At 38.5% G+C, this 72,089-nt stretch overlaps 1 protein-coding gene across 3 annotated transcripts; it reads right to left on the reverse strand.

Annotated features, from left to right (window-relative positions):
- Positions 1-2,626: 2,626 nt before the first annotated feature.
- Positions 2,627-42,308, reverse strand: Rab11fip2 (RAB11 family interacting protein 2). Of its 3 annotated transcripts, XM_042701341.1 has the most exons (6): positions 41,893-42,308; positions 36,367-36,806; positions 35,211-35,679; positions 12,453-12,498; positions 9,792-9,859; positions 6,702-6,789 (listed from the first exon to the last, which is right to left on the reverse strand). In XM_042701341.1, the coding sequence occupies exons 1-5, from the start codon at positions 42,240-42,242 to the stop codon at positions 9,806-9,808; spliced, it is 1,359 nt and encodes a 452-aa protein (XP_042557275.1). In that variant the 5' UTR covers positions 42,243-42,308; the 3' UTR covers positions 6,702-6,789; positions 9,792-9,805. The 3 variants fall into 3 exon arrangements, with proteins under 3 accessions (XP_042557273.1, XP_042557275.1, XP_042557274.1); XM_042701339.1 differs by lacking the exon at positions 9,792-9,859 and having other exon boundaries at positions 2,627-6,789; positions 41,893-42,305; XM_042701340.1 differs by lacking the exons at positions 6,702-6,789; positions 9,792-9,859 and adding an exon at positions 10,342-11,644.
- Positions 42,309-72,089: the final 29,781 nt, after the last annotated feature.

Here is a 72,089-nt window from a genome sequence, read left to right on the forward strand (position 1 = left end):
CCCCACACGTCACACAACATTGTCACACAGGCATCACATGACCCGCTGTCAACTCAGCTTTTGATCACCCATCAAATCATTTGTGGCTGAAATAAACCCCTACTTCCTCTGACTTGTCACAATGGTGGTGACAATGACTGGCAGTCATCAGAAATTCTGATGAGGAGACTGCAAACTAGCAGCTCTCCAGGTATTTAAAAAAAATTCATGAGCTGCCAATATTTACATAATTGTGTTTCACACAAAAATCCATCTCTTCAGTGGAGTGTGAGTGGTTTAAGTGCATGATTCTAGCTACTCAGGAGGCTGAACTCTAGAGGTTCATGGTTCAAGGCCATATTAGGTAGAAAAGCTTGCAAGATTCCATTTCCAAAATAACTAGTAACAAGCCAGGCTGAAGATATGGCTCAAGTGGTAGAGGGCCATTTAAGCAAGTTCAATTCAAACCTCAATACTGCACCTTCTCCTCCTCCCCCCCCCAAAAAAAGAGAATCTGTAATTTCAGTTTCTCTAGGGAGATTGGATTTAGCAACGTGGCCTGGTTAATTTCCAAATGACCAGGATGAGCTGGAGCTGAATGGCTTCTGCTCCCTGTGGTAGGAACACAGAGTCCTAGACTGGCACTCTTCTACCCTTATTCTTTTATGCCTGACGTGGTCTATCATGCCTGCCTGGTCATAATGTGCATGTGTGATCCTGCACTCAGGTACAGCCCTCAGGAGAATGCCTCCAGGTAAGCACCCAGCAGGCAGTTGCATGCTTTTCTGTCATTCACCAGAACGTAGCTGAGTGAGAGTACTATCATAGTAACAATAATCTATAATTTTTCAGCTGTGCATACATTATAAGAATAATCCTATTTTATTAAGAAATCATTTCTAAAACTTTGGTATGTAGTAACAAACCATATCTTACCTTATATTTGTCAACACACATGAATTGAAAACTTCTGCTGAAGAAATCTGCTATCTTGTTTCACAGAAGAAGTTCTGGTCTTTTATTAGGACTAATGAATGATAAAACCATTGAACATCAAATTTTAGGATGTGAGAAATCTAAGAAAAATAACTTCTAGCTCTTGTAACTGTATATTAAAATATTGCTTTTTACTTTTTTTTTTTGGTCGGTTGTGTGGCTTGAACTCGGGGCGTGGGTGCTGTCCCTGATCTCTTTCGCTCAAAGCTAGTGCTCTACCATTTGGAGCCACAGTGCCATTTCCAGGCATCTGGTGGTTAATTAGAGGTAAGAGACTCATTGAGTTTTCTGCCCATGATGGCTTTGAACACAATCCTCAGATCTCAGCCTCCAGAATAGCAAGGACTACAGGTATGAACCACCAGCATCCAGCTTTGCTTATACATATTAACTACATAGGTTAATATTTAATTATTTTAAGAAAATTGTAAAATGTTGGGATTGAGACCACAAGCCCATTTAAACAGAAATTTTTCAAAGATAGGCATTTTAAGATCTACTTGAAAAATGGCCACTGCAATAGAATAGCAGGCTTCTCCCCAACTTCCCCAAATAGCTTTGCCTTGGCAGACTAAAGAGGAAGTAATATGCATACTGTGTGAGGCACCAGTGGCTCACACCTGTAATCCTAGCTACTCAGAAGGCTGAGATCTGAGGATCGTGGTTTGGAGACAACCTATACAGACAAATTTAAGATTTTGTTCTCCAATTAAACAGCAAAATGTTGGGACTGGAGGAGTGGTTCAAGTGGTTGAGCACCAGGAATGAGCAAAAAAAGCTGAGAACAGCTAGAGGCCCTCAGTTCAAGCCCCTGTATGAGCATTCAAAAACAAAGAAACAAAAAGTGTACTACAAGCTGGGGAAAGTGGAAGGGGGAGCCCTCTAGAGAAATGTACTAGTGACTATGGAGAGGAAGGTGAGATGGATCCTCCAATACTGACAGCAATTAGAGAGCAGGAAGGTTCTCTGGCCTGCAGAGAAACAACCTGTTCCAAAGCCATAAATTGATATTATGACTGCATACCAGTCACATCTCACAATCTAGTAATATGACTGTCATCTACACATTCATACAGGCCTGCACACACAAACAGACATGTGAGACCTCCTTCCCCTACATAGCACCTCAGATGACAGGTATGCATTTGGACATCCATGATGGGGGCTGGAAGTGTGGCCAACCTCTACCTCACGCTGTGGGATAAGTGCTGAGGAACGTAAGAGGTGCACCAACCCCACTCTACCCTTGAGTACCACCAACAGTTTTTAAAAGTTAAATTTCCCCCGAAACCTCATATGCTCCTTACTTCGGGGCTGTGATGCAGAATAAATGACATAATGCAGATACAGAAGGCACTTGGCATAGGCCATCACCTGAGTAGAGATTCAAATGTCATTTTCTACCAAATCATGAACTCCATCCCTCAGAGCATGCCCTTCTAACATCTGCTGAAAAATGTTTGTTCCAACGTTCTTCTAGATGACTTCTCAAAACCACTTATACTGTGAATCAGGCTGTGGCTCTTACAGAATACTGTGATATAGATGCCCAGAAGGGGCACTCCAGGATGTATTAAAGAGAAAACTAGGACTCACGTACAAACACGCGAAGGTAAAATTATTTCGGTAATAAGAAATTCTGACAACTGGATTACATTTAAACACTTTAATCAACTATAATAAATAATCATATAATCATATAAAAATTGATTCATGCATCAATTACGTAAATTATACATACAACTGCCACAATACACAATGTTTATATGCTTTTGATTTCGTACCTGCAAAAACATATGAGTTACTAGAGCATTTACTTAAGGTCAATGTAATACTCCACCGTTATAAATAATGCTTTTACCATCCAAATACCTTCTAAGTACACCCATTTGTAGATCTGTAGCATTTTTTGTATCACCTATAAGCTTCAGAGATGAACAGAACCAAGTGTATCATTAGTTAACGGACTTCAATTCCATTGTAAGAGGATTTTTGACAGAGAAAGTAAATGAAATAAAACGTCAACTTGAGTTTAATGCTTGAAGAACTCCTACACTTCTTATTAAATACATCAGAAAATCCTTCATACTCAGATTAATTAGTTAAGGTGCTACCTATTGCATATTAAATACTTCCAATGATTGCATCTGGATTATTAATGTTATAAATCTGTGAAAATGGGGGCTTGCGATGTGTGCTGACAGACCCACACATCTACCCCAGTGAGCCAGCAGCGTGATCCTTTCCCTCCTACTTCACAGAGATCTAGTGAATGGGCATGCTTCCAATTCACACACAAGTGATACCTACTGTATACAGGACATACAAGTCCATGGACACAAGGAAGTTTCAGCTAGCTGTACAAATCTAAGGCAAGCAGCTTTTCCTAAAAACCTATAGAGGAAAAGAAAAGCTCTAGTGGAACAATCACTATACACACATTAAAGACAGCAGTTGTCAGTTCTTTTTGTTTTTTAAAAGATTCTCCTTGCTGAAAGATAAGCACCCTTACGGGGATGGGTAGACAGGGGAATGTGAGGGTGGGAGATGATAAGGGAAGGACTTGAAAAAGCAGGTCTGTCACTAATGAGCTTAGTTTACTTAGGTTTTCATTCATGAAACCCTTTTAAATACAAGGCAACGTTTTCACAGTTGGAAAATTATAACTAAATCTTGACTTACTGCCAAAAGCAAAAGTTGTAGTTATGTATAATCTATGAATAATACACGACATTCACAGATGAAGGGCAAAACTAGGTTCAATGCAGAATGTAGTAGCAAAAAGCAATACATAAAAACACTTGTCATAACTGGGTTATACAGTATTTTATATACAATATGAACTATATGACCCACGTCCTCCATAGTGAAATGTGAGGCTTATGTAGTGGAATGGTATTGTCAAGCTTTCAAAGCTGAACTTTAGAACTGAGAGGAGAACTGGTTTTAAAGCAATACTGGTTTTAAAGTAAAGCAGAAATAGTTTAATTATGTAACAGAAGTACATTAGTTTAAGATAGTCTTAAGTATCAATCTTATAATAGTTCACAATCTTGTTTGTAGAAATGGTATTGAACAAACATTTTTATGAATAAAGACAGAAGTAAACTCTGAATATTGTATTGTGCCTTATTTATGAACACAAACATATATATCATTTTCATTTCTTAGCTGAAACAATAAATCATTAGAATTACATTTTGGAAAAATAACTAAGGTGATCCTTTTGGCCTTTTCTCTAAAATGCCAGAAATGAATACTGTTTGCACTTCTGCTTAAACACTGGAACACTGGTATGTTTACTTGGAAATCTGTTCTTGTTTTTCACTTTTACATAGACTGATCGTGAAAATATGTAGCAGGTTTAATCTGGGTCAAGAGTAAAAATTCAACACTGGAACAGAGTACTTTCAGGCAGCTGTTAAGTGGAGTTTTAGTTCTAAATACAACACTTGTCTCACATTTTAAAGTTAAAAATACTGGTTGAGCTTCAGCCAGTCACTCATGGATGAGTTAGTCTACTCCAGAACATTTTTTTTACAGAGGCAAAAGAAATGCTCCTTAAAAATATATTCTCTCATAAAAAAGAACAGCATACTTTTTACTGAGCATTAAGGCAAACATATTCCGTATGAAACTGACATATCACTCACTCTAGAAGAATGAGTCTGGCTGAATGAAGCTCATTATGCTATCTTGCCTAATACGGAAAACATGTGCACTGTGGTGTTTTGAAGTTTAAGAATAGTTTTAATAATAATAAATGCTAAGAATTTTATAACATTTAATAAATGTTAATTTAAAATGGTACCAGGTTAAAAAATAGTCATTAATAAGACCACAAATGGAAAATAAAATCCTGCACTAGAGTTTCAGCTTTATTACAGAACTTGAATTTCACACGGAGAGAAAAACTGACAAAGGCATTTTCCTTCTCCATTTAATTTTAGAATATTTAATTTACTGTACTGGGGATAACATTTCAGAGTTTCAAAATGCATGTTCTCACAGGAAAACTAGAGTAACACAGAAAATACAGGTAACAAGAATCTGCAGTTTATGAATGTAAACTTGGTCAATAAATAAAACTACCTGCTTCTGATTTAAATTACAGTGAAATCTTTCTAGAGAGAGACTCTAGGGTATAAAACTCACTGCAGGCCTAGTGTGGAGATGAACCTTTTCCTTCAAATTTAGAAAGACAGATACACTGTGTTCACAGGAAGTATACTAGGTTTTTTAAGGGTGAAAAATAAGCAGAAGATTACTAGCATTTTTTTTATTATTGTGTTCAACTTAAATTTCAAAATTGTTTTATAAAAATCCATTTTGCTAATCCATGGATCCAATCCACATTTTGAGGGCGTGGACTTTAAGGAGGAGTCTCTCATACGGTGCTTACTTGGTCAGGTCTTGGAGGGTAGAAACTAGCAAGGGACTGCTCTAAAAACTCACTTCTGCTGTGAAGAAGAACCAAAGGCAGCCATCTGTTCTATTATTTATGAAACTTGAAACCAAGCCTAATTCCTCATTCCTAGTTTGGCTTTGGGTACCAGACAGACACCTTCCTCTTTTTATTCCTAAATTATTTTCATATATGACTTTGTAATATTTTCTTTGCTAATGATTTAAAGGCATGCACAATTTCAACAAAACAAACTGCACTAGCTTATCTTCTGCTAGTACCTTAAATAAGAGTCAAATGTTAGGTAAAAATTAACCGAAAGACATTCATGCTGCTGTAAAATGAATTTATCGTTTTTGTCAAAAAGACTTTAGAAGGGCTGGGATATCTTTCATGGTAGAATGGGCCCACAGCAAAAAATAAAAATAAATAAGAAACAAATCCATAGATGATCACTTTGGGAAAAGGAACACAGCTGTGATACGGAGTCACTCTGAAACTGGCATTCACAGTCAAGAGTGATTTGAAGCAGCTTCTGCGTGCGGAGCCAGAATAGTAGTGGTGACGTCCTGTTTTGCACTCACAGAGTGAGCACACATTCTTAAAGGAACTGGTATCTCAACCTTAGAGGCAACCAACGTTTTCAAATATTCTAAAAACACATGTATACATGAGGTATATGCATGTATTTTATACACAAAGATACATGAATATATATTCATGTACATATACATGTATATAAAATAGGGATGTTTTAGTAGTGTCTATAATGAGCTGTATTCCTGAAGCTAAGTTTGTCTACAACTGACTTGTGAGAACCTTGCCACAATATCGCTTCTGCTTTAGGAAAACTATTCCTGAGGGATAACTCATGAACTTGAAAGACATTGTGGGCCTATGGCAGATTGGTGGGTCAGCACCAACACCCACGTGAATCCTAGAAAATGGCTGTTCAACAAGACTCTGGCCCGTTTTCACCTTAGAAGTTTAGAATATTGTATTCACTTCCAAAGTCACTCTTCAGAGTCCCTGCTGATATTTACAGGTGAAACAGCTTTGTACCATGAGGGAGTGCTTGTAATGAAACCTGTCAGTGTGGTCCCTTCCCGTGACAAGTTTGTCCTTCCTCCTTTCTTCCCTCTCACACTCTTTCCAATTGGAAATGCAATGCGCTGGGTTTATTAGCTATTGGAGAACTTGCCAGCTTTCCGGGACGGTTCATACGGCACTCTGAGGATGCTGGGCGTCTCCTCCATCACCCGGACCAAGAGGTTGTCAATGTAGTCCTCCAGCTCCCGGATGTGGGTGTCCTTCCTCCGAAGCAGCTCTTTGTGTTTCACCAGCTCCTGCAGCACCTCTTCATAGGTCAGGCTCCGGAATCCTGCTGCAGCGTCAAAAGGATTACTGTCCTAGAACAGGACACTAGAGGGTTACTTCAATGGACAGGATACCAAGAACAGACATAAAAAATTGCTCAGAGCTGGGTGAAGGTGGCTCACACCTGTAATCCTAGCTACTCAGGAGGCTGAGATCTGAGGATCATGGTCAGTAAACCACTCAGAAAACTGGAAGTGGCCCTGTGACTCAAGTGGTAGAACTCACCTTGAGCTGAAGAGCTGAAGGACAGTGCCCAGGCCCAGAGTTCAAGCCCCATGACCGACAAAAAAAAAAAAAAATTGCTCAGAAAGCCAACTTATGGTTCTCCTCAATCCTTAGCTAGAGTATTAAGGTGATAGTTTTCAGACTAGCCTGTCAGTTCTGGGCATCAACAAGGACAGATGCACCAAAGTCTTGTTTTCAACTCCACATTCAAAAAATCTCTTTTTCATGGTGTGAAAAATATCCAAGTGCCAGAAACTGACCACATAATTTGCAATAAAATTAGTGTGAGGGCCAAGGGTGTAGAGCTCAGAGGAAGAGTGCTTCTTTCTGTCTCTCTCTCTTAAGGCTCCAAGAGAAACAGAAAAAGAGGTTGTAAGGGAGGAAATACACCATAATTTAGGACAAGTTAGCCACTAAGGTTAAAACTGAAGATATCTAAGAATGAGCTCGGAGGAACTATAAGAAGCTATTAAAAACTACACATTTGATTGAACTTTACACTTCATGGGATTGCTACCACAAAGTTGTGATTTAATATTATTATGCCTTGGCTTTTTATTGAAGACAGCTGTAAGAAGCAGGAATATCAAATGTGCTTCTCCAATTTGCTATGAAATGCTAAAGAAGACACTTGGAATTAAATCAATGAATATCCTTATAAAAAGCTTCATGGGAATAACTTGTTTTAATTTAGAGACAGGCAGAGCCTTTTTTCCTCTGAGTATCTGGTCTGTTTCCTCCTCCTACAAAAATACCTAACCAATTTATCTTCTTTCCCTTTTTACCCTTCTCATCAGGAAACTGAGGTTCAACTTCAACTATAATAATGTTTGGTATATCTGCATTCTCTCTCATTTCATTCATTTTCTTAACTTCATTCTATAAAAATTCTTCTGAAACAAAAGCATAAATACAACCAAAAAGTAAAAAGGATACTGAATTAATTCATTTTTGTTACAAAGGATTCTTAATATTAATGTGATAACAAAAGTGGAAGAAAAATACTCAGAAATCAAGAAAGGTACAGTTACAGTCCTTTACTGATACTCTCTGTAGCACTGGGATTATTTTTTTATTATGTAAAATGCCAAATAAAAAGTAGTAACCATTATGCCTTTTAAAACATGGTTCAACAACTTAAAAAATAATTCATCACTTTTGTTCAAAACATTTCCATTTTGTTTTAAGGAAAACCTACAGAAAACTGCGGAAGCTGATTTTCTTGTTCCAAAGGACAGAAAGACTGACATGTTCAAAGGAGGATGTGGTAATGTGACCCGGGACTGGCAACAAGAGAGAAAGGTCTTCTCTCCACAGGAATGAAGTCTTCCCTATCTGCAGTGTCTACTCAGAGCACACTAGAACTTTTCATCAGTGAAGCTGAAGTTGAACAGCTCATCATGCTCCCACTAGTCCTTCCCTTCAAGGCACCCCACCTCTGGCACCACCAGAAAAACCCTTATCAGTTTGATGTTTGGGTCACTGAAGCACACACCCTTTTCCCCAGGATAAACAGAAACTTCCCTCACTGCCTAAGACCTTGGACTTTGTGGAGGAGAGCATGAGCTAGGCCCCCTGAGACTGAGACTGCAGGCAAAACACAATGAGAATTTCGAGGTTGGGGAGGAGGGCTGGGGGGGATGATCTCCCTGCTCAACTAGGAAGCAGGGCTGAGGCCCAGTGGCCATGGCCCAAACCAGCAGCCAAGCATGCTGGAAATGAAGTGGTGGGTCAACTACCCCACAAGGATGTTGAAGGCTGTCATTAACAAGTTTTAAGACTTTTTCCTGTGGGAAAGACACCGCTGTGGGTTCTAAACAGAAAGGATAGGAATAAGCTCTGTTCAAGCAATTAAAATGGTTATAGCATGTAACACTGGAGAAGCAGAGATTAGTTTGAGGGCTACTGAAATGCTAAAGATGAGTTTTGATTAGTGATTACAGAGCTTATGAAAGGGAATTAAATTCAAATTTTCTAAGATACCTTTAACACAGGCATTAGAAACTAAGAAAGAAAAGTAACTACCAATTAATATTACCTTTGTCCCTAAAACACTATTTTATTTTTTAAGTACGGGAGTTTAAACTCAGGGCCTCATGTTTGCTAGGCAGAAATCAATGTACGTCTTACTTTCTTTCCTCCCTTAGTCTCTTTCAACTCAAAAATTCTGTGGTCTACAGAATGATTTTTCTGGACTGCATTTTTAAAATAACATAGTCCAATTTATGTGCTTCCATTTTTCTAGGAAAACATCTACTGAAAAGCTTTATGAGAACTGAGGGGATTAATGAATTTGAACTAAATAGGATGCTACTGATTGGGTGATTGCTTTGTTTTTTCCTTTATTTAATATATTAATATTTTTAACATTAATATTTATTTAATAACAGCATCTGTTCCACTCTCTAATTGTAATGAAATTATATATAAATGAACTGATTTCTTCAAACTAATTAAGTGATGACAAGCTAAAATATCATTTGTGCTCTTACATTTAAACTATCAGTAGTACTAGTTAACGTAGTTAAATGACTTTTTTCACTGAAGAAACTGAGAAGACATAAAAAATTCCTATTTCCTATTTTGACATTCTAAATTAATGCCATGATCTAAATCCACCTCATCTTTCAACATAATGAAGTATCACAATGCTGTTCAACATTTATATCTCTAGTTGAGAATAGGCAAATGTATTTTGTCTTACTTTTCCCCTCACAATGGCCTGATGCTAATATGTAAAAGACTTCCTGGAAATGCATTTCTTTCTTTCAGTGAGCTGTCCCTTTGTCCTTTTAGGTGAAAAATTGACCCCATATTGCAGCATCAAGTTTCTGGGCAGGAGAACATCTTAGAAACACATGGACTATAAATTATATTCTGGAAAAGAATATAAAATAGTTAAAAGCAGTTTCAGACTTAACTCCAGGTTTTAATATATAAAAACCATGTAAGCCTAATTTTAGGTATATAATTCTTAATTTGACAGATTGCTCAATAAATAAATAAATATATATGTCCTTTTTATAATTTCAAAGAAAACAATAAGATTAATATTAACTAATATAAACAATAGAAAAATAAAAAATTTTGGAGCTACAAAAACTAGTCAGAGGAAAACTCTTTAAGAAAACAAACAATTCTTGGAGAAAGTGGAAATGAAGTGCTCTACAAACCAGTGATGGGCAAATGAGGCCCACAGTGGAAGCCCTCAGTGCTCGGGGTTTTCCCTGAGCAACCCACTAGACACAGATGTTTTTAAGATGTCTTCCTATTTTCAGATCGAATGCAGGTTCGTTCACAACCCATTCTTTCTCATTCCCACTCTATCTCTGTTACCAAAAAAAAAAAAAAAAAAAAAGCCCATTTACAGATAGCAAATAAAGGGGCAGTCAGAGAATAATGGAATTCTGACATTTAATAATGTACTGAAATTAATTACTAAATTTAATGCTTATTTTAATCAGAATTTTCAGTAATACACTTGTGCAAAAGATGGAGAATTACTAGTGATCCATTTTAACTTATTCATAATCTAGCCCTTTAAACTAGGAGATATACATTTTTTACAATATTTAAATTTGCACAAAAGAAAATTATTAGGACTCAAAATAACTGAAGATTTAAAGAAAGGTTGTCCTGGTAACCAAATATTGGTAGGGTACTAGCTGACATCCAAGCAAGTGGAAGAGAGCGAGAAGATGAAGGCTTGGCATTCCCTGATCATCTCATTATTGTTCTAATGAGGAACTTTGCTCTGGGAATATCATCTCAGCTACTTTCACATCTTTTGTCCTCCTCCCTTCAGCTCCCTTTCAGTTCTTAATTAGGCCTTAAAGAGCTCATGCTGCCCTTTCAACTGGCTACTGCTCCTGCTTAAAACACTGTGCCTTTACCGACAGGTGTTGGCACCAGCACAGACGACATACAAACTTAATTACAAAATACTGCGTGCAGAAGGGGAGGAAATACCTTGGCGTATGGCTATGGCTGGAGAACTTCATGTAAATTACTTCAAACATCTTATAATCTTCAACATGAAAACTGTTCAAATACCTTTCCTCAATAATCAGTGTGAGGATGAGCTTTCTCCTCTCAATTGTATCCTGCAGTAAATTAACAACACCTAGTAATCCTTTAACTGTCGTTTAGAATAGTTAGTATTCCAGAGCAAAATAATCACACATCAAGGATTCTTTTATCACCTTTAAATCCTTTAACTAAAACAATTTTCACATTTTATTTCTTTAAAGAATTGTAAGGATGCTTTTACAGCAATAAATTACAAGATTTGGAAAAGTACATACACAAGCAATAGAAATTGTAATTAAGGTTACTTAATAAACAATAGCTACATGTTAAATCGATTTTTTGATGTTGCATTTTGTTTGAGATTAAGAAACTGCCTGATAGAATTCATTCTACTATCTGATCAAAGGCAGACTTCATATATTCTGACATTTCTTGCCAGACTGCTATATTATAAAGACTTGAATATTTATAAAACATCAAAACTTACAAATCATTTACATAAAACAGCAGAAACACAGTACAAAGTCCTGTGCTTCTACACGGTTTTCTTCAATTGTAAAAACAGACAACTGCATTTAAATGGTTCATAAAATCAGCTCTAAGTCCACTTCCACTTCTCAAGGGATAGCCGTCCTAGAAAGTTGGAAAAGGAGTTTGCCTAAAAAATTCTTATAATACACACCTGGGTCACACACACATTAAAGGCAGATGGTTGAAAGAGCAACCTCCAGCCTCTAGAAATAAAGGCCCTATTTCTGCTCAGTAAGAACTTTGTTCTCTACCAAGAATATTTGCCTGCATTTCTGCAAAGGTTTGAAATACCCAGAATTGACTACAAATGCAATGGAAATCTGAGACTTCAGGCAACAATAAAATGAACTTGCGATCTCTGAACAATCCTGACAAAATGTGTGGCTTGGGGCCACTCCTGTTAATCTATTTGGTTTTACTAGGATTTGGAAGGTTAAGTGTCCTAAAGTTTTTACAAATACTTTACAAGGTAAGTGGCTCTCCTGCTAGATGCTTTTCCTATTGATGAAGGCTAACAAGAATCTCTATTCTTTCTTACATCCTTATCCCAACAACAAAACACAATGGTATTCTCCATATGCCCTACTCTATTTCATAACTGTAATGCTGACTTTGACATGCAGCGTTCACACTAATTTCAGAAGTTTGCAAGTAAACTATGCATATTCTAGATTGGCTTCAATTATAGCTATGTTTGCTTGAATTTATACCTATCACATACAGAAACATATCCTCTAATACCTTAAAGGCAAAGTCTGATTTCACTTCCCTCCTTCCTCCCAGCTTAGCAGGCTGAGCTTTCACACTTCTGTGCCTGAGGCATTCAGGGACGGAGGTATTTTTTTGGAATGTGTGCCATAGAGAAACTCAGCTTGTTCTCTGGTAATTCTCTAACCCCTCGAAGACTTACCGGGATTTTCCTGAGATCTTCATTGCTTGTCGGATTCATATGAAAACTAAGAAAACACATACATAAACAAACGTTAAAGTGTGTCTAGACCATATGGGAGGAAGCACAAAACAGAAAATTTTTAATCTTAACCTTGCAATAAAAACTTCTAAAGCCCAACCTTACTCAGTAAGTGAAATTTAATCCAAGATGTAAAGGAAAATAAAACAGTATTTACACAAGACTTTAAAATCATTTATAATTTTAAACTCTGAAGGAAAACCCTTCAGTTATAATTAGAATTGAAGAATCATACAGCTAAATATGTAGCTTCCAAACATCTTTAAACAAGGATTTAACTCAGCAAGAGACCTTATAATAGGGTGTTTTTTTAAAAAAAAAAATGTATGTTTCATTTTATATATCTATACACCCACCTCAGGCCTTTAAACATGAAAATGGAAAAGTAAGTAACTTTAGGTTTGAAAAGATGACAGAATGAAAAGAGTTAACACTATTTGCTTTAAATGCTAGCAGTACAGAAAAAAAAAAAAAACCCTGACTTTCAAACATTACCCTATCAACCATTTCTGTCATTAGTATGATTTCTAAGTATATACGCTTTCAAAATTTAAATGTCGAAGCAGACCAAAACAAAACAGATTTCTTCCATGTGGAGAAGAAGAAAACATCACAGCTTAATGCCTAAACCATTCTCTTCTTTGAAACATGTCCATTAGGAAGGGGACTACTACCCAAGAGAAGCTCAACTTCAAAGCAATCTGATGAGTAAATATTTCATCGGTGCTCTTCAAGTTGAATCTTTACCCAGCACTTAAGAATATTAGCCTTAGAACTGCTACAAAGCATTACTGTCTTAGTATTCTTTTTATTACACACACACACACACACACACACACACACACACACACACACACACACACACACACACACACACACACACACACACACACACACACACACACCTTAACTGTGAGATACATATTTCTTATTTTCTGCATACTATCAGCAAAATAACTAGAGTCCTTTTAAGATTTTAGAAATTCATTTTTAAAAATCTTATAATTGTGTGACAAAACATACAGATACTGAGTGTTTATAATCACAAGTACACATCATATCCTGAACTGCAAAATCTACATGGTATATGTGCACATACAATCACATTATGAGAACTTCCCCCGTGGGAAGTTCTCAGATTTGTAGTACTGACTCCCAAGAACTGGCCACTGGCCGTTTCCAGCTAGAGCTTCTGTGGAAGGCAGCAATTCTGTATGGCTGGGGAACCCTATAAATGAGTGAAATATATATTAGATACATACAAGGCAACACAGACAGGAAGATATGGCTGCCACATTTCTGTTTCTGTATCTTACCATCCTTACGGTAATCTGCACAGTCCTGGACTACTGTCAGGCCTAAGCTGACAAGACCTAAAGAATCTGATAAAAGAGTGGCTGAAATAATTCCAAAAGGACATGAGTAGATCCCTTAGGCTTCAGTGCCCTGGTGGCCCTGCTGACACATGACTCCAGTGGTCTCTTTACTTTTCAATCCTGGGTAGTGGAATAAGGGGTTCAGTGAAACTAATCTCTCCAGACCCCTTTATCTCACAGCATGTTTTCTGTTGAGCCAAAAAATACATTTTGTTACATTCCTCATCCCTCTCATCTGACTGAGGTGTTCTGAAGGGCAAGGGTTTTGCACTGAGACCTGACAGGACACTAGGTACTCAGGTGCGCTGCTGGGTCCAGCAGCAGGTGCTGCGAATTCCAATTCTGGTTCTGAACTTGCTGCAGAACCTTGAGTGAGTTACTTCACTTTGTGTCTGTAAAAATGGCAAAAGGATCTACTACGGGAGACTACTATGAAGATTAAATGAGTTAATGTGAAAAACACACAGAACCGTGACAAGTGAATAGAACATGGTCAATTATTTGGTTTCATAAACATTATGTAACACTTAATCTGTTTTAAGTTAGAGACCATTTAAAACACTTAACCAAAATCAACTCAAGTTCATAACTCTTTTAGGGGATACTACTATGGTCTCATATTGTCATATCTTTTCCACCGTTTTAAAAATGAGGGAGCAAAGTTACAGAGAGGTTAGGTAACTTGTCCTTGGTACCTCCCCTGGTAACTAGTGGAGCTGACTGGCTCTGGAATCTGTCCTCTCCTTCTCACAGCGACACCCAGCCCTACCCCTGCCAACCACAGACAAATCTGATGGGCCACACAGATTATCAGCCCATGTGTTTCCACATCCTGAGGTAGAGTGGCACTTACTCCATGCAGTCTTGACAATGCAATTCTTCAAATACAAACCAAGAAAAGCAATATTCTCTCATAGCAATTAAAGCAGGGGAGGCCTATTTCATGGAAAAGGCAGGGTTTGAGAAGGTTAGGTCTGGGGGGCTAGATGAGGGCTCTACAGACAGTGGCACCTCCACAGGCCACTGGAGACTGGAATGCCAGCCACAAGGGGCAAGGAACTGACAGGTACTGAGGCCAAACACAAGGACCACATACCTGATCCATGGAGCAACAGGCAAGTTCTTTGATATGGCTTTCTCTCAGGTTTAATATGACAAATGGTTCATGTGAGACATATCCACCCATTTCATCCTTGAGAATGAATACTAGCATCTACTCAGTATCTCAAGAAATCATTAAATAAGAAATCATTAAAGAAAATTTATGCTATTATATAGACATATGTGTTCTATAACCTTACTAAAAGCTTCTAGGGAATAGGATCTAGAACAAAGATTGTATCAACATCACAAAACGAAGCTTAATTTCTGTAGTGTGTTTCATAGCATCTAACAAAACTTAATGAGCACTAAAAATGTCTGAAGACTCTTTTAAGAACTATCATGTCTGCAAGGCCACACTTGGAGTTGGGGAAGGGCATGCAAGGCAGCAAGCCCAGCCCCTCCCAGTGCACTCTAACCAAGACTCTCACATCACGTATTGTCTGAAATGCAAAGGCTTAGCCCTCCCTCCTGGTCTGCTTTATGTGCACACACTGACGTGTCAAACACATGACCAACTCAGTCATTCATGGCTGCCTTTTTTCATCTGTCTTACAGGAGAAAAAAAGAGTTAACTGAACTGGATTGAATTAGCCTGGTGAAAAAATAAAATGTCTCTATTTATTGAAGTGTGGCACCAATTTGTGATATCTTTCTCTTTGGACTGCTGTCCTTATGTCAGACAAGATATCGAATAATACAGTCTGACTGCTCAACTGAGCTGCTGACAGGTTAAAGAAAACGGTGTTTTTAATCAGCTACAAAACAAACTTGGATGTGCTCACACTGAAAAAAAAAAAAAGCTACAGAAACTGAAACTCCAGAATTTAAGAATTTTTTTTTTTAAAAGTAGAGCAGTTTGGAGGAGATAGAATTTTTGAAGTAACTTTTAAACTTGAAAAAAAATGTTGAAAACTACTTTAAATGCACTAATCCTAATATTCTGAAGTCAATAAGGAAAAGCTTCAGCATTTTTAATTTGCTGATGTTTGTGAATTTTAAAACAATTTTCCATGTAAATGTGAATATTTGAAATATTAAGCTACTAACTTTAAAAATAGTATTAATATCTCTTGTATAGTATCACATTAATTTATCTTGGAGTTAGAACAAATGAATGAGGAAATTTAAATTGTCCTTCTGTCTGTACTATGAGCTAACCTTCCATACATAAGTCAGAAAAACAAACCTAGGCTATAAAGAGAGTATTGTGACTGTCACAGCATCACAAGGGCAAGTAGCAGTGGTTAAAGTGATCTTTTTTCTTTTTTTAAACAAGTATACATGCTTTCAGAAGAAGAAATCTTTAGAAGGAAAGGAGACTATTCAGGATGAAAAGTACAAAAAATAATAATAACCCCTAAGAATGAAGGTCTATCTTATGGCTGGCTGACACTGCTTCTAGGGTTCAGCGGGAACTGTGCCACCTCCGGCCTCCAGGACATTAGCTCTCCAAGGAGGTCTCTGGCTACACTTCAATCTCCTTACAAGCCCTTTAACAGGAGGATGAGTAGAGCATCAGTGCACCCCCACATCTCTTCCCAAACAACTACTGCAGAAAATAAACAAAGTCCATTTTGACCTACAGCTTGACCAAGTTTGTAACTGTATGAATTCAAATTAATTGCAAACTAGAGGTTTGCACCCTGACAGAAAGGAGGAAGGAAGGGAAGGAAAGAGAAAAGGGGGGAAGGAGGGGTGCAGAGGAGTAACTTTAACTGGTCAATTCTTTACTTTGTATAGGAAGTAAGGAGAATTTCAGACAGTAATTATTTTCAAAGGACAGCATTCTACTGATCTTGGGCTCTAGAAGCCTATGGCCTGCCCTCAGTAGCAAAGATCAGTGAGAGGAGGTACATACCAATATGATATGAAAAGAGAAAAAGAAAAATACTCCATTTACAGCTCACCAATACTTCATCCACAGTGACATACAGAATAACGACACAGAATAATGACACTATGATTTAACAGCAGTCCCAGGAATTGGGACTTTTAACTCAATCCCTGTAAGAACCCTATGAAGTGAATGGTGTTTAATTCCCATTCCTAGGTGAAATGGGCACAGAGAAGTTAAGCTGCCCACCCATGGTAACACAGTTATCAAAGTAGCAGAGTCAAGGTAGCACAGAGAAAGGTAGCACAATTCCAGGCTCTTCAGCAACTATTTTCACTTCCAAAGAGGCCCTCAACTGTGCACTCCTACCATAAACTCCCTGGCTGGCTTTAAGGAGTCTAGTGCTATTTCTGGATTCTTCCAACCAGACATGGTTTAGAAAAGTCTGATGCTTCATCCTAAAGAAAAGGACGATGGCCGATGAGCATGACTTAAGCAGCCATGACTGTAACTGCATACTCTTTTGTTTGCCCTTCCCATGTTATTCCTGTCTGCCCCTCCCTGGGTTCCATAGCCCACAGGCCTCCTCAGGGCCTACCGCTGGGTGGAGGGACAGCTAGGTGAAATACCTGACCTGAGCACCATTCACTACCTTCTCAGTCCCTCCTTGCTGGGCCACACCTCTATTTACAATCCAGGCTGCCACAGCAACTGTTCCCTCACCGCGGGTGGTAGCAGTCGTTTTTGTTTTTGTTTTTGCCAGTCCTGGGGCTTAAACTCAGGGCCTAGGCACCACTGTCCCTGAGCTTCTTTTGCTCAAGCCTAGCACTCTACCACCTGAGCCATAGAGCCACTTCTGGCTTCTTCTGTTTATGTGGTACTGAAGAATTAAACCCAGGGCATCATGCATGCTAGGCAAGCACTCAGCCACCTTCCCAGCCCTGGTAGTGCCTTCTAAAACTGCTGGCCCTTGTAGTACACTGTCCTTGCCTCAACATCTTTTGATCCACACTAAACTTTCAACTATTTTGAGTGTGCTGGCTGTCTCCTGCTATGACTCAACTGACACAGGAATAAACAAAAAAATGCCATTAACTACCCACTTAATAAATCAAGTTGACTAAAGGATAAATGTGTGCTCTGTGTATTAGAAAGAACAGTAGTATGGATGGATGGGAAGGAGAGAAAAACAATGTGACACAATTACTCAGGTGCATTATCCTGCATTTTCCCCTTCAATTTCTGACTTATGTTCTATATTTATTTATTTAAGCAATACTTTTTCTTCTCAAAATATATAGCCTCCCCTTTTGTAACAATTTACCATTAGCCTAGCCTTCTCAACATTTTTCACACTCTCAAGGCTACATTTTTCAATGTAGGATATTTTAAAGATTCACTGTTTCTATAGCTTGAAAGTAGTATAGCTTAAGTGACCTGAGTTTTGATAATACCACATCAGATTTCCACTGTTTCACACCTGAAAACGTATTTTCATATAGTTGTGAGCATGCCTCTGAAGGAGCAGCAGTCAGTAAGGAAGGCTGGAAAAACTCCCTGCAGTCTCACCCACAATCAAATCCCCCGGAACACTGCTTGGGCTCTCTCTTCCGATGTGACCTTTCTCACTGCCAGTGTCTCCCAAGGACACTCCATTTCACCTCCCCTCCCACAGAGTATCTGTACAGTCCATTTCCTCTGGTGCACTCCAGACAGGTGCCCTGTCTCAGTAGATTTCCCATATACCTATCCCCCAACACCAACACTCACTGTGCTTAGATGAGGGCCCCCGTAAACTACTTTAGGGCAATCATTTCTCTTTCCTCAACTTCTCAGCTCCATTTCACCCAATGACCGTTTCTTCTTTTCAAGACTCTTTCTGGCAGCACTTTCCCCCAACTTTATCAATTCTTCCTTTCCCTTGCCACCTTCTTCCTTACTTGATTGGGTATTTCTTAGGGCTGTTTTCACACCTTTCTGTGCTCCACATTGGTGATATCCTATTCTCCCACTAGTTCAACTGCTCCCACTACATGGATGGATGACTACAAGATCTTTTCAAGCACCATGCCTGGCAACAGCCTCAGAAGAAGAATTTTACATACCTCAAACCAATCACTGTGTGGTCTAGTAAATTGCCTGTCTGCTTATTCTACTTCCTTAGCACACCACTAGTCTCCTGAGCACTCCCAGGGAAAATGGAAGCTCCCTGCACCCTGGCCTACAGTGTGCCTGCCTCACTAGCTCCTTGATGCTCATCTGCACACTGCTGGCTTTCTAATCACAAGGCCAAATACCTGCTGCCTTGAGGAACTACACCTGATAACACTTAGCCCACTTCTTCCTTGCCCAATCTAGCCTAGGTATGGTTGACTGGCATTCTCAAGCTCAAATCAAGCCTTGATACTCAACTGTCAAAAACCTCCTGGTCTCTGACTTCCTTCTGAATTACCCCCCTTTAACCTAGACTTCAAAGCCCACGCACTTTACCCAATCTATCTCTTTAGACCGGTGTTCTACCTATATTATTTTAATTTCAGAGAATTAAGATTAGAAAAGGGTTAAAAGAAACAATAATGAAATTGTTTTGAAGGACATCTTCACAAGAGAGCTTTTCATCTGTGACTGGGAGCCCTTGAAGGCAGGAGCCACAGCTCCTTAATCCTTCAGTCCTTGCCCCTGACACTACACAATGGCAGATGGCTGAGAAATGGACACTGAGTAAATTAATACCCAGGAGCTAATAAAAATTCATAAAAACCAGGTAACAGGTAAATCAATGGTAGGCTAATAGTTGTTCCACCGACCAGAGAAAATGCCCTAGAAGAAGAAACCATTTTCCTCATTAGCAAAGATAATTTATATATTTAAATGGGAGATATGCCAAAGGAATATACTGCAGTTCTAAGATGGGGAGAATTATTCCAATATTTTCAATTGCCAATGAAAACGGACATAAGTTTTCAAGCTGTCAACTCAACTAGCCAACAGATTCAGCACCTAGCAGGACTACCAGGTTAATAACACAATCCAGATCAACCTGAGATTCTTGTGGTAAATCCTAAAAACAGTTCTTTTCATATTTATTACCCATGTAGGCTACATGCTAAAGTTTTTTAAACATCCGCTAAAGCCTAATAATAATCTAATATAGTAAATAAATAATAAAATCCTCTTTCTAAAGCCCTAAAACAATGTATTTAAAGAGACTTCACCAATAAATGTGTTTAACACTTTCTAATTATATTTATATATTTATTTATTTACAGGCAAGTAGGGTTGACCATAAAAAGTGAAAGCATTTTTTTTTCTTTTCAGAAAAAAATTCAGGAATTCAGGACCAAGTTGAAGTAGTGACAGCCCAGGGTGAAATGCTACATTCTTTCTCCTGGGACTGGGCACATACACTAAACACTCAGATGACAAAATAGAACACACAAGTGTCTCTTGGGATTAAGAGTAATTGACTTATTATTATTCTCACAGGATAGCTTTATGAGATCTCATAGGCAAGGCAATTAAAAACTGTGGTCAGTGACGTTGAAGATCATGGACAGCTAATTCAGACCCTTGCAACTCTTCTGTAATGAATGGTAGCAAGTTGATGGAAAGGACCAAAAACTCAAGGACTTAAGAGCAGCTAGGAAATGAAGGTTTGTGTCAACAAGAATATTTAACTGACTTGTCAGGCACAAATGGCTCATGCTTGGAATCCTAGCTACTGAGGAGACTGAGATTTAAGGTACAAATAAAGACCAACCCAAACATAAAGACTCTATCTCCAAATTAACCATCATAAAGCATGATTGGAGGTGTGGCTCAAGAGGCCAAGCACTAGCTAAACAAGGAAGTGGAGCAAGCTAAGGCTCTCAGTTCAAACCCCATTACTGGAAGAGAGAGAGAGGGAGAGAGAGAGAGAGAATATTCAATATTATTTTCTCCTATTAAAGAAATGGTAATTATTTCAAATACAATTGACCGATTTTCAAATGTAAGCTCAAACTCTAAATGGATGTCAATGGAATATTTGAGATCCAGAGAGATCCTAAACTTCATTCATTTAGAGCAACACTTTCCAAGCTTTTGCATCTTTGAAGAAATCCACGAACTTCTTTGAAGTTTTGCAATTCATACCACAGTGCAATGAGACTTGATTTAAAAGCATTTTTTTGTTTGCAACTTGGAGAAAGGATGCTTGGTTAGTTCTATTGTTCTGTGGAGACACTGGCTTTCCACTACCACACACTCAACTAGCAGTTATCTTGGAGGAAATAGAGACTCAAATCCCTTTTATTTTATAAACAAAACAGTGCCAGTGGGAGGAGTAATGGGAACAAGAACCAGCACGGTCCCATTTGCCTCTGAGATCAAGACCTATCCCACCAGCTTTGACCTGCCTGTTCCTGTGAGTGGTGGAAACAACCTGGGCAGAGGTAACTCAATGCATCCTTGTGGATCCTGGGCCACAGGGCCCACACCCCAAGCTGTCTAGCTGTGCCTGAAACAAAGCCAAGCCTAGAGGAGAAGCCATGGTACTTTCTGATCTTCAGGAAGGCCTCAGCTGTTCAAGAACCACTTGTTGTGAAGGTCCTCAGGCCATAATCTCTGCAAGGCCTAAAAGACAAGGAGAAGAATCCACAGCATTCATGTTTCTTGGGGCCCTCCCTTGTGACATAAGTTGCAGGCTCCTACACCTACTTCTTTGTGGAAGCAAAGCTGCTAGGATGGCTGGGTAAGAAGTCTAGCCTTGAAATACATTTAGCAATCATGTGTTTGCCTCAGTGAGGTGGGTGAAGACATAAAAATATATTCCTGCTAGAATACTGTTTTGTATAAAAATAAACTTTACAGGCCTCTCCAAGCACAGATGAGTAAAGTCTTGGTGACCATTCAATAGATGCTGAATCTCGCAGCTTTTCTAGAATGTTTCTTTATGTAAAACACAGGCCATTTCTAATTTAAAGACTGCAATTTTAATACACTCTAATTAATCTACAATTTCTTTTGTGCAATAATTGTCCCACTGTCCTGACCCTATAGGTTTGGTAAGTAAAATTCATTTGAGTCCTGCTTGTCTAAAATCTCGGTTAGAAATTCCACCTCATAGCTGGGTGCCGGTGGCTCATGCCTGTAATACTAGCTACCCAGGAGGCTGAGATATGAGGACTGCAATGCAAAGCCAGCCTAGGCAAGAAAGTCTTTTCTCTAATTAACCACCAGAAAACCAGAAGTGTCACTGTGGCTCAAGTGGTAGAGCACTAGCCTTGAGCTGACAAGCTGAGGGACAGTGCCCACGCCCTGAGTTCAAGCCCCAGGACTAACAAAAATAAAATAAAAATAAAAAATATAAAAAAAAGAAATTCTGCCTGAGCTACACCTTTGAGGCCATGGAACTCTCCCTACTCAGACCATAGTATTCTCCTTGCTTTCTAAGTTCCTAAAACAGCAATTCATCACATTACTCATGGAACTCTCCCTACTCAGACCATAGTATTCTCCTTGCTTTCTAAGTTCCCTCAAACAGCAATTCATCACATTACTCATGGAACTCTCCCTACTCAGACCATAGTATTCTCCTTGCTTTCTAAGTTCCCTCAAACAGCAATTCATCACATCACTCATGCAGGTTCACTATTCAAATATTCCAAGTTCCTAGGAATGTGGTCCTGTCTCTTCTAACCTTCAGCAGTTTTAGACAGGTTGTTCCTGAGAGCCATCTTCCTTTATAACTATTATTCCCCTCTCTTTTCATACCTATCCTTTAAGATTCTGGTAATTCCACCTTTTCCATTATGTCGACACTGTCCAACTTTATCCACCTAAATTCCTATCATTTGAGACAGCATGTGGTTATGTGGCTTCAAACTAATCCTCCTGCTTCAGCCTCTTGGGTGCTAGGATTCCAGGCATGTGCCACCACATGCAGACTAATCACCTGTAATGTTTTACTCCAGTAGCACTTACCAACTTATGACCCATTGGGACAATTACTATGTATTTTGTACCTACTTGCCTGTGGTCATAAAGACAGAGGCTGCCTCATGCAGCCTTTGTGTCACAGTAGCAACCACTGTTATGCAGTAAAGAAAAGCAATATGTAAAGGTATCAAGTTGAAAACAACCATTTTTACCTTTAAATCCTTCTTCTATATAGTGTTCAAAGACAGTGATCCAAAGACAGCAGGCCCATGAGATGACATAGAAAGATCCTAGGATATAACTCCATAAAATAACTTCATGACAATACAAACATATTTAACATTCAAATTTTAGTTACATGTTTTTCTATTAAGTGAGAAATATCTGCTTTTTAACAAAGACAAAATGATAAAAAGTGATATAGTTACTATCACTTCAGGCCTATTAAAGAACCCAGAGTCCAGAAACTACTTGACCAAGTCTGATATTCATGGCAAAAAGAAGAGAGCCCATACTCAGCTCCTGGTCAGAAGGGATCCACCAGATGCAGCCTTGAATTTCCTAAGGCAAGTGAGCTTTTCCCAAAGGAGACTCATAAGTTCCTGTTCACCAACCCTCCTCTGTCTTTCTTCCTATGAATGTTTGAACTGCTTTCTTGAACAAATCCTCACTTAAGATGTTTTTAAGTTGAGAAGAATTCCATCTGACCTACTTCAAGCAACTGTCCCATGTTACATAGCAGCTGTACAGTAAGATCACACCAAGAGCTCAGATCCAGACACACCATGTGCTAAACACTCCACAACACACTGGGCACTGCATTATTTAGTCTCTACTCAAGGCTTATCCCCATTTTACAGTTAAAAATTGAGGCTTTGAAAGGTTAACACAACCTTATTACTACTCAACACTCAAATCCAGACCTGACTCCTAAATCTCAACTGCCTTCAGAATATTCTACATGTGTATTTATAGTTTCATGTTACACTGTGATATCCCTCATTGAAGAAGTAAATCAAATAGATCTCTGAATTCAAACTTATATTATGTTCTGTATGATTTCCATTTTTAATCATTTCAGGCAATTAATTTCTATGAAGATGAAAAATCTGTATGAAACACACTGTACGCCTCTGATAAACAAAATATGTGATTAACTTGAACACCCATTCCCACACCAGGCTCCACAACAAAGAGTTCATTATACTCAACACCGAGCTGCTGCAGGGCACCCGTTAATTGGCTCTTCAGTAACCTACAGTACAGCAGCAAATCTACCTCTTCAGGAACCTTCCAGGCAGGGAATAACAGACTTTAGTGTCCTATCTCGAACTAGAAAAGTAGAATTACTCAGTTGTCAGTAAAGAGCTAATGATAAAATAGTATGTATACTATTTATAAAAATAGTCCTTCAAAATCTACCTAATAGCTTTTGTTGTGGGTTCTGTTCTTGTTTTTTTGAAACAGGATCTCACTAAGGTACCCAGGCTGTCTTGAACTCTTGGTCCTCCTGCCTCAAACTCCTCAGTGTAGGATTACAAATTTGAAACTTCCTGCGTACTGGGATTACCAGTGATTATAGATGTATGTCACTATGTAACATTTTAAATGAGCCTTGCTCATTAACTGATGCGTTTATAGTTCATTTCCCCACTTATAAAATCATATTGAATAGTCAAATCAACTCAAAGATCTCTTCTTTAGAAGCAGTCCCCCAATTTCCAATAGAATGAACTGCTCCCTTCTCTACCTACTCACATCAGACTCCATGTTCAAAATGCATTATTACATGTTCACTGTAGATCATTTCTTACCTATCCCTTTCCATTGCCAAGGTGGCTATGGAACCTCAGCAATCTCTAAGTCATACCTCCAAACTTTACTCTCAGCCCTAGTGGAGCTTAAAACATGTTTGTCAGTCAAAAAGAAAAAGTGGTAGTTCAAATTGTTTTGCTCTAAGAGAGCCAAACCAAGTCAAGTAACTGCTATTTAAATGGTATCAGCACTTTTTATCAGAAAGATCACTAAGGTTAAAATAAGTACGTACATAAAAACATTTTGTTTAATATATAAAAATTTTAAATTTTATTTATAATTGTATAGTAACATTACAGTCACTACAACAAATCAAAGAAATAATTCATCCTTACGGTTCAAGAACACAAATACTAAATGTCTGGATCCTAATATTCTTGAGAGATTAATTAAATACATGTAAGGAAAATTGTTTCATTATTGAATTAACTACTTTATGTATCTATAAGCTATTTTACACACCCTGGCTACAAGGTAACTAATTATGGCCATAAACTACATAGACAGAAACACTACCTGTACCTCAAAGCATAAAGCTTTATTAAGATGAAAGACAAATGCTCACAGGTGATCTGGTCAGTGGCCCAACTAGCAATGTTCTAAGCTTGGGAACTTCATGAGGCCTAGGGAAGCCAAAACCCAAAAAATACAGTTAAGTGAGAAACTGAAAGAGTTCAAGAGGGGCAAGGTTTAGAAGGCTCACCTTACTGAAGAGAAACATGGGAGGTAATTACAATGCTAAGAGGAAGACACCTTAAATGCACAAGCTCATAAGCAGTTACTGAATTGTACATTCTTGTATTCAAAGAAGCCAAAGTTCATTAGTGTTGAAAAATAAACTTTCAAGTACTATATCGTTTTCACACTAATATGCTAGTCTCAAATCAAAACACATCATTCCAATTTTCTAAAAACAATCTAAAATAAACAGTACCTCATGAAGGAAAACAAAATAAAAAAATCCAAACCTCTCCATCAATACTGAAATTTCAAATCTGATTCAAATACCGTAGTCTGACATTGTACTAAATACAGTATTTTTTTTTTTTTTGGTCCGGTCGTGGGGCCTGAACTCTGGGCCTGGGCACTGTCCCTCAGCTCTTCAGCTCAAGGCTAGTGCTCTACCACTTGAGCCACAGCGCCACTTCCGGCTTTTTTTCTTTTTGCTTATGTGGTGCTGAGGAATCGAACCCAGGGCCTTGAGCATGCAAGGCAAGCGCTCTACCACTGAGCCACCTTCCCAGCCCTAAATACAGTATTTTTAAGGCAACACATTTCACCAAATTTAAGATGTATCATTAGAATATTCTAAGTTGTTTCTCCTCCTTTACCAATCCTCCATCTTTCCACTCACCTCAAAACAGAATAGTGGGCAAGGCCTATCTATTTCGGCCCAGAAATAGCTCTCAAATCACTGCCAAATGACCGCTAGCAACTCACCTTAACAATCGCAATGACTTCCACACAAGTTTCCTTGCCTAAGTCCTGATCCTCCCCCACACTGCACCCTCACAAGGGCTCCATGTTGGCTGAGGGCCTGGCTAAGATATTAATCAGAGCACAATCCAATTTGTCAGTGCTCTCTATTATTTATACACCTTTTTCTATTAGCTCAAATAAAATGATTAATCTTAGTAATCTGATTCCTTTGCATATATTTTTTAAAATGAAATATCATTTGTCAGAGTTGAAATTGAGAAAAAAAATCATCCTGAGACACTAGAGGAGTAAGACTCCCAGGGGCCTTCTTGACCTTTAGAGAATAACATTTACTCCTGACCTGTAGAGTTTTAACATCCTTCCTGAATGTGGGAACCTACTGAACCAAAATTAAAGCCGTATCAAAGCTACCAAGAAATAACTAGACCTAGTATTTTCAAATGGGAGTATCAACTCTCAAGATTTGAATAAACCACTGGCTCCTGACTAAAGGAACCAGCCTGCAGGTTCACACCCAACTGGATCAGGGAGAGCTGTTCTCAGGCCTGGATTTTGGAGAGTTTAAAGCCACTATCAGAGCAAGGTTTATCTAGAATAGGCAATTTTAGCTAACCAGCCACATTGAACAGGAAGTGTCTTAAACAATTTGGGAATCAATTTGTTTTTTCAATGTATTTTCCTCAAAATAGCTCATTAATGACAATTAACAAAGATTGTTAATCTTCATTAATAAACACACTTACTGCTTAGTTTTACAAAGAAATAGCTCTCTCAAGCCTTAAACCAAAAAAGCATGCATAATGATTTATAAAAATTGGCACACTGGGGTCACTTTCTATCAGAAACCTCCAGTGGACTTACGCACTCTATCTCCTATCTGCTCGTATCATAACAATCTGTCCTCTTTAACTATTGGACTTGCTATGTGTTATCCAGTGTCCAGTGCCTAAGAGCTCGTTAATTACCTAAACTATATCTCCATAGGTCTTGTTAATTACCCGTCTCCTGTCTCAGAGGACCTTGTTAATAACTTGTACAGTCTCTCTAAAGAGGTCCTAACAACACATTAAAATTAAAGATGCTTTTCTTTTAGCACCTGTCAAGTGCTGTAAATTGAGAAATTTTCACATCAGTTTATTAGCCTACAGTAGTTTTTGTGGGTTTTTGACTTGTTTTCTTCTATCTCACATAATTTCTCTGAATCTCAATCTCTAGGCTCAGGGAAAAAAAAAAAAACAACTTAGTGAATTTCGTCTTTTTTGTTACAAGCGTGTTTGTGTGTGTGAGTGCACATGCGCGTGTGCACGCACTTGCATGTTTTCAATTTCCAGGTCTAAAAATATCAATTTGCGTTTAGTGTGTTAGGAAAAGGATAGCATGGTTGGTATCTGCAAATTAACCCACTGGGAGATGCCCCAATTAATGAGACCTATATAATGAGTATTAGGATGACAAAGGGTAAAAAAGTTTCCAGGCGACTCTGGGGAGCAGAACCCAGAAGTTGCAGTTGGTGTTACGGGAACTGATCACATCACACGTTTCATGTTCCCAGTCACTGTTACATGGGAACATTCTGAAACCCCTGTGCACTGATGGATTAAAGGCTCTAGAAATCACCTCAAAAGTTTGTGCTTCAGTTCCTAAATGAGGCTGAAAAGACTTCTGGCCCATCATGAATAACAGGCAAATTATCTTAAAACAAACATGGACAGAAAGTAAATACTGCTATTAAAATAAACCATGTTCATGGAAAGGTTGACAACAGCAAAGGTTGAGCATTAATTCACAAAAAAAAGTTTATAAGGGACATTTTAAAAATCAAAATTTGAGAATTATGAAGTTTTCTTTGTGAATCATTTGTTTACTATGCTTTGCCAAATCAAAATATAACCTTACATTAAGAAGTCCATTTTCCTGGACATGTTATACAACTTCCTAAAAATGGCTAGCATGCTAGTAAGAATAGGGTGAAATTGGATCTTTGGAAATTAGAAAAACATTTATACACATTCTGGATAACCTATTTTTGTAGCATGTATTGCACAATAATAGCACATAATCAATTATGGAGGAAAATAAAAATGGGAAGGAGGAAAAGAGGGGGGTCGACTTGTTCTAGAAAGCTATGTAAAATTATATAAACTATTAGCGATGACTACAAGGTCTTCATCTTAGACACTCTTTCTGTCCTGTCCTAAATTAAATGCACACACATACATTTGGCCTAAGTTCACCAACTTAATAAGGCCAGCAGGCACTTGTATGGGATCTGATGAAATCAATAATTCCAGGAACAACATTAGGAAAAACACCACTAAGCCACCCTAGAAGTAAAATGTCCCATCCCAGTGTTCATAATTGCAAAGAAGCACAAAGTAATGGAGAGGAGTGTGCTCTCAGCGCAAGCCACTAAGACTGGTCCCCAAAGTTCCCTGGTAAAAAGTATCATCTCCCAATAGTACTTGTTCTCTGACCCATTAATCCTCTAACTACATTAGCTCATTTCACAAAGCTCTTATTACTGACATTTCAAACTTTTCAGAATAAGACATACAGAAAATTTCTCCTTATGTTAATGAGAATCCTCTTACCTAGATGGCAATCTAAATTTTATTTTTACTTTGTTTTTGAGATACAGTCTTGCCAAGTTTTTCCCTATTAGCGTCCATTTCCTGAGTAGCTGGGATTACAGGTGTGTGCCAGAGTAACTGGCTTTAAAAATGTTTTTCAGTGTCATGCTTCACTACTGATAAACAGGTTTTTACCTGAATCCTAATATCACAGATATCATAAATAACAAACAGTCAGACATTTCTACTTCTCTTCAATGCTCACAACAAGGTATGTCTTGTCTATTCAGCCAAATTCAACCTCTTTCTCCTTTGTGCATCTACTTCTGCCAAGCTGTCTTCCCTACTGTATGCCCTCTATCTCATGTAGGGCCTGGTCCTGTAAGAAAAGCTAATAGAAGACTAAATTGCCTGTTGGAATAGAGCTTAACAGGAAAACTCCCCATTTCATCATCAGTAAGAACCTACTGGGGCTTAGGAAATAGGTGATGTAGTTAGATCAGCAAGTTTCCATCCTTACTGCGCACCCACCAGTGAAGAGTTTTTTAAATGGTGATTTTCCTTTCAAGGTCTACTCTCCAAAGATCCTAATTCATGTGAGGTGAGGTCCAACAAACTAGTTTTGAAACTCCCCAGGAACTCATAATGCACTAAGAGATGTACTGATCTAGGCTAAGTGCCCTGAGGATAAAAACTCGGCACAACCATCACAAAATGAATGCTGCTCAGAGGAATGGCTACGTGAACCAGACACAACACACACCATGTAACTGGTACATTCTCTCTATCAGCAGAAATCCAAAGAAAAGAAATACTGAGTTAATACTAAGGAAGCAGTGCAGGTTTTAGCATCAGATAGACAGACTCATGACACTGAATCAAGTTAAGAGCATATCCTTCAATGAGCCCAGGGAGGGAGATGGCACAGCTTATAAGACCCTTAGGAACAGACTGGTGCACTAAGGAAATCAACTTAACTCAGGACAGTGGTGAGAAACAGCAAAAGTAAAGGTGAAAGAAATAGGTAGAGAAACCTAAAACTGTCAAGTCCTAAAATTAAGGAAGAAGAGTCTAGATTTGGTGTTCTTTGACATTTTTTTACCTTGGCTTTTAAAAATAGAGCAGGAACTACCATGACTCATGCAACCTGCTTAGTGCTCAGTAAGTGCTATAATGAATACATGCAAAACCCTCGGCAACTTAGTGTTTGAGCATTTCTGCTGCACACAAGGTCCACCTGGTTGTTCCCAGACCAGTGCTCTTCCTGTGCATTCAGGGACTCAGGATGCTCCTGTCTTATAGCTCTGCCCTTCTCAAAGACCCTCTCAATTCAGCTAGTGGTGGAAGTGACATGACATCTCTAGAAAAGGCCAAAGAATAAGAATGTGGTGGTGACACATGCCTGCTAATACTTATAATCCTAGCACTGATGAGGCTGAGGCAGAAGGATCCGAATGGAGTCTACCCTGGGTTATACAGATACTATACGCCCAGGGTGTTCATTGTTTTCAAAGGGAAACAGCCAAGCAGGTGGTACATGTCTGTAATCCCAGCACTCCAGAGGTTGAGGCCAAAGCACATTGAGTTCAGTACAGTCTGGACTACATAACAAGTTCTATGTCATCCTGAGCTACAAGGATGTAGTTAAGACCTTATCTTGAAAGCAAAAATAACAAAATTGACTTGGTGAACACACCTAACATTCCCATTTCCAATTTTCAACTTATTTATAACTTGTTAAGCACTTAAAGTGGTATAACAAACACCCCGTATATTTGTTTTTAGAAAATAATCATCTGTTGGGCATGGTGGTTGCATACCTGTCATCCCAGAGATGGTGGAAAGTAAAAAAAAAAAAAATAGGAAGATTATGGTCCAAGAGCATTCCTGGACAGGAATAGAGACCCTATCTCAAAAATAACAAGTGTAAAAAACTGGCTAGAGATGTGGTTCAGCAGTAGAACTCCTGCTAGAGAACACAGGCTGAGTTTGTTAAAACCAATGTTTTCTAAACTTACAAAAGAATTCTTTTTTAACTTTTAGTTAAGATTTATTTTATCATAACAAGATAAAGTAAGGAGAAATGTAAAAGAGGAACATTTTATGCGCCTCACATAGGAAATGGGAGTTAAAAGATTCTTTAAAAAACTTTTTCTAGAGAAAAATATTTTGTTAATTAAAAAACAAGCTATGCTTTCCAAGTTGAGGGAAAAATATAATAACCAAGGCCCTACATAGGTTAACAAATGATGGAGATAAAAATTGAGGCTGGTGATGCTAAGTCTGTGATCTTTCTCAATCAAAAGCAAGAATAGAAGCCTGGCATAGGTGGCTCACACCTGTCATCCTAGCTACTCAGGAGGCTGAGATCTGAGGATCGTGGTTCAAAGCCAGCCCGGGCAGAAAAATCTGAGAGACTCTTATATAAACCAATAGAAAACCAGAAGTGGCGCTATGGCTCAAGCAGTAGAGCGTTCGCCTTGAGCTGAAGAGTGCAGGGACAGCGCCCAGGCCCAGAGTTCAAGCCCCACCATCGACACCCCCCCCAAAAAAAAAGCAATAGTAGCAATTTTTAAATACAAACTCAATTCTAGTAATAAACTGTCATTTTCCTCAAAATTACAAGAACTCCACCTATACTTCATGTGCTTGTACAGAGGGGATCTGCAGATGCCAAACCACTGACTTAGCAGACAGCTGAGCTGGTGTCTACAGCACACACACACTGTGCTCTAAACCCAATTCTGCTTCCTCTGGCATGCTACTAAACCTTACTTCTGAACTGGTTGCAGGTGTGGTTGGCACTTAACTGAGCTATGGACATTAGGACATGTAAAGAAGTATTGCACACCACTGCCAAGCCTATACAAAGTCCCACCTACAGTCTTACCATCTCCAGGGCTGCAGTGCATAAGCAGGGCCCTTTATCACAAGAAGTAAGCCTGGTTCCTAAGAGACCCTTCCACCCCCCCTCCCCCACGGAGCATAGCAGCCACTCTTTCCATTCCCATTTCCATGAACTGCTTTGTGAAACACTATGTGAAATGATAAGACTTTGACTGTGATACATCACTGATATCTGAGGTTAACTACAGTGGATAACCAACTCTAAATATCTTGCTTTTACAGACTTCAGTTATGTGCTACTTAACGTTATTAAATTTAAATTTTTAATTCTTTTAAAACTTCCATTTTTCTCAGAAATCCAGGACCTTGTATATGAGGAACAAACACTACTGCTGAATTAAATCCCAGCTTTTAAATGTTCAGTGACTTAACCTAATAGTTTTCAACGGGATGCTCAGAAGAAAATGCCACAGCTCAGCAAACTACTTCCTCATCCTTAGAGTAGGAAAGGCTTCCAAGAAGCAGGAGTAAGTTAAGAGAAAGGACACTGTGAATTAATAATTCTGGGAAGTGTTTCAAAGAGCAGCACACTTTGTAGAAGGAACCCAACGTAAAGCCTAATTTCCTCTATCAGTTTTGCACAACATTCTCGGAACTATTCCAAAAACAGAAGCAACATAAAGTAGATTTTCTGATTTCCAACATGATTTCTTTAGATTAATTTTACACACATGAAAAATAAAAACCCAACTTCTAAGAGGAGGAAAAAGAGCTTTAGAACATTTAAAATGCATAAAGTTCGGAACATAAAGAGAGAAAGTTATAGTTTTCATCACACACTTAAGAGTTAACAGAGCCGCTGTGTCCCTGAAATCAAGGTGAGCCAGTTCATTCACCAAAACAAATTTCAGTTCCATAGTGACTTATTTTACCCTCAACATCTTGCTCAGTATTTTCACAAACACTGGTCACCAAGAGTCCAGGAGACTCAGTAAGCACATCTATTTAGTACTAATGGAAAAATAATTTACAACATATGTCTGAGTAATGTTGAGTTCATAGCTTCAAAAGTGTATTTGGTTTGGAGGCTAATGTGAGAAAATACAAAATGCCCCACATAACTGGCAAAGATACAGGGAGGATAAACAAGATAGAGGAGACCCTGTACATAAAGAAAACACTTATCTTGACAATATCCTCCCAAATCCCACCCAGACAAATCTGCTTGCTGAAACTGGGCAGTACTCTTTTCTATGTGCCTAGTTGTACTCAATTCTGTCTTTTTACACTATTAATTAGAATAACTTCACTGCAGATGTTTTATATTTGCAACAAAAATGGCTTATGACATAAAAAGAGTAACTTCCCAGGAATTTACAAGTTCTGTCCTCATATCTGGCACCTCATAAATATGAATAAAATAAAGTCTTAACATTAAAAACAAAATTATTTTTACACATTTGCAATCACGTTGTACATCTATCAAGAAACCACTCTGATTTTGATAGAAATGGCATTAGTACTGAAGTAACGCTAGACAAAGATTGAATCTACCAATGGCCATACGCACTTTTAAAACCCAGGGCAGGCCACATATGCAGCTCAAGTAGAGGGCATTTAAAGATTTGAGGGCACTTATTTTTTTTATATACACACTAATATAGTTTTAAAACTTTTTTCTACTATTTCTCCTTTTCTTGCTTTTTTGTTGACTTTGAAATTACCTAAATTACATAATCTCTGAGTTACCTTAGATATTTGTTTTCAACAATCTGAAAAATAAGTTTAGTAAAGGACAAAAGTAGGCAATGTGTTTCTATTTATTCCCATAATTTAGGATTTAACAAAATATGTGAAGTACACTCTGTGAAATACCAATATATTTTAGAACAGAATATCAAAACTTATGACCTCTTCTATAAAATAGATACCATATGATACAACTGATTTCTTTTCTGTATAGTTCTGAATGCTTCTTTCTAAAGTAGTGGCAAATACACATTTATTGATTAAAGAATTGTACACTTCCTTTCAAAAATTTTAAATGAATTCTTTTGAACACATCATCGAAGATATATAAGAAATGGATGGACAAATCCTAAAAGACTGGCTGCTAACACTACATTTTCTGCTCATAAAATGATATGACAACACATAAAACATAACCCAGGTCAAGTATCCCATACTCAAAACGCTTGCGATGCAAAGGCCTCACATATGGGTTTTCTAGATTTTGGAATAGTTGCATAAGCTTTTTACGCTGAGTACCAGAGATAGGGCTTGAACTCAGGGCCTGTCCCTTAGCTTCTTTACTCACGCTGATGCTCTACCACTTGAACCACAGCTCCAATTCTGGTTTTGGAAAGTTACTGGAGATAAGAATTGCATGGACTTTTCTGCCAGGGTGAGCTTTGAACCGCAATCCTCAGATCTCAGCTACCCAAGTAGCTAGGATTACAGACATAAGCCACTGGCACATGGCTGAAATACTAATACTTTAGCTAGTACTTCTTATAGGAAAACATTTCAGATTCCAGATTTTTGGGTGAAAGATGTTCAACTTACAACAGTTAGCTTTTACAGATTCTCTATCTGGGGATGGGTTTTGTAATATGTACTTCATGTACTATTTATCCTCACTGAATCCTATAGACTAAATACTATTTTGTTTGTTACAAAGATAAAGATTCTGACCTTTACAGAGGTCAAAGCACTGTCAAGTCTAGAGTCTGTATCTATACTTTACTGACTGGAAGAAAACTGTCCATTATATGGCAAACATTCAGCCATACTCTTCTACTATAATTACTTAAGACTTCATTAAATTTATCTTAATTTTTGCTTAAGAATTCCTTTTTACTTGGTTTGTACTCAGGTTTTAACTCAGGGTCTCACACTAGCTTGACTTTCTTATGCAGTAGGCCCTACCACCGCAACCACACCTCTAACTGCTTGTTATTCTGGAGATGGGAGTCTCACAAATTTTTCTGCCCAGGCTGGCTTGGAACTACAATCCTCAGTTCTCAACCTCCTGAGTAGCTAGGATGGCAGATGTAAGCCACCAGCACCTTGCTTAAGACTTTCTTAAATCAGCTCTTTTCCACCATTCACTTCTATAAAATCTGTCACTGCACTTAAATGTGTATAGTTTCAACTTTTACTTAGAATTAAGTACAGTATATACCTAACTTAAGAACATAACCTTTATCATGTTTCTATGACTATGTTATTGTGTAGATCAGTGTATTTATTGTACCCAAAATCGTTAGTGAATTCCAATAAGCATACTCAAGTTAAAACTGTTTCTAATCAGTCATTTAAAAAGGACAATTAACATCTATTATGAAACCATTAGTACTTAAGAAGTTAGTGTTTGTTAAAGAATAGCCAGCCCATGGGGTCCTATTGGTCTACTAAATCTCTAAACAGCCCAGGAATTAATCCCTAGAAAATATCTAGAAACACATTTCTGGTTTCAATTAACACCCATGACTTACTCTCACCCATTGCCAGCAAAAGCCATGCTGTGTCCGCCCAAAGTTGTAGGGAGTCTCTGGCTAGCATAAATGGGAGTAGACTAGGACAGAGGAAGAATCTTCTATCCTTCCAAGATTAAAAAATTTAATTCCAAGGATGTGTGTAACACTGCTTGGTTCTGTAATTCCTTATTAAAAACATATTTTTCAAGAAAAATAAAAGGAATTTAAAATATTCATGTATTTAAACTGCATAGTTAATACTGTCAAGTACAAGGTTTTCCCAAACAGCACAACTTCCCTGTTATGAATCTTACCTTGAAGATGGCATTATATTTGAAGCCCTGAATTTTGTTGTAAACGGATTAGTTGACTCATAATCAAAATAGTCCTGCCGGTTTTCAGTAAATGCACTGGGCGATTTTAAGTCGCAAGGACTATCAGATCCCCCATTGTTAAGTCTGTCAGCTCTTCTGCTATCTTTTTTCCCTGTCACTCTTTCAAATAAGCTCACTTTCTCCCTTTTCTCTCTTTTATTTTCTTTTCTTACTTCAACTGATTTTGAAAATAAACTCAAGCTGCTGTCCCATGATTCACTGCTTTCTTCAAATGGATTTTTCTTCCTTGGCAGTGTTGCAAATTTTTGGGGTAATGAAGCAGTCACGTTTGTAAATGGGTCATTCTGTCTTCCAAAGGAGGATTCACCTCCATCCACAATGCTGTCAGGCTGGTTCATTTTAGAAGTATCAAAGCTTAATGTTCTTCGGTGTGGTGACTTGAGACTTCCTACAAACAATTCTATAGTTAGTACATAATCGGTGACACATTACATCAATATTTAACACACTCTGTGTGTATCCTACTGCTTTTAGACTCATAGCAATTAGCTATTTAAAGGTATTAACCTTTAAAGTAATCATGGAAAACAACCTTGATGGTAAGGTATAGCAGTCAGAACTATCTAGGCTAAGAACAATCAGTATATTGTTGAAACAATTAGTAATTTACTGAGCTCAGAAACCATTACATAAACAAACTATAATGTCAAAATCAGCCAAGCTACTGGCATGAAAATGGTGCAAGTCCTCAGACTTGTTTCATCATTAGTATTAAATTTCCTTTCTTAATTCTGAATATAAAAGTTTTTTTTCTCCTGAAGTCTTTATGATGTAATGGAATGTTCATTTATGCTGTAGCCTTTTGAGACAGGAGAAGCAGCAGTAAAAAAGCCAGACCTTGAGAGGAGACTAGGACTCATTTTATTATCATTTAATAACATAAATACAAAACAGACAAACTTTGCCCTCAATGACCTTAGCAATTTGAGGTTTTGTAAGCACTCAAACTGGATAGATGACTAAATGTAGCGAATATTACCAAGAAACTGAGGTTTTTACTGTCTAACTTAAAATTTTAAACTATAAACATTGAGCAGGCTGTTGAGGGGACAAGTGGAAAGGAGGCGACACTTACCACTTTCTGGCACTACTCCAAAGGAATCTATCTGGCGACCAAGAAGATGTGTTTGACCTATGGCACCAGGCTTCAGTTTCTCAGCTGTGTGGGATGCAGTTAAATCAGACATCGAGTGTGCAGAAGAGAGTCTCTGAGGACCCAAAAGAAAAGGCTTTTTTGGCTTGGATTTCATCTGTATTTCACCACTGGAAAATTCGGTATTAGAATCAGGCATGTGAGTACTTGGAATGATTGCAGAAGATGTATCAGAAAATGTCCCATCATTTTTTCTACCTTTCATCTTGTCTTTTAATTTTGCAAAGGGAGATCTTGTTTTGTCCTTCATTGATAAGTCAAACATACTTGCTGTCATATTGTTCCTCATAAATTGAATATTGACCTTTATCTCACCCCTGTTTTTGATTCTTTTTCCTTGTTTGGATTCTAATCTAAACCACCTTTAAAGAGAAGAAAAAAAAAATCTATTGCAATACACACTGTAGCGAAGATAGCAAATTTTTGTACAAATAACTTTTAAAAAAACTTTTTTAAAGGGGCCATACATCAAGATAACCAAATGACTGAATGTCATTTACTCAATTTAACTTACAAATACACACACACACACACACACACACACACACACACACACACATTCACGGTCTCTGTGATGTGAAGGTCTTTGGCAGTATGAGGTTTCTGAGATAAGCTTTTGTAATTTGAGAATTGTTCATCATTAAAACATTCCATCAACAATTGCTACTATGTTTCCATATGGGGTGAATGCTACCAGATGCTTAACATTAAAAAACAAAAGAGGTAGAAAAGAGGTAGAGACTATTCAAACTATTTCTGAGTACTACACAATGACAAACAATGATCACATTTTCATAATACTTAGTCTTCTTGAAAATACTGCTTATATGAAAGTAAAAATTCATTAACACTGGAGATCCTCACTACGATTAGCTAGTCATTAAAATGGCAAATGTTATAATTCAGATTCACATAAAATAGAGTAAGATACTTGAAATGAGTAAACTGTGACAAACATCTTGTAAAGTTTCCAAAGGGGAAAAAGTTATAATGATTCATTAGAAACTGTTTGCTTCATTTATTATTGCTACTGTACCACTACTGAACAAAACTTAGTTTTATATATGTATTCAAATCTTAGGCTTTCAGTCCCTTCAATGTATCCTATTGCCTGTTTTGAAATGAGCTGTAAGAAGTTTTCCCTCTCATCTTGTTTACACTGGTTCTATCTCTGAGAAATTCTTCAGTTGCTTGTGTTACAAGTGGACAGTATACAGGGCAAATGGCTAATTTGAAAAAAAAAAAAAAAAAAAAAAAAGAGCCACCAAAATCGTTTCTACTATGTTTTCACATTACTTAGCAATGAAGCTTGATATCCATTCCTGTAGACATGCTATTATTTAAATATAGCTCTAAAATACTGCAACAGATTTTCTTAGCTACAGTGGAACACCAATTGTACATTATGTCTCTCATCTGTACCAATAGGATATGCCAAAAGAAGACTGCATTCACTATACATCCAGTAGAAGACTGGCTCACAGGCCATTCCAGGAGGGCCAGAGAACTGACACAAAATATATACACACATACCAGCTACAGTAAAGTAACATGCAAGAGAAGTAATCTCTTCATTAACTAAATTGAAACAATTCAACCAAGAAATGGTCAGGTGAAAAGCAGTTTAAAATAGAAAACTTTAATCTGAACCATTGCATTGAATAAATTCCTTATATAAAGTAGTAACATCTGATCAGAGGCCAAAAGAAGTGACAGTAATAAGGTGTAAGATAGAGAACCTTAACAATAATACAAAATTGAGTTCTCAAAATGTCTCAGGTATTACACCTCACAGTTTTGGAAAAACAAAGCCAGTTCAACAGGAGAAACACTTCTGGTATCTCAGAAATACTCTGCAACATCTCATGCTATACAAAAACAGGTGAATACACCTCAGTTAATGTCCCTTAAAGAAGCAAACAAAAACAAATATGCAATTCCATGTACACAACAAATGATGTAAATCTGAGAAGAAAAAATATCCCACCACCACCAAAAGGAAAAGGGGTAAGATAGACAAAATTCACAAAAGTTTAGAAATAAGATCGAATAAAATCACCTATTTTAACATTCTTATTTCACTGATAAGGAAACTAAGGTAGAGAATGACACAACTTCCTAATGTCAGCTAAAGTACGGGGAAAAAAAATCTAGCTGTCAGGACTAACATCTGCAGGAATATAGAAGTTCCTCCTATGTGCTGAGCCACATGTGTTAAGGTTCTCCATGTGGCTGCACACATCACATTCCCAGGATACTGGATTTAATCAGGAGATGTAAGAGCCAAAGAGGAAGGCAATATAGATTTTGTACTACTGAGTATAAGCTTTCTTCAAAACACTTTGTTCTTAGCTAAATAAATGTTGGTTCTGTTCCTGTTCCTAAAACTGTAATTTTTAAGACCACCAAGCTAAAACTCAGTGACTGTGTGTCTTGTGTAATTTTTTTTAACTAGGGAACTCTAAATAATTAGGCAAGCTTTAAATAATAAAGCAACTATGCATCTGAATTCACATCCTGTAAAAACAGTGTTTTTCCGTCACCCCACCACAAACAAAAACACCTGCAAAGAATGTGAACACATATTTAAAAAGTAGGCATCGCAAGAAACTTTAACTGCTTTGTTTTTAAATTGATCTGAAGGAAGTCTTAATGAGACCTTCAAGCATCATTCCTGAGATAGCATTTGTTTTCCCAGGGCTTCAAAAAGATAAAATGAAGACACAGCATTTGGGAGCTTACTGGATTAATGCTGGTTCTTTTCACCTCTGGAGTGTTGAATTTAAACTGTACATGGCCTCTGTTCAATTTTCAGTGGGCACAGGTCCATGTTCAGAAACCACCATGCATGTGGGAACAATTCCCAAGCAATTGGTACTGTGTGGTCAGAAATGGAGCAAGAATGGCAGAAAGGGTGCCAGAGGCCAGAAGGCCAGGAGGCAGGTGCACTGCAGACCCCCAAAAAGCTCTTACACTTGCATGTGTGAGTCATTCCTAAATCTGGGGACTCTGACAGTTATTATTTTTCACAAGCATTGAAAAAAAAAAAAAACGAGCATCACCTATTTAGGTTATAAAAAAAAAATCAATGGATATTACATAATAGCATCAACGATTTTACCATTCTATTGTTAAACATTATATTAGTTCCTTAAATCTCTTGCCAAAACCAACCCAGACATCCATTAAAGGGAGCAATACAGAAGTCTCTTTCCGCTCACAGGGTTCTGGCTCAGGCCCTTTTCCCCATCTCCTTGAAAGAAAAAAAATATTTTCAAGGTATAAAAATAAGTAAACTAATAGTTTCAACCATCATACTTTGCTGCCTTTTATGGAATAAGTGGAAGACAAGATGTAAATACTTGTCATCTTCAATGTCAAAAAGGAAAGTGTCACACCCAGAAGTTCCATGGGACTTCTAAATCAGCTGGTAGCCTTCATCACTCAGACTCGTTTTCTAAAAAGCACTGGGGAATATGCTGACAAGGTTTAGCAATGTGCAGAATATTAAATATCTTTCTTGCAATACACTAGTGGCTCGAATCTGTCTCTTACTGTGCCACATGTACAGCTGTGCTGGAAAAGGAAGCTATTAAATATATTAAAAATCTAGAAATATTACCAATAAAGATACCTCATCAAATATGAGGTCTCCATCTATCCACAAAAAAAGTGAAGTATTTAATAACATATGAAAAACACTTGAATGCAATAACACCACAAGGCTTGTTGATAACATTTCAAAGCATTTCCCCAAAAAAAGTTCTAATCAATTTTATACAGAGACCACAATATTAGAGCAGTGCTTATGGCCAAATTTAATGTAACCTCCATGCTGGCAAAGACAATAATAAAGTAAGAAAAAACTTTAAAAGTTATTTTATGCTCAGAATCTTTGGGTTCACAATTGGGCCTACTTAAACATGAAAAATTGATGCTTTAGATGCCTGTGATATATTATTCACCAAAACTGTACAGCAAGAAATCTGAAGCTACTATATGCTTAAAGTTTATACTCAAAACACTTTACACAGTATGTATTAAGTCACCTAAAAATGACCATTTGAAACAAATTATTTGGTAAGTATTCATTTTAAATCTGATAAAGAATCCATAGGAGGGTAACAAATGCCACTTCAAAGTATCAGATAGTTCAGTTATAATATTCATTGATAAATAAGCACTTTTTAAAAACATCCCTCCCTTTAAAATATTTTCGTCTGCTCAATTTAAGTATCTTTCATTCTTTTGCATTCTTGGTATTTCTCTGCCCTTTTATCTGATGTATATCAAATCTTAGGTAATGAAAGGCCTGATTAGAAACAAAAAAACAAAATTTTATAAAACTCCTGGAGTTTTTAAAAGTCTGCTGGAAGGTATATGGAAAATAACAGAAGATAGATGTTTTAAAATACAAGAAATATAAACTTAAAATTACCATTGTAGAAAGTTTTTCTAAGGGTAAATTAATTATAGCTATGATTGGAGGAAACACCAAAGCTATTTTGGAAATCTGAAGTCCTCTTACAAGATGGACCCATTTTTCTCCCATAAATTCCAGTGACCTTCACATTCCCTCAGACTAGGAAAATGCTAAGTTTAAGGATGGAGCAAGTTTATTTCTGAAAACATAACTTTTTCAGTTGAAGACAATTAACATCCTAGTGCTCATATTTTGTTTTTTATTAATACAAGCTGGAAAATAGATACTAAAAATACCATGTTTCCAGTGACTAAGTTATTAACATCAATGCAATATTTTAATCACTCCACTCTTCCAGCAGTTAATATGGTCAAAACACATCAGCTTTACTAAACTCTACCTAAAGAAAACAATAGTGCCACTATATTGCAAAATGAACATGTCAGTGGGTTCAAGACTGAGGATGTTTGCATATACTTCCAAAACTTTTTTCTTGCTACAACTTTCTACTCTATGAAGATGTACTGACCCTCAAAAATGGCTGAACAAAAATAAAAGCCAACAGGGTTTATAATGCTGAAAATAAAAGTCTTAAATTTGGTGATTTATCTTCGACAGCCAGAGTTCAACTCACATATAAATATTAAGTTGGTGAATTTAATTTTCTGATTTTCCAGCTCACGGAAAATTGTATTGCGTAAATATCACAATTTATACCTATATTAGTTTTCGTTGATCAACACTGTGATCCAGGTCTCTTACAAAAGAAGTAATAGTGCCTTGAAATCTAGTGCAAAATATTCAATTAACATATGTGAGAAAATAATAATCACTAATCATTCCACTTGGTAAAAAATTCATTCAACCAACAGCTATTTTTACTTTCAAAGTCATGCAAATAGGGTGCTTAAAACTGGGTCATACTTCAAATGCAAGACCAATGTCACAAGTTTATAAACAGTTTCCCCCAAACAGCAAATCCATAAATAAGCTCCCCCCAAATCAAGATAAATTACGTAACTTACTCTGTTTTCCTTCTTTGTTTGTCCTCAAAGATGTCATTGAGATTGATGGCCACCTGACCTAAGAATTTATCCAAACCCACCAGGGACCTGTGCATAACTATGAGGAAAAGAATGTATTTCTCGGGGTTCCCCTGCATGAGTAGCCCCGGCAGCTCAAAGGAGGCCTCTTCCTTCCAGACCGGCTCAAGGGTTTTCTCGGCTACAGACGTGGAGTACTTTTCTTTGCCCAGCTGAATTATAGTGTATGTGTCATTGGTGCCACTCCTGCCTTTTGGCTTCAGATCTTTGGCTTGGAGCACTGTGACCTGCACGTGGGTTGGGAACCACTTTTGGGCTTGCTCGGACAGCATCTTTCCGGCCCTAGGACTCGAGGCTCCCGGCGCAGGCGGTGCCCCTCCCGCAGGGAGAGCTTGCGGCTCTAATCACCGCATCCTACGGGCTGACCGGGGGCGGGGGGCGCCGGGGCTCGGCTGCTCCGGGGTGGGGGTGGGGGGGGTCCCTTTCCTCTGCAGCAGCACCGGGGCCCACATCACCTGGCCGCGCCGTCCAGGCCTCCGCGCGCACGCCCCGCGCCTCCACCGTCCCGCGGGCGCCCGCCTCGGAGCCCCGCACCGGGCCGCGACAAACACCCGGGCTGCGAGCGACAGGTGAGGCCCGGCCGCCCGCCCGAGGCCCGCGGTGGAGGGCGGCCACCCCGCCCGGCGGCCTGCCCCGGCCTCCCGCCGGCCTTGCCTCAGCCGGGCCGCACCGCCCGCCGCGTCCGCACGCCTCCGCACGCCTCCGCGGCCCCGCCGGGGCCCGCGGGCTCGGCCCGGCTCCTCCTCCGACCCCGCTAGTACGAACCGCCGGCGGCCCGCGGCCTCGCCCGCGCTCTCCCGGCCCGGCCCTCCGCCCCTCGGCGCGCCGCGGCTCCTCCCCTCGGGCGGGGGCGGGTCACCGAGCGCGGAGCGGGTCGGCGTCCCGGGGCCGCCCGCGCGGGCGCCAGCGGGACGCTGGGAGGGCCTGGGGCTGCAGAGCCGCAGGCTCCGCGGGCTCGGGGCTCGGCCAGGCCCGGTCGGCGGCGCCCAGCACCGGGAGCGCGGCGGCCGCGGCACTTCCGGGTTGGCCTTCTCTAGGTTGCTCTCCGCAACGCGAGGGGCGGGGCCGGGCGGGGCCGCGGGGTCAGAGGTCAGCGCCTCCCAGGTTGCCTTGGCGACAGGGGCGCGGCGCAGGATGCTGGAGCCCGGAGCACCTGCCCCGGTCCCCGACCGCTGCCTGGGCCTGGTGGACCTGAGAGCCCGCCAAGGGAGGGCTGGGACCCTGCAGACCGCCCTGACGACGAAGAGAACTGGTTTCTAGGAGGAGGGGGACTCTGCCCTTGTTCTGCCTGCCGTGGGTGCCCAGTGCCTGGGCCAGAGTTGATGCCCCACCAAGGGTGGATGATTAGGCCCTCTTCATTGATAGCCAGTCCGTATCCATCCATCCGTTGTGAAGAGACGAGAGCCTGTCACCTGGCTAAACATGACAGCCTTCGCCCAGACAAAGAGGGAAGGAAGCAGATTAGAGTCCAGAAGGAACGGAGATTCATAAAGAATCATGGAAGGGGCTGGGCTGGCGGCAGAAGGCAGGCCTGGCTTCTGGCTTTACCTTTGCCACCTGTGGACGGTGCGACCTTGGCCAAGTCATGTCCCGTCCTCCTTCTGACATAATGTGTCCCTGCGTAGGACATGGCTGGGGGCCCACGTCCAAAGCACCCCCTCCGCGCTCACCAACAAGCACCAACTTTAGGGAGGTGAAGGGAGAGGACTGCGAGGAGATGATGAACGACGCACACTGTGGGTGCAACTCTGAGCTCTCTATTTCTGTCACGAGGGACATTTAGATGCAGCATCTTTTGCCTTTATTTTTGTACATGTCTTCCCTGTCCACTCTCTGGGTGTACCATGTGAAGCCTTCTTTGAGCTTAGCATTCAGTAGGCACGCTAGCTAATTTATTGGATGATTTAATGTCGTCTTCCTTTACGGGAGTAATTTTGAGAGGAAAATAATATGAGAGATGTGAAAGCAATTTTCTTCGACATATACAGTATCATGTTTATTGCTTTCAGGCCAGGTTTCAAACGTCTCCAGTTGAGGCAGAATTTTTCATCCTTGGGAAACAACATAGGAAAAGACCATGTGTGAGAAAAGCAGAGCAGAATCTTCCTATTGAGCTTGTAGCATCTGGATCCCAGAGTGGGCAGTTGTCAACTCAACTTGGAAGAAAAATATTCCTAGGGATTTTTTTTTTAAAGAGTACATTCGAATCGTCAGGAGTAGAATGTCACCAGGATTTCTAAGGAGAAAAATTTGACACCTGAAACAAAAATAAAATAGGCATCATGAAATCCAATTTAATTAAGTTTAAAAGTTTTCTAAATTGCATTTTAAAGGCTTCATATCTCTATTAAATGTTGTAATTAAATAAACAATAAGCAATTAGTTATAATAGTAGATGTGTGTTTCTACAGAGCTTAAATTGTTTGGTAAGCTTTATTAATGATTATAAACTTGTTTACAAGTATCATTTCACTCATCTCCATAAGAAAACTATCTCTAGGGTGGAAGCTGGCAGCAACGGTTCATAACAATGCAATAATAGATTCCAACACAATCCAAAGAATACTCTAAAGGCCAAAGCTGAACAAAACTGGATTACTAACATCTTCCTGTCACACCTAAATTTCTTTTGGGTTTTCCTCAAATCTGGCTAAAGCTCAAATGATTGACTCTTGCTTACTGGCAAGATCAGAAGTTTCTGAGTCAATGTGTTAAAGCCAGAAAAAGAAAATAGTGTGTTTTTGCCCATGGGGGAAGCAAATAAAAAAAAAAAGCTATATAGAATCTGGAATTTCATTGTAAAAGGAAGTCATTTCCTAAAGTATTTCTTTTTTATTACATTAAGAGGATAAAAAACATGTTAGTTGAGCCAAGGATATGTTTGGCCCATAGTAAAAAAAAAAAATAACAGTCATTACATAAGACCTGAGATCAAAGCAGTTCTGCAAAAATGTTTATTGTCTTGCGAGACAGTTTTAAATTTTTATTAATTTTAAGATGTATGTAGACAGTAATTTAAAAGGGAAAGGACTGTGTGCATATGGACTACAGGCCAGAACTCATGACAAACCCCCTTTTTTAAATGATTATCATTATCCTATTACTTAATGATATATCTGGAAATGTTTTGTACCATTCCAAAATCAAGAGCTTGGGAAAGTGACATCTTTTGTGAAAAGAAAATGCTGGAAGTTCTCATTTTAAATAGGTACAATACTGTATGTTTTGAATGCAGTAAATGCGAATAGCTTAAGCAGAAAGTTGAAATGATCAACATTTTCCCCCAAGAGTAGAGGATTTCACAGACAAAAAAAAAAAAGCTGCACTGTGTCACACTTCTCAGGAAAGCCCCACGAGAAGATTTATTCCAAGCATTGTGGAAGACTTTCCTGTTGGACATGAGTATCTCTAAAATCATGTAGTACACATCTCTTATAGGAAAATTATAATGTTCTGTGTTTAAATAGCCCTCCAGGGCCAAGAGTGTTAATGATCCCATATACATTATGTAATGGGTATTATTTTCCAGATGGAGATGCAGAAACATAAGGTCAGCAAGAAGCTTTCCCAAGTTATTACACTCTTTAGACCTCAGATACATACACTCACAACTGAAATGTATATGAAGTTAATATATTTACAGCGAAATCCCAGCCAGAATTACACTGGAGATACCTACATTGATAAATCTCTACAGAACTGACAAAAAATAGAAATGTAGTTGGGAAATGAACTTGAAGTTATAACAGCAATGGACTGGTAAGAGGATTTAGGGTAAAAGTTTTGGTTTCACCACTGGGCTGATTAATTTGCCTTCTGGTCAGGAGCAGTCCAAGGGTGGGGTCCCTGATGGATAGGAAGGTACATGACCAGTCAGCAGCCTGGGCCTCAAGCCCAGGTTTGCTAGATCTTTAGGGAAGTGATTTTTCTTCATTTGGGTCATCTATAAGAGTCTATAACAACAGCTACCAAAGCATTCTCTAACATTTAGTAATTCTAACTAGTACTTCCACAATGTAAAGAAGCAACATGCATGATAACTCTTCTTTGGAAATAAAGTAGATTTCTTTTTTATGTAACTTACTAATAAAGGATTCTCTAATTCCATGGGGGGTGGGGGAGAAGAATATATCCTTCAAGATATACTGAGTGTTCCTTCTCTCAAATGAAAGTAATTAATTAGCACAGAGGAAATAAATATAACTTTCCTTAATGTTCCCTGCATGAGGAAATTAACACCAACAGCTCAAGAAAGAAGAAATTACATGCAAATGGAAGTTATTTTGAAAAGCCTTAAGCTTTTCACTTGTAGTAATAAACATAATTTCTATTCATGTCACTTGTAGTTTCTTTGAACTATGAAGACATGTGGGAGAAAAGTAAGAACTTATGGAACAGAGAGCTACATAAGATGTCTCATTTTCTTCTTTATGATATTATACTATTATGTTGTACAATTTGTACTCCCCCAACAAACAATGCATATTAATGCATTGAACAGGAATATATTTCCCTTAACTGTTAGGTGGTATTGGATGAGATAAATAAGCTCTATTTAATATCTTGTCCTCTCCACGGATGTTTAAGTTGTTCCCAATTTTTTCCAACTATCACAAAATGCTTACATGTACATTTTATGTCTCGGGTACAAGTACAGAGGTTTTTTTTCATTTTATTTTATTTTTGTCGCCATATCTCTTTTGACAGTTGTCCAGTTATTGTAAGTTTGCTAGTGCTGTTGTGAAAAAATCCATCATTTCAGGTATCAAAAGAGCTGAGTTCAAATTCTGGTTCTACAAACTACAGACCTGGAAAAACCTTAATTGTCCAGGTCACAGTGACCCCTTTCCAACTCCATTGCTCTCAAATTATTTGTCTTCAATTTTCGATTGTGTCTGTCTTTCCAAAATTTTCTGGAGCATTGCTACTGATAGGGACTTAAGTGGGAGTTAATAAGGACTGGAGAATGTTGGTTATTACTTAAAGAAATGATTATCAGCATCATGTTGACTTGTCGTCCTTAAACATTGTAAACACTTGTTAATTCTATGTATAAAGTCAAAAGTTTGGGCTGGGATGTAGCTCAGTGGCAAAGCACTTGCCTAGCAAGTGCAATGTCCTGGGTTCGATCCCAGTGCCAAAAAAGAAAAGACAAAAAAAAGTCAAAAGTAGGATTTTTTTTTAAATAGCAAGGAATACATATAATTTTTGGACTATATGCCCATTTGGAAAGAGTTCAACTGGTGGGCTACTGGCAAAAACAAATAGTTGGCTTGGCACAGTGGCCTCCGCCCGTAATCCTACCTACTCAGGAGACTGAGATCATGGTTCCAAGCCATTTGGGGCTGACAAATCTAAGAGTATCTTATCTCCAGTTAACAAGGAAAAAGCCAGAAGTGGAACTGTGACTCAAATGGGTAGAGCTTCAACCTTGAGTGAAAACACTAAATGAAAGCATGAGTGACTGAATTCAAGCCCCAGTACACACACACACACACACACACACACACACACACACACACACACACACACACACACACACACACACACACACACACACCATGATAATGTTTGTCTCCCTGTTTAAGATCGTGCATTGAACAAAATTAAGAGCTTTTAAAAGTATATTTGTTATATTCTATCTTGTTATATTTTATGTGTTTGATATAAATCCTAGAGGGCAAAATGTTACAGTGACAGACAGATTCAACTCTTCTCATTCCAAGGTCAATGCTAAATCATTTCTTTGAAATAGTTTTCAACTGACCTAAGCAATGTCTTCACCTATCTGAATATCTGATAGAAAAGTATTTTTGACCTAGGTTTCTGTGCTTTATCTTTCCCATGCTCTGGGTTAGGTCACCTTCAGAGCACCTGCAAGTTAGAGAAGAATCATTGTAACCCTCATTTTCTAGCAATCAGAATAATTATGACCTGTGTGCACAGCTGAAATGAAGCATAGGACATTCTGCAGGCCTTGCTTGCATCACACTTAGAAAGCAGGTCCTCCTCATCTTTTGAACAGCTCTTCTACTTCAATTGGCTTTAAGGACTATCAGAGCATCGTTACCTAATGCCGGGGCCTGAAACAGCTATAGTGAAAAGCACAGAGACAAGCAAACAAAAAGTCATCCAGTTTTCAACTGCTGCTGTTCTCAGGTAAGTAGCAGTCTGTGCTGTGGAGTTAGGCATCTGTAAATGACAGAGGAACAGAAATGTCTTACCAAGCCTTACACATGGAAAGAGTCATCAAGGACATCATTAAACTCTTCAGCTTCCATGATGAAAAGACACAAATGTTAATATTGCCCCTTGGTGGGAACACAGTAGATTTTCCTTGAGGAGACCAGGCTCACATCACCCCAGCCTAGCTTAGACACTGCTGAAGACTAGAGCACAATAATGTATGTAAACAGGAAGAATTTGACAAATAGGAACATTTATCATAGTTTTAGGCTTATGTTACTAGATGTGTACATATTGGCATTCACATTTTTTCCTCTAGTATAAATATTTGCTCACAGTGATACCAATTGAACTGATGAAAAAGCAAGAGAATTTTTGTTTACTATCACTTAAACTATATTAAAGCCAACCCTGCCGGCGCCAGTGGCTCACGCCTGTAATCCTAGCTACTCAGGAAGCTGAGATCTAAGGATCTTGGTTGAAAGCCAGCCTGGGCAGAAAAGTCCGTGAGACTCTTATCTCCAATAAACCACTCTAAAACCGGAAGTGGAGCTGTGGCTCAAGTGGTAGAGCGCTAGCCTTGAGCTGAAGAGCGTAGGAACTGCGCCCAAGCCTAGAGTTCAAGCCCCACAACCGACCAAAAAAAATAATATATATATATATATATATATATATATGTATGCATATATATATATATAGAGAGAGAGAGAGAGAGAGAGAGAGAGCACACTTGAAAAGCACAAATAGGAACTAGGTAGCTATGTAAATAAATACATGTGATGGATCAAAACTGGCCAAAACAAACTATAAAATAATGTATAAACACAGAGAAAATGCAAATTTACTGTAGAAGTACAGAACCAATGTCTTCTTGGGAAAATGTGCTCTAACAAGTGCATGTGTCTGAAAGGTTGGTAATACCCTTTTATTCTTGGTTGGTCATGGGGCTTGAATTCAGAGCCTGGGCACTGTCCATGAATTATTTTGCTCAAGGCTAGCACTCTACCACTTTGAGCCATAGCCCTACTTCTGGTTTTCTGGTAGTTAATTGGAGGTAAGAGTCTCAGGGACTTTACTGCCTGGGATGGCTTTGAACAACGATCCTCACATCTCAGCCTCTGAGGAGCTCAGGTTACAGGCGTGAGTCAGAAGCGCCTGGCTAAGGCTGGTAACATCTTGAGCAGGGCTTTCTCATTGCTAGTCATTGACATTCCCCTGTGACTCTCTTCAGACAGGGATTAGGAACGCCAGTCTTAAGACTAGAGATGAGAAGCCAAGATATACAAGTGTCTATTCTCAGCTTTTCCATTTCAAAGTACAGGAGGCCCCAGCATCTGTGGGTACCTGGTTCCAAGAAGAACATCATTAAGGAAAAGCCACAGATGCTCACTCAGGATGCATAGAACACAATACTCTAAAAACCTCCACCATACTTGGAGTAGCACTGAGCAGCTACAACCTGAAATCACATGGGGAAGGCTATATCACTGTCAGAAAATTTATTGCTGTACACATTAACACTGCTCACCCAAAACTAGATCTTATTCCATGTTTCTTCTCTCTACTACAATAGATGCTTGATTTATTTCCCTATAACTTCTGCTAAAGACATGCCACCTGTCCTCAAATCTCAGATTTTCACTTTATTACTTCCATTAAATCCATTCACTTTTCCCTTGCTTTGGGGTACCATTTGCCTTGGGGAATCAGCTTTTCACAAAATTAAGGGCAGGGAATCAATCCGTCCAATAACACAGAAATGAAAGCTTGTCTGTGTCCATGGAGCTGTGTGATATGCACGTGGGAATTTAAATTTGGGGGGTTTGCTATTTCTTTTTATTTTCTTTATTTTTGATTGGCTGAAATTACATGTAATAAATCTGCATTTAAGACTGACTTACTGTACACAGTGGGGAGGAGGTAACAAAAGTCAAAATTCACACACAAGTAAAGAGCCAGTAAAAGAGTAAAAGAGCCAGGTTGGACCTGAGTGTCACTGTGAAGGTCGTCAGAAGGTCAAGGTGGTTGGACAGGTGAAATGTCCAAGACCTTCCCCACCCCCCGGCCCCCACATTCTGTCTCCTCCCCACTGGCCCCGAGAGCTGAGCAATATGTGGGAAATTCCAGATGACTGTGGGATGAAAGCAGTTCTACTTAAGAGGGATGCTCAAGTAGGTAAAGTCTCAGAGCTCCCCAGACCATGCACCATGTTGGCTAAGAGCAGCCATGGAAACAGTAGAATAGGTACAAAGGTGACTTTACACACAGAGGGTCTGAGGCAACCTCCTGAGCCTCCTGACATCAAAGAGGTCCCAAAGAATCTCTGAAGTTTCATCTCTTCATGAAAGTGGTTGCAAGAGGGATGCTAGACCTAAAAGATCCTCTCGGTTGGGATTCCTAGGTCTAGAGTCCATGAGTCCAAGGGTGAGGGACTGAACCTGTGGGAATGTCCCACAGCTGGATGGTAATGGGAACTGATGCTCACAGTCATACATTAGCTAGGCTCTCCCCTGAGCCTCAACTTCAGCCTTGTTTTTAAACCTTAGTCTCTGTTCCAAGGAAAAGGAGGAAGAAGAAACGCTTACCTGAAACATTTTTATTAATATTTACAGTTTAGGGGCTGGCTCATGCTTGTTATGTCAGTTTGTCAGAAAGAGCAGATGAGGAGGATCACATTTCAAGGCAGAGCAAAACCGTAGCAAGACCTCAAATCAACAAACAACTAGGGGTAGAGTAGTTTACCTCTGTAATTCAGCAACACAGGAAGCATGCAGGAGGATCTCAGTCCCAGGATAGCCTGATCAAAAAGCAAGAAACTCCATCAGAAAAGTAATGAAAACAACAACAACAAAAAGATGGGTTGTGACAAGGCCCAGAGTTCAAACCTCAGTACCACTAAAAAATAATTATAGCTATTATAATTATAGAAATGAACTCTATTTTCTTATCTCTCATCTGAGCAGGAGGCCTGGGTTATTATCCCTGCTACAAGGCAGAGGGGGTACATTATAAGTAAAGTGCATGATGGCTAGACCTCAGCGGTTTTCCATAATGTCATGAGATTGTGGTATATCCCTCTTCTGTCAGCTTCTTGGGGTGTATTAGCACTAAATGTTATAAGGGCATAGGTATAAACTGAAGTGCTGTCTCCAGTGAACTTCGTTCGAAGAATTCACTACCTGTACACTGAGCACCAACGGCCTAAAGAAAACAGACCCAGGGTGGATTGTTACCGTGGTGGAAATTGTGTCATGGCAATGATTCTGGCAAAATTAATGCAGATTTGGAGTGCGACACTAAAATATATCTTCCATGAAGGAGCCTCACTCCCTCACCTCACCGTGTTCTCATCTGAAAACAGTTTCTCTATACAGGTCATAGAGCGAATCCCTTCCTGTTTTGTCTTTCATCATCCCCTTTCTCTCCTGAACATTCTCTGCTGGTCAATTTTATCAATATACAAATATTTTCTATTATTTCTCACTTTTTAAAAAGAAAAGAAACAGAAGAAGAAGCCAAGCACTGGCCTGCCACACCTGTAACTGTAGGTACTTGGAAGGCTGAGCATGGGAGGACCACAGTTGGAGGCCAGACCAGGACAAAAAGTTCCTGTCTTCTCAGCCTATAACTAGGCATGATAGTGCACAGCTGTCATCCTAAGCTATGTGGGAGACAGAGTTTGGAAGAATTATGCTTCCAGGTCAGGCGATCAAATCTTTGAGATTCCATCTCAGCAGAGGAAAGCTAGACAGAGTAGTGCATGGGCCTGCTATCCCAGCCATTAAGGGAAGCCTAAAATAGGTGGGTCACAGTCCAGGCAAGTGAGATCTTATCTCAAATATAACCAGCAAAGAAAAAACAGGACTAGAGGCATGGCTTAGCAGTTAAGCACTTGCCTAGCAAGAGGCCCTCTGTCCAAGTCAACAAAATCAGAAAAGAAAAATAAATTACTTGATTATACTGTATTATACTTGATTATGCTCCTGTAGTTACTTCTTTTTTAAATTTTATTTTATTGTAAAAATGCTGTACAGAGGGGTTACAGTTGCATGAGTGAGGTGATGAGTACATTTCTTGTCGCGCACTGTTACCTCTTCCTTTGTTGTCTCCCACTAGCCTTTCCCTCCCCTACCTCTTCCACTCCTTCCCCCACTTCTCTGTTTTTTTCCAAAGAAAAATGTCTTGAAGACTTGTACTTGTTACTCTCTCATGTTCTCTTGAACACACTCTAAATTCGATTTCTGTCATTATTCTATACCTATATATTACCAGGGTCCATTTTTTGTCTTCATATTAGTTGACTATTTAGCACCAGCTGATATTTGTCATGCATTGGTAGTTAAATGTATAAAGTGAAGATATCTTAGAAGAGTTCCCAGATCCTGAGCAATGGCCCACTCCACTGTAATATCTGGTCTGTTGCAGTATGGCAGCATCTGACATATGATAAGTGATGTAGACAAAACCAAAAGCTGGTTTACTATTTTTAACATCTAGTGCATTCTTTAATTATGTATAAAATGTGTTTTATATTCATCCAATGTACCAGCCATAAAATTTATTAGATAACTTAAATTATTTGTTTCGATAAAAATCCTGAGTGCTAGAATCCTGTGTAATCTGTCATATCCCAGTGTGTTTTAGATCTGACTTCTGCATATCGGAGAGAACATGTGCCATTTGACTCTGATCTTGGCTTACCTTGCTTAACATGATTTGTTCTAGTTCTGTCCATTTCCCTGCAAATGACATTATTTTATTCTTTTAGATGGCTGTGTAAAATTCTATTGTATATAGGTACCACATTTTTTGGATCCACATATCTGTTGTGGGGCCATCTGGGTTGTTTCCAGATGAAAGTGAACTGTACAACTGTGGGTGGAGATGGGTGAGAGGGAATGGAGGGAATGCGAGAAAATGAGGGAACAGATGACACTAATGAAAAGACATGTACTTATTACCTGGTGCATGTATATCACCTCTATAACAATAAAGTAAATTAATTAAAAAGTCCTGAGTGCTAAAAAGGGCACTAATTTTATAACTCTTGAACAATACCTGCATCTTGGATACAAGACCTTGGATCTTGGCATATATCTTTGTGTCCTAAGATATTTCTCAGATCTAGTGACATAGAAAATAAGCCTATAATATTATGAACACAGGGTATACGATTTAACATATATATGCAATTTGTATATGTTCAGTATCATATGTTATTACAAATATATAAGTATTACATTATGTTGCTATATTATAAATGTAATTCATAAGTATATAATTACATAAAAACACAATATAGACTATATATAATTAATGTTTCATTTTATACATATGCATATGATTATAGGTTCTTTGGCTGAAACCTGAGACTCACAGCAGTTCATTTGTGTAGCATGGTTTCATTATGTTGACCTACTTGAAACAAAATTAAAGACAAAGAATTTCATGGCTATTTAAACCTAAAAGCCAATCCTGGGCTACACTTGTTGGAGAGCAGAGCTGGGGCTCCAGTCTTGCCAGCAGGAGGCCATGACTGGCATAGGCAATCCATATGCTCCCAGCCAGTTCTTTTCCCCGTGTCACTATCTTCTCACTGTCACCAGGTGCTCTACCTCATCGCCTCTGTTGTATTCTTCATCTTAATGCTCCCTCTGCTTGTGGCACTGCCTGTAAGCTTTCATTTCAGAGGCTGAGAGACTTCAGGGCCCACCTCCATGCTTCTTGAGGCAGGTCTCATAGTATCTCAGGTTCTAGGACATGAAGCTGTGCAGGAATGGTGAGAGAGAACTGGGGCTCCTGGCCAGCAGAGAAATTTCCTAGTTGAGTAGTGATGTGCAGGGCCCAGTGCCCTTGGACCGTACTATTGGTTGACAGATGTGATGATTGATAAATATATAAAACATATTAAAGCACAGGCATCAGAGGCTTTTGGTGTCATTCAAATTTCAGGGTCAAGCTTCATTTATGAACAAAGATGCATTCTACTTCTGAGCTTAAAAGAGAAATAAAGTTTTCAAAATCACTGACTGTAAGCTCTTTGAGATGTTTATGAAAGATGCACATACTACTCCAAGTATTTTGTTCTCTATTCTATTCATGTTTATAGATTTTCTTCTTTCAATGGTTGGATTGATAATAACTTTGCAAATTACAATTGCTAATATTCTCTAGGGCAGAGACTTTTTATCAGATCACCTTCCAGCATTAATACCTATTTAAACTTTTAAAACACTGAGTTATATTAGGAATTTCTGGATATGTCTGTTTGTCATGCAAATATTCAGCCCTGTTCTTTTTATGATAATATGAAATAAAGTAGTTTCTCCCACTTACATTGTAAATCATTTGCTTTCTATTACATGCAGATGGTTTTGTAACTCTAATGATTTTCTATGTGTGCATATTGCAAAACACAAAAAGATGCAGTGTGATATTCTTTTATTCAGAATTTATATGCAAGTTTTATTTGCCTATATATAAGATAATTTGGAAACATAGTGATTGATTGCAACATATTTCTTTTTAGTATGAATCTACATTGAGGTAAAAGAAATTCTAAATTTCTGAAAATGACAAGCCATCTCTTTTTGTTATATAGACTACAGTTTTCATCTCCCTGAAAATTCTGCATCAAAATCAAAACCAGCTGAGGTTGTTACTCGGGTGCCTTCCTTCAGCTTATTCAAAGAGTATAGGATGAACGGTAAGAATTAAATAAACCACAAATTATTTTGCAGTGTCTGGTTTCTATTATAAATAAATTTTTCACTGCTGGTTGTTTTTTCAAAAATATTGCCTGTATTTTTGATATTCATTCCTATGATCTAATGTAAACTATGTCCTACCAGTTTAATGTATTTGTTAGTTCATGATTACAGTTTTTTTTATTACATTCATCTGCTATAAATATTCCTCACTTGGCTCTTTGGATCTCCCCCAAATAGCAATGAGCTTTAAGATATATCATGGAAAATATTAAGAGAAATTTTCCTCTGTCTTTCTGTTATGCTGGCGCATGCCAATTTCACATGTTCAATAGATTCTAACCATACCACCAATGGAACATCTTCTTTTAAGACACCAAATTAAAAATTAGGAAGAAGCAACAGCAACAACAACAAAAACAAAAATCACTCTGCTTTCAGCACTTCATTCCGTATTGGTCTTGACTAGAATTCTTAAAGAACCTAATGATAAATTTACACTAGTTTGTAGGTTAGTGAAGTCACAGTAGGTTAGATTTTAGTTTTTAGGTATAAAATCTAGGCCGGGTTGTCTTGTCTGGCGTGTGTAAGACCCTGGGTTTGATTTCTAGCACCATAAAAGAAAAAAAAAAACATATGGCCAAATACTGTTTGCGGACCTTTTCGTACATATTTAAAAATACTACACTTACATGACATTGTCATCTTTTTACTCTTAGTTGCAAAGGCAATATTTCCAATAAGATACTGAAGAAAAATGACCAGTTATTTTCTTGGTGATATTGTAGCAATGTATTTCATTGCCACTGCTGTGTTTCCTTTTTATGACCATTTTCCAGAGGGCCTCTGTGGCTCTCCATAAAGGAAGAGAGCTTATAAGAAGTAGCAGCACAGGGACATACTACCCCAGGAAAGGTTTCAGGGAGACAAAAACTAATGGAGATGGTGAGACTCGAGGAGTTGGGCATCAGAGATACTGACTATCCTCAGAGAAAGCCGTACCCCATTTTGACAAGAAGTCTCTGTACTGCTGCAGATAAACATATGTAGAAGCAAGCCAGAGCAGCAAAATGACTAAGAATCCCTCACACTGCTGGTTACTGATCAGTGACCCAAGAAGGTCCTTCCTCCGCATGGAGGGCTTTAGGTCTTCACAGGGGCTAAGAGCTCTTCACACCACACTCTTTTCTCCTTCCCATCTCAGCTCTGTTTAAACAGAAGACCAAGCTGCCACCCCTTTTCAAGTTCCTTGAGCCACATATGGAGGGTAATGAAAGGTTGAGTGTTTTGAAGTGGGTCTGAGCTGAATACTGTAAGTCAGACCAGGTACGTAGGTATTCTAATTGCTGTGTTCAGACTAAAGAACATGCTCAAGATATTGTTCATAGGTCCACCCATCAAGCCAAGAGTAAGGGAGAATAACCTCATGGCCATGTCTTGAAGTGGGGATATTCGAAAGAGAGTCACAGTGAGTACTGTAAGGAAGAAGAGACTCTAGTGAGATTAGGTGATGTGTCACCACCTTGTAGCTTCAGGGAAGGGTAAATCAAGGCTAGAAACTTAAAGTGAATCCTTTGAGCCAACTGCTAGTCTGAGTCTGTTAACTATTTGAACTTCTGATTCTGAGAAATTCAAACAATCTTTTCTAGATCACGGCTAGTGTTAATATGGCTAGTCTCAGTATTGTTGAACTCAGAGAGAGAAAATAGTTTTTATTGGTCTCAGAACTGATTAATACAGGGACAAAAATTCTAAAGGTTTTAGATCTTAAATGAGAAAGGTAGATTTTTTTTTTCTCCCAATAATGCTGAAAAGCAGTGACTGGACAAAACCATTTCATGCTTGAACTCCAGCTTTGCTGAGGCTTTGAAAAAAGTAAATTACATTATGTTATTATCCTCATTTGGAATTGGAAGCTCAAAGAGGTCAGGAACTTGTCCAAGGTCACAAAACTAATGAGTGGAGGAGCTGGAGTTCAAACCCAGGTCTGTAGAAAGATGGCATGGCTGAGACCCTTGCTGCCTTACTAATTACAGGATTGGTACTGTCTGACCTCACAGTCTTCCTTGTTTGTTTTTTCTCCGCTATATACGTTGCTTGCAAAGAAGGTAAAGTGACATAAAGCCATTCTTCTCAGCAAAGATTAGGTGCAATTTAATTTTAACTTTGGGGATAAAACAAGGATACATCTTGGCATGACACATGTCAGCACTTTGTCTCATACTTGCTTGCATAGTTCTTTATTTTGCATCTCTTCTCTTGGGAGACATGTGTAGCCATGATCTACCTCCCAGCCCCAAGGACGAGCTCAGTAATACATTGAAATAAACCGAAATGCTTACCTCTGACTTCAGCAACAATACTTCCACGATAGTTTTAGCTAGTATGTAAGGCTCTGCTGTCCTGTCAATTATTTGCTTTGAGGAAAAAGCAAATATTCCCAAATATGTTCAGGCAAGCAATTACTACTGAAAATAGATTGTTTTTACTGGAACTTCTTATACTGAAGTTACAAAAAAGGAAAAGAAAAAGACAAAAGAGAAGGAAGAGGTAGAGACGCAGAGAAAGAGAGAAAGGAAGGAAAAAGAAAGAAGGAAAGAAACAAGGTTAAAAGTAAAGAAAACAAAGGAAGGGAAAGATGAAAAGAAAAAGGAAAATATTTATAGAGTCTTAACTGCATCAGAAATAAAGGAAGACCCTAGAAGAATTTTTAAACGAAGACCAATTGGCATTTCAGTTCCAAAACCTACAATGCATTTTGTGTAGCAAGCATTAGTCAAAGATCCTGTTTTAGTTCTTGTCCTGTGGTGTTAGCATGGGATGGCACTTATGTTCCTTATATGGTGTTTTTACAAAATCATAACACAGGGTATGGTGTGGGGTGGGAAAAAGGAGAAGACATTCTCCGTAAACTAAGGCCTTTCAATGCTCTTATCAGCCCTTCCTCCCTTCGAGAGACCCCATGCTGACTGCCCTCACCCATCCTTTAGGACTACCTCAGAGAGCCACACAACTTGACTCTTCACCTAAAGGAAATGTTAGCAACTGTTCTCTCACACATTCATCTAGAGACAGTTAGGGCTACTCACTACCATTTTGATTAAAATTATTTATTTTCCTTAAGATTCTGAATTGTTAGAAATGATCACCAGGTAAGTGGTGGTTGCTGAGTGGTGGAAGTTTGTGGAAAATGAGTGAGACAAAGACTCTTTGTCACCATTTTGGTAGTGATTATGGATTTCTCAAGACAGAAAGGCATGTGGAAGTGTCTGATAACCACTAGTAATGGAGACACCAGTGCAGATTGGGGTTCCCTCATTTCAATGTCTAAGATACTATTGGTTCTGTACTTCCAGTCAAGATCAATCTGCAAAGTAGGAGAGAAGGCTGGCTAATTATTTAGGGGTAAATGCTTTGATTTGACATTAATTAGATGATATATGCATTGTATTTTGGGTGGCTGTTGTAGAAACCTTTTCAGGTCTTTGAATTATTTACCCAGCAGTTTTTAATGATCCATTGTGCTAGTTTATGGACTCATTCAATTATCATGAGAATTGGAAATTTTACTAGGCTTCCATGAAGAATTTCCAAATATTTGAGGCAGTAACTGGGAGACACTTTTTCAATTGTATGTCAAGTGAACCCTGGCCCCTACCTCTGAAAAAAGACATCTCAACCCCTCCTTCTGATACCTTCCATTCACTCTTCTTCTGTTTTTCTTTCCTTTGTCTACCCCTTGCTACATAAACAATATGTTGCTACCTCTACTTCTGAATGTTCTGTGTTGTACATACAAAACATTTTATTGTTTGATTTAAAAAAAAGATTTCATTTTCATTCAAAATCCCAATCAACTTACTGCCTTTAATTTGTATTATTGTTTCTTTCTTATATATTTATCTCCACTGAAACTTCTACAAGACAGCCTTAAAAATAAACTAAAATTATATTTTTCCAAGTGGGCTTTGAATGAGGGAGAATTCATTGTAAAATGTTTTATACAATTGCATGCAGTTTATACCCCTGCCTTTGCAAGCTAGATGGCTGACATGGTTGAAATACAGGAGCTGGGCAGAGGTTTGTCTCAAACCATTTGATAGCTAAGGAATGGACACCTCCACTCTGAAAGTCACCTTACCCACCAGTCCTTCAGCTTTTATCTCTGGTTTTCGGGGCGTTGGCTTCCCACTTGATAGAGTCTTTGCCCTTGGTCTGTGATCTAACCTTCTCATAGCAGGTCTATTTTGTATGCCTCCTGAGAGCCCTCATTCTCTCCTTTTGTCCTCTTGTCTTGACCTTCAGGTATTAACCCCATTGACTTGGGCTACACAAACCTCTAGCAGAGGCCAGCTGTTAACCACCCCTCCACCCTCCGCCCAGGCACAGGGCCACCTCCCAGAATGTAAGCTGCTGCCTGCTGCTCCCACTAACCAGGAACAGACACCTTCGCTTGCTTAGCATCTTCCCTCAGGGAGCCAGAGTGGAGTTCAAGTAGGTTAAAGCATTACATTTGTAAATTTGTAAAGGATCAAGTTGTGAAAAGAAGGGCAATCTTGTTCTCTGAGACTTTATTAGCCAGTAAATGCAATACGATACATTTATAGGAGGGAAGATCTAGATGTTCTGAACTGCACTGAGTCTGAAGGATGTGTTTTATTTCATGGAGTTTATAGAATGACTGAGTGCTACATAGGTATATTTTACAAGCAACTACAACCACTCCAGGTAATCATAAAGCAAAAATGAGCAAGCAGTACCTTTCAGTCTAAATATAATTTATTATACACATTTACCCAATCAAATGTGAAAACTCAGAGCCATATGTTTTAAATTCTTGGTTAAATTTTTTAAGTTTCTCAGCTTGCTTTTGCTTATGTAAAAGAAGCATGAGCAACTTTTTTACAAACTGCTTTTCACAGAACTGTTATAATAAAACACCCTAACTACCCTAGTCAGCACTCTTATCATTATGAAATGATATGAGGTAACATTAAAATGTCCTTCAGTGTGACAAAAATAACTCAGAACTGTATCACAAGCCCCTTACAGCTTGCTATCTTTTTGCTAAGAAAAGAGCCCCTGGAATCTCTCATACTGGGGAGCTCAACACAGGCAAAAAAAAAACTTTCCAGATGGTGTTCAAATCCCAAGCTGCATCCTAATATAGGTCTTTGATTTCTAGTTCACTATGGACTTCTGAGAAGGAAAAAGTAAAAAAGAGAAAGAGAGAAAGAAATTTAAATCAAAAGAAATATGAATAACAAAACAATATCAATAGAACCATGAGATAGGTAGATGAAATGATAGATTAGAGAGAGAGAGACAGAGAGACAGAGACAGAGAGATAGGATGAATGCATGGATAGGTGTATGGATGGATGACAGACAGTAGATGGATGGTAAATGAATAGATAGATACATAGGTGGATAGATGGTGAATAGAGGGATGGATGGATGAGGATGAATGATGGGTAAATGGATGGATGGATGAGTGGATAAATAATTTTGTGTTGATTTTGAATATCTTATTTACATTTATCATAAGCTAGAAAAGTAACTGACTCCACAAACGATTTTTAATGAAGAATAATTAAATCCAGGTAAAAATTACTAGGTTTTCAATTATTAAAGTGAATTTTTTGCACTTAAAATGACAGCAAAAGGGAAATGGCACTTTAACCATTTCTATTTCTATTATGCACTTGAGCTAAACAAATCAATAACACAGTGCAAGGCAGACCAGTCTCACTAAACAACTCTTCCTCCTCTTTTTTCTCCTCCTCTTCCTCTTACTCCTACCAAAAGAATGAGTTAGATGTGCATTATCCCAGTCATGTATATGTATATATATATATATATATATTTATATATATATATGTATATATATGCATATATGTCTATTTTATCTCTTGTTCAACTTTTTCTGTTGAATATACTACAGAACTCTTTTTATGCACACATGCATAAATCAACTTCATTTCTTTTACTGGTAAAATTTCACAGCATGGTGATATCACATTTGAGTTCACTTAGATTATTTCTAGTGGCTCACTGTTACAGAAGTGAAAATATCCTTCTATGATGCTTTGGAAAAGTAGACGTATTTCTTCAGGATAGTTTGGTACAAATCAAATTGCCAGGTCAAATGGCAAGCATTTTCTAAAGGTTTGAAATCCTGTTCTCTTCTTCCTTGAATGCATGTATGGTCATCTCTTCACATTGTTGAAAGATCCTGACTACAAATGTTTTGTCCTCTCTCTCTAATTGTATGAGTGAGTATTTATATTCTTTTACATTCTCATTCCCTTTCTTCCTTCCCTTTTGTCTTATACTCATCATCTACATAATCTACAAATGGAGATTCTGGTCAGATTCTATTCTTTTTTTTCAGATTCAACATGGAAAAAAATTCACTGTTAACCTGTTCAAAGTTAGACACATGATTTCATTTCCTCTGTGCTGTGAATGTTCTTGAGAAAAATTTGGGTACATGGTTATATCTCTTGAAACTTACTGGTGAGCAAAGCCTGTTTTTCTCAAGCTTAGCATGTTTTGACTTTCTCCAACCTTCCCTCTTGTCAGTCTTGGCATTCAGCGCCTTTTCTGTGGGAAGGTCTGTCTAGCCAGCAATGCTCATGCCACTTGGCAGCTCGATTCTCACCTGCCCCTGCCTTGCCTGTGTTTATAGGTGTCAGAATACATTTCCAGCTCGTTTTCCAACCTTCACAGAGCACTTTTCACCTTTTCCCTTGCACTATTATTTCTGTACCTGTCTTATCATCTATGTCTAGAGAGAGAACGTCTTCAATGCCTAGGTCTGTGTGTGGAAAACAGTAGACCCTGAATAAATGACTCGGTGACCGAACAGTTGTTAGAATTTAATTGCTTTAAAGATATTTGATCTGGTTGGTTTGTGGATTGGGGATTTCACAGAGGGACGGAATAGAAGGATAAGCTACGGAGGGTGAATTCCAAATTTCCATTTACATTTTTTGTTGTTGTTTAGCTAGATGCCAGTGGTTCATGACTGTAATTCTAGCTACTCAAGAGGCTGAGATAGAGGTATTGCTATTTAAAGTCAGCCTGGGAGAAAAGTCTGTGAGATAGTTCCCTTCAATTAACTACCAAAAGGCCAGAAGTGGAGCTGTGGCTCAAGTGATAGAATGCTACCCTTGAACAAACAGGCTTAGGGACAGCACCCAGACCCTGAGTTCAAGCCTCAGGACTAGTATACATATGAAAAAAATGTTTAAACAATTTATCACCAAATAGGCTCAGGGACAGCACCCAGACCCTGAGTTCAAGCCTCAGGACTAGTATACATATGAAAAAATGTTTAAACAATTTATTATCTTCACACACATGCACACACACACACACACACACACACACACACACACACATATATATATATATATATATATCATCATGTATTATGCCTATATTATGTATATATCACTATAAGTACCATAATAAAACACATATAAAGGCACAATAGGGTTTATAAGTGAGGTTTAACACAACAAATCAAAGAAAGGTTGGACAAATGGGATTGCATGAAGTTGCAGAGCTTCTGCATGGCAAAGGACATAGCTAGCAAGATCAATAGAAAGCCCACAGATTGGGAGAAGATCTTCACTAGCCATACAACAGACAAGGGTCTCATATCTAAAATATACTTGGAACTCAAAAAATTAAATCCCCCAACAACAAATCCTCAAAGAAACAACTGCCCAATAAATAAGTGGGCTAAAGACTTAAAGAGAAACTTCTCTGAAGAAGAAAGAAGGATGGTCAATAGACACATGAAGAAATGTTCAACCTCCCTAGCCATAAAAGAAATGCAAATCAAAACAACATTGAGATACGCCCTCACTCCAGTTAGAATGGCAAAAATCAAGAACTCTAATAACAACAGATGCTGGAGGGGATGTGGACAGAAGGGAACCTTACTTCATTGTTGGTGGGAATGTAAACTTGTTCAACCACTTTGGAAAGCAGTATGGAGGTTCCTCAAAAGACTTCACATAGAGCTCCGCTATGACCCAGCAATCCTACTTTTGGGCATTTACCCAAATGTTTACAAATAAGACCACACTAAAACTACCAGCACAAGTATGTTTACTGCAGCCTTATTTACCATAGCTAAGATATGGATCCAACCCAGATGCCCCTCAGTAGATGAATGGATCAAGAAAATGTGGTATATACACATAATGGAATTCTATGCCTCCATCAGAAAGAATGACATTGCCCCATTTGTTAGGAAATGGAAAAACTTGGAAAAAATTATATTAAGTGAAGTAAGCCAGGCCCAAAGAAACATAGATCCCATGGTTTCCCTTATTTGCAATATCTAGTATATGTATGAGTCAAGCGGAAAAGGTCAGATAATGTGATGTTAGGAAAATGAACCCTTAGATATGTATTTAAATGTTTTTTTTCTTTCATGCATGTGTTTCTAATGCATTTATAAGATTATTTCTTTGTTGCTTTGTATGTCCCTCCCCCACAGTATAACCTCTGCTTTCACTGTATTTGATGTCAGTATAACTTGTGGAGGAGATGGGGAAAAACAAGTCGTTTAAGGATACAGGTAGACCTGTTGCAACAATGAGAAGTAGAAGTTGTCATGTCGAAAACGAGCTTTACAACGTTGGTGGGGGGGGGAGGGGAGGATTAGGTGGGGGGGGTGAGGGAGGAGGCTGGGAAGGGATGTGAAGGGTAAACAAAGGAGGAGCTGCAATGCTTGATAAGAAATGTACGCATTATCCTGCCCATGTAATTGTAACCCCTCTGTACAGTATGTCCACAAAAAAAATAAAATTAAATAGAATGAAAAAAATAAGTGAGGTTTAACATTTATAACAAAACTCAAAAGATAAATATCAACATAAAAAGTTGCTTCCTTCCCCAAATGGATTGATGGGTATTGACGTGACTCATGAACTTTATTCTTTGCTTGTTTCAGTTAGCAGCAGATTTTACACTAACTAACACAGCTTTGTGTTTTGGAAATCACTGAGCTGGTGTGACCTTTCACTCCATAAAAGTGTTGTCTTTCAACCACTTTAGACAAGGTCTGCTTGCTGTATATCCAGTCCTCAAAGAGCTTCCTGAGTCATGCAATATGCTTAGCAAGAAGGTAAGAAAGAGAAAAGCAATAGATTTTCCCCCAAAGTCTACCTTCTGCTTTCTTTGCATTCAGAAAAGCACAGATAGATGAACCCACAGACCTATAGCCATCTAATCTTCGATAAGAGAGCTAAAAAAATAGAATGGAAGAAAGACAGCCTCTTCAGTAAATGGTGCTGGCAAAATTAGTTAATCACTTGTAGAAAACTAAAGCTAGATACTTATATATATCACCTTGCACCAGAATCAACTCCAAATGGATCAAAGACCTCGGAGTCAAAGCAGACACCCTGAAAACATTACAGGATGGAATAGGAGAAACCCTAGGTCTCTTTGGCACAGGCTGAAATTTTCTTAATAGAGATCCAGAAACACAACAAATTAAAGAAAAGTTGGACAATGGGATTGCATGAAATTTCAGAACTTCTGCATGGCAAAGGACATAGCTAGCAAGATCAATAGAAAGCCCACGGATTGGGAGAAAATCTTCACTATCATACAATGGACAAGGGTCTCATATCTAAAATATACCTGGAACTCAAAAAATTAAATCCCCCAACAACCAATCCTCAAAGAAACAACTGCCCAATAAATAAGGAGGCTAAAGACTTAAAGAGAAACTTCTCTGAAGAAGAAAGAAGGATGGCCAATAGACACATGAAGAAATGCTTAACCTCCTAAGCCATAAAAGAAATGTAAATCAAAACAACATCGAGATACCACCTCACCCCAGTTAGAATGGCTATAATCAAGAACTCTAATAACAACAGATGCTGGAGGGGATGTGGACAGAAGGGAACCCTACTGCATTGTTGGTGGGAGTGTAACCTTGTTCAACCACTTTGGAAAGTAGTATGGAGGTTCCTTAAAAGACTCCACATAGAGCTCCCCTATGACCCAGCAATCCTACTTTTGGGCATTTACCCAAATGATCACAAACAAGACTATACTAAAGCTACCAGCACAAGTATGTTTACTGCAGCCTTATTTACCATAGCTAAGATATGGATCCAACCCAGATGCCCCTCAGTAGATGGATGAATCAAGAAAATGTGGTATATATACACAATGGAATTCTATGCCTCCATCAGAAAGAATGACATTGCCCCATTTGTTAGGAAATGGAAAGACTTGGAAAAAATTATACTAAGTGAAGTAAGCCAGGCCCAAAGAAACAGAGGTCCCATGGTTTCCCTTATTTGCAATAACTAGTATATGTCTGAGACAAGCAGAAAAGGTCAGATAAGTTGATGTTAGGTGAAATGAACCTCAAGATAAGTATTCAAATGTTTTATCTTTCATGTGATTGTTTCTAACATATTTATAAGATGATTTCTTTGTTGCTTTGTATGTCCCTCTCCCATGGTATAACCACTGCTTTCACTGTATTTGATTTTGATATAATTTGTGGAGGGGAAGGGAAAAAACAAATGGTTTAAACAGGGATACAGGTGGACCCATTGCAACAATGAGATGTACAAGATGTTATGTTGAAAACGAACTTTACAACTTTGGTGGGGGGGGTAAGGAGGGGGTAAAGGGGTGGGTGTGTGGTGGTTGGAGGGAGATGGGAAGGGATAGGACGGGGAAACACAGGAGAAGGCAACAATGCTTGGTAAGAAATATACTCATTACCCTTGCCGATGTAATTGTAACCCCTCTGTACGGTATTTTCACACAAAAAGAAAAAAGAAAAGCAGATGGATAGAAGAGAAAATGACTCTCTGTGCTGCCTTGGAACATCTATGAAAACAAGGAGCTGTGGAAACCCGAGATTTCCTCCATTCTTGGGCATCTCATCTTAAATTCTTAGAAGAGGCCAGCAGCTTTCAAGGACTGAGTGGGTATCTTAAGGGTGATTTCTGTCAGTATTGCCAGCTAAGCCTCAGACTTGTAAAAGACAACTTGGATGAGTTTAGAAATGATTCACTATCATATATGTATTTATCTGCTATCCTGAAATAATGTAAGAAACACAAGAAGTTTCAAAAATAGTAGAGCTCCCACATCCTTCACCGACACTCTTACAAAAACCCTAGTAACTTATGAAACTGACATTGGTTGGTATACTAGAAACAACTATACTACAGGTCCTATTCAGATTTCAATGTGATTTTCACATGTATTCTTTTCTGTGTATAACAATATATTTTATCACATGATTCATTCACACAATGACCTTCACCATCCTGTACAGAAATATTCCACCAACACAAAGAAACACACTGAGCTCCTTTGAAATCCCTGCCTCTATTTTTGTATCTGTCATTGCTCTGGGTCAGTCTCTCCAGTCACCTTGCAGCCTTCCCTGGAATTCAGGAAGGACAAGACTGATGGATAACATCTAGCAACAAGAGGAGACAATGTCTTCTCATGGTGACCAGGCTCTGCCTGACCATCTGGAGGTGATGAACAGCCAGGCCACACTTGTAACTGGGCCTGTTTAATATGAGGCATCCCTCTCACCCTCTGACCTGATTCTTCCTCTATTTAAACCTAAAGCTCATGTCTGTGCTTTAAAGATGAGCTAAAGTCTTTATGTTGCCTCTTCCTGTGATGTGCCCAGGCTAGGTCATCAATCTTCCTTGACTTTCACCATCACTCATCTCTTTATTTGGCCTACAGAGGTGAGTAACTGGGCCTGCCATGTGGAAACCACAGGTAACTCCTGGTTACACGATCACCTCAGTTAGGGTTCCAGAAGTAACCCTCATCATCCTCAGTCTTATAAAGCTGGGAACCAGGGAAGATAAAAAGAACCATTTTCTGTTAGATCACAGGGGAAGGTAAGAATTCACTTCAGTCTTCTAAGTCTAGTTTTACTGTCTTTTCCCTGGACACAGGAGTCTCCCAGATTTAGACATCTCAGGGCCTTATTTTTCTTAATGGAATTATATTTTTTCCAGGCATGGAGTCCAATGAGAAGCTAGATAATTATAATTTGTAAATTAATTTTTCCCATGAACAAATAACTCCCAGTCTCAGATCATAAATCTTTTCTGTGCCACTATGACTCAGAAGCTTCTTAGCAATGAGGACGCACACAAACAGGCTAGCAGCCTGCTTCCAGTGGATGACCTCCTCCATAGCTTTGACTCTCAGATCAGAAAGCTTTACCACCCAGTCTTCCCTGCCAGCCCTGCTCTCCTTCAATGCCCAGCCTCAAGACTTCTATTCAATAAACCTTTAGCAGACACTATAATACTACTGTAGACTTAGGCACCTGGAAGGAAAAGGTGTGAGAAAAGATCTTTGCCTTCCACAATTTCCAATTGAGTAACAAGACTGATCCTTGCACAGACAGCCTGCAAGGGATACAATGGCCTAGAAGCTTCAAGAAAGCAGTTGGTTCCTACACTTTTGAGATTGGAGATGATGACTGAAAGATGAAGTGTGGATGGAGACTGAGAGTCCCACTCATGCCGTACTAGCACAGCCATGGCTTCTACACCCAAGCTCAGAACTCTAGGAGGGAAAGTGTTGGAAAGATAGCTGAGGCTTAGGCTTCCAAGATAGGGCTAAGCAGTTGGAGACCATCCAAGGATTTGAGCAAAGATGTGCCATCAACCACATTTCTCCCCTAAAAATAAAGACCATTCCGGTGTCAGTGTGGCAAATGGATTTTAAAAGGGTGAAGAGAATAGAAAACTGGAAGACCACTTAAGAGGCAGACTTTCACAAAAGACTCATCCCTACAGGAAATAAACCCATCTACCTCCTAGTGGGGTTCAAATGAGGAATAAAAGGGTGAGCTCTTTTTTTCTTGTGACAAACTAAAGATGAAAGTGAGGATGCTTCAGTACAACTAATACTTTAATTGAAATTTCTTGCAGACAAGAACATTCTAAAACCCTCAAGTTGCTTAAATTTGATTTTTAGTCTGATAATTCTCAGAGTCTTCTTGTAGTCAAACATTTTCATGGACACTTGTGGGGAGAGTTCAAAAAATATGTCAGAACCTAATGAAATTAACCATTCATTAAAATATATCACTTTTCATAAATGTGATGGGAGACTGATCTTTATATTTTTACTATTTTTAACTAAAATATTTTATTATCTTTAAGTAGTTGTACAAAGGGGTTTGAACCCAACATCACAATTTATGAATACAATTTACCTTGACTAACGTCACCCCTTCCAAGAATTATTATTTTTCAAGGAAAAACAATCCTAGAATTTCAATTTCAATTCAAGCAGTTTCAGCTAAAAAAAACCTGACCAATACTTTTCTACTAATTGATGGCAGTAGGTTTTCTTGTATTTATTTGAATCTGCCTTTCTGGCTAACTGTATAACCCTTCTAAGAATTATTATTTTTAAAGGAAAAACATCCTAGAATTTCAATATAGATTCAACAGTTTCAGCTAAAAACCTGACCACTACTTTTCTACTAATTGATGGCATTAGGTTTTCTTGTATTTATTCGCATCTGCCTTTCTGGCTAACTCTATTAAAAAAAAAAAAAAAACACCTCAAATACCTAGCACTAATGGCTTAATTTGACAATTTGTAGATGGTATTCTTATATTACCCTCTAGGACCTTAATAATTAGTTTTTCTTTAGTGCGGTATTAAAGCATTACAGGCCATAAATTCCACAGTCACCTGCATCCATTTATTGCTAATCTATTATAGAACCTATCATAAAACTTTCCTTGACATATAGGCCTCTTCATAACTATAAATCTTTTCTCAACTGTTTAGATAACTTATGCTTAAGTTCAAGAAGAGACCTCTCAGAGCAAATATTTAAAGCATCTATTTATTACACATTAATGGTGCAGGAAAGATAACCGTGTGAAGTCACCGTGAAGTATTCGCTTACATTCAGTGTATTTATCACTTCAAATCCTGATAAAGATAAATTCGTTTTAAGAGGAGAAAATGTTACATGTCAAGTGACTGTTTTACTAAGTGCTTTAAAATGTCCAGTTGAATAAAGCCATCTTTCTAGTTAGCATACAACAACAACAACAAAAAGCTTCCATTGAGATTCTGTCACTAGTTACTTCAGTCCAGCTTAAAAAAATTTTAAGCTGGACGCCAGAGACTCACTACTATAATCCTAGCTACTCAGGAGGCTGAGATCTAAGGATCATGGTTCAAAGCCAGCCCAGAAAGGAGAGTCTCCCTGAGACTCTTATCTTCAATGAACCACCAGAAAACCAGAAGTGGCACTGTGGCTCAAGTGGTAGAGCGCTAGCCTTGAGCTGAAGAGCTGAGGGACAATGCCCAGGCCCAGAATTCAAGCACCACAACTGAGGAAAAAAAAAAAAAAGGTAGAATGCTAGCTTAGAGCAGAAAAACCTTGAATACAGAGCTCAAGCTCTGAGTTCAAGCCCTATGACTGACCAAAAAAACAAAACAAAACAAAACAAACCTTTTCAAACTTGAAAGTCATCCCTTCAGATGGCAAATATACCACTTACTGACTGGGGAGGAACTTTCTCTCATATGGACTTCTCTGTGGGGTGCATAGTTTGGCATGCATATGTCAAATGAGAGGGAGAAAAGCAAGTTGCTGGAAAACTAATTTGTCGAATGAGCAGTTTGCTGAAATTCAAATTGTTTCCATTAACTTTGTTTAATACCATCAGTAATCACAGGCACTGAATGGCTGCAAAACTCAGAGTAGGCTTTTTTTTTTTTTACATTTCAGTCCTCCTTTAGCTTTGGTTTTCTGCAGCTTTAGTGGTTAATCAAAACAGACTATTAAGGTTTTTGCCATTCTCTGACTTGGGGGAGAAAATAGATCTTGTATATTTCAAATTATAAATGTAATTGTATCTATAGTCATATAATATATAAACAATAAGTTTTGTTAGCATGGATTTTCAAGCCAGCCTTCTGCATTTCTCTTAATTCACCAATTAACCCACCAATCCAAAGCAATAGAATTGAACATTTTTCATGCATTTTAGGCATTTGAGAAAGGCTCACTATTTTGAATATTTAATGCATATGAACTTGACATCTAACTGAAATGTGCCAATAAGTCCACTGCACATAGCCAGAAAGAAAGGAGTACAGAAATATTAAAACTGAATTAAGATGAAGATGAAAACTTGAACAAACTGTTAGAACAGTTGAGTCCCATGACTGACTGGAATCTCACTCCCTAAATGCAACTACTCCTCTTGACAGCACACATGTGCAGAAGGAAAGGGAGATACAGAGAAGGAGTCATTGTACTTATTGCGAAGGGAACCTAAAAATTGGAAATACATTTATCATTACTCAGTATACAAAAGAAATTAAAATGGGTTAGATCTCTAAACAATGTAAAAAGAAGTTGAATAAAGCAAGACACAAAACAACTAGGAAAATATAGGAGCCATCACATTGCAAATTAAATTTTGGCCTCTCATGGATAAAACAAATGAATAAATAACAAGTTGAAATAACTTTATGACTTGGGAACTGGGGAAATAGTTCTAAAACATGCTAAAAGGACCATCAAAACGTATAATTTGAGCAAGGTGCTGGTGTCTCATGCCTAGAATTCAAGCTACTTGAGAGGCTGAAAACAGGAAAATTACTTTTTGAGGCCAGCTTGGGCAGAAAAGCTCAAAAGATCCCTTCCCATCTCATAGCAGGGTTCATTTCTCTCTTTCTACTCCCTCTGGTATTCTCATTACACGTATTTACAGCGCTTGTAAATTATTCCAGAGTCCTTGCATATTTTGTTCCGTGTGTGTGTGTGTGTGTGTGTGTGTGTGTGTGTGTGTGTGTGTGCGCGCGCACGCGTGTATGAGACTTGAACTCAGGTCTGTTCTATTCTTCAATCTTCTTTTCCTTTGGTTTTCTATTTTGGATGTCCCTATAGATATACACCACACTCAAGCAGACAGATTCTTTTTCAGCTGTGTCCAGTCTACTAATGATCATCAAAGGCATTTCATTTCTGTTACAGTGTTTTGATGTTTAGTATCTCTTTCTAATTCTTTTTTAGAATTCCCACCCTCTTTGCTTACATTATCCATTTGTTTTCATGTGCCATCTACTCCTTTCACTAGAGTACAGTCCTTCATGTATAGCTCATAGTTGTTTTAAACTCTCATGCTGGTAAATCTAATTTTTTTTGCCATATTTAATTTGGATTCTGATGCTTGCTTATATCAGCAGTATTTACAGCACTCAAATTCATGTCATCTATTTTCAGAGAGTGATAGTTTCAAACTAATCCAGTTATCCTATGGTAGAAAAATCTAATTGAGGATATTTGCTTAGGCTACCACAACCACACAATGGCCAGTGACAATTGCCTCCTGGCTGCTCTTCTATCTTACAAGCTGTTTGTAACATGATGTTTCCCAAATGTAGTTGGTGGCTATGCTTTGAGAAGTGAGAAAAGGCCAGCATCATATCTCCATTAGAATCTGTGACATCACCTTCAGTGTCTTGTCACTGAATTTCAGTAGCCTAAAAAATTCACAGGTTGTAACCAACTACAAGAGAAAGTGAACTGATACTGACAACAAAATATACAATTTTATTTGGTGTTGCCCAAATCCAATTGTAAATATTAAGTACTTCTAGAGAAAATTATAATATTCTAAAAGCCATCTTTCGTTATTATTATTGATATGCTATTACATTGAGGGCATCAGCCTTCAAACTCATTCTTGATAGTTTAAACATATCATGGTTAGAGGAGAAAGGCTAAACTCATCATACGAAAATAGATATTTTTAACTGCAAGAGTCTGAAGTGTTTTTGAGAATCCTGATATGTTGCTTATTATAAAAGACAGATTTCCCACAAAAGATTAATATTTGTTTTTTAAAAGAATTATTTAAGTTATAGTTTTGAAACATTAATAACTGCCAGGGGTTTCAAACAGACTTCGTTTCATCAAGAAACTGGAATCTTTTTGTTCACTAGACCTCCTTGATCTTCACCCATAGGAATTGTTTAGTTTTATTTGGTGCCACAGGGACTCTTCCAAACTTATCAGAAGCCTCAGTTTAATGCAGAAAAAAGAGAGTCTCAGACATGTCAATATAATACTGTTAATGTTTTCCACGTTTATGATTCCAGGGTCAAAGTCAAACCTCTTATTGTATTAATAATAGCAAAGCAAAAA

This window comes from Dipodomys spectabilis, unplaced genomic scaffold, assembly GCF_019054845.1.
Source record: "Dipodomys spectabilis isolate Male_0828 unplaced genomic scaffold, ASM1905484v1 ptg000289l, whole genome shotgun sequence".
Taxonomy (NCBI): domain Eukaryota; kingdom Metazoa; phylum Chordata; class Mammalia; order Rodentia; family Heteromyidae; genus Dipodomys; species Dipodomys spectabilis.

What these genes read in the sequence shown, in the direction of transcription:
- Rab11fip2 (XM_042701339.1), bottom strand. Translation starts at nt 42,242, where the DNA reads ATGCTGTCCGAGCAAGCCCAAAAGTGGTTCCCAACCCACGTGCAGGTC. An exon ending in AAACAAAGAAGGAAAACAGA is followed by an intron (nt 36,807 to 41,892) that starts GTAAGTTACGTA and finishes TTCTCTTTAAAG; the next exon opens with GTGGTTTAGATTAGAATCCA. An exon ending in AAGATCTCAGGAAAATCCCG is followed by an intron (nt 6,790 to 12,452) that starts GTAAGTCTTCGA and finishes GTCCTGTTCTAG; the next exon opens with GACAGTAATCCTTTTGACGC.